This window comes from Pelophylax lessonae, assembly GCF_965119305.1.
Source record: "Pelophylax lessonae genome assembly, chromosome: 13".
NCBI lineage: Eukaryota > Metazoa > Chordata > Amphibia > Anura > Ranidae > Pelophylax > Pelophylax lessonae.
Genome location: NC_138780.1, coordinates 8,290,712 through 8,347,005, shown reverse-complemented (window position 1 = coordinate 8,347,005; position 56,294 = coordinate 8,290,712). Strand labels below are relative to the sequence as shown.

At 45.6% G+C, this 56,294-nt stretch overlaps 2 protein-coding genes across 4 annotated transcripts in view; both read right to left on the bottom strand.

Annotated features, from left to right (window-relative positions):
- LOC309569904 (parvalbumin-2-like) overlaps nucleotides 1-8,207 on the bottom strand; it is a gene marked incomplete at both ends in the record, with an annotated part of 11,750 nt that extends 3,543 nt beyond the window's left edge. Inside the window, 2 exons of the mRNA XM_082275895.1 lie at nucleotides 3,822-3,954; nucleotides 8,147-8,207. Coding sequence (XP_082132021.1) covers nucleotides 3,822-3,954; nucleotides 8,147-8,207 — 194 coding nt within the window. The remainder of the gene's footprint in view (nucleotides 1-3,821; nucleotides 3,955-8,146) is intronic.
- A 31,229-nt stretch (nucleotides 8,208-39,436) lies between these two features.
- On the bottom strand, nucleotides 39,437-55,010 carry LOC309543368 (Fc receptor-like protein 5). 3 transcript variants are annotated; one of them, XM_082242839.1, is made up of 8 exons: nucleotides 54,962-55,010; nucleotides 51,128-51,148; nucleotides 49,106-49,366; nucleotides 47,201-47,458; nucleotides 44,632-44,901; nucleotides 43,515-43,799; nucleotides 40,275-40,529; nucleotides 39,437-39,770 (listed from the first exon to the last, which is right to left on the bottom strand). In XM_082242839.1, the coding sequence occupies exons 1-8, from the start codon at nucleotides 54,993-54,995 to the stop codon at nucleotides 39,472-39,474; spliced, it is 1,683 nt and encodes a 560-aa protein (XP_082098965.1). In that variant the 5' UTR covers nucleotides 54,996-55,010; the 3' UTR covers nucleotides 39,437-39,471. The 3 variants fall into 3 exon arrangements, with proteins under 3 accessions (XP_082098965.1, XP_082098966.1, XP_082098967.1); XM_082242840.1 differs by having other exon boundaries at nucleotides 44,632-44,898; XM_082242841.1 differs by lacking the exon at nucleotides 51,128-51,148.
- Between the last annotated feature and the right edge of the window lie 1,284 nt (nucleotides 55,011-56,294).

Below are 56,294 nucleotides of genomic sequence, written 5' to 3'. Positions count from 1 at the left end.
GTCTCTGTACATTGAAAGGGGGCTCGCTGGTCTCTCTGCATTGAAAGGGGGCACGCTGGTCTCTCTGCATTGAAAGGGGGCACGCTGGTCACTGTGCATTGAAAGGGGGGCACGCTGGTCATTCTGCATTGAAAGGGGGCACGCTGGTCACTGTGCATTGAAAGGGGGCACGCTGGTCTCTCTGCATTGAAAGGGGGCACGCTGGTCACTGTGCATTGAAAGGGGGCACGCTGGTCACTGTGCATTGAAAGGGGGCACGCTGGTCTCTCTGCATTGAAAGGGGGCACGCTGGTCACTGTGCATTGAAAGGGGGCACGCTGGTCACTGTGCATTGAAAGGGGGGCACGCTGGTCATTCTGCATTGAAAGGGGGCACGCTGGTCACTGTGCATTGAAAGGGGGCACGCTGGTCATATATACCTAAAATAATATATAACTGTGTTTTGAATTTGAAAAAATCATATTTTATTTTTCCAATTAAGAAGGGTTCGGTGAATGCGCATATGAAACTGGTGGGGTTCAGTACCTCCAACAAGGTTAAGAACCACTGCACTAGAGCATTTTGCTGTCTTACGTCCGGGCCACTTTTTGCGATTCGGCGCTGTGCGACTTTAACTGACAATTGCGCTGTCATGCGACGCCGTACCCAAACGAAATTTACGTCCTTTTTTTCCCACAAACAGAGCTTTCTTTTGGTGGTGTTTGATCACCTGTGCGATTTTTACTTTTTGCGCTATAAACAAAAAAATAGCGTTTATTTTGAAAAAATAACAATATTTTTAAAATTTTTTTATATGAAATTCCCCCCAAAAAAGATTTAAAAACCAATTTTTTTTTACATTTTTGGCCAATTTGTTTTCTGCTACATATGTTTGGTAAAAAAAAAAAATCGCAATAAGCGTATTTTGATTGGTTTGCGCAAAAGTTATTGCGTTTACTAACTAAGGGAAAGATTTCTGTCGTTTTTGGTGTTTTTTTTTTTAATGAGTAATGGCGGCGATCTGCGATTTTTTTTTGCGGGACTGCGACATTGCGGTGGACAGATCGGACCCTTGACTGACATTTTTGACACTTTTGGGGGTACCAGTGACATTACTGCAGTAATCAGTGCTATACATATGCACTGTTACTGTAAAAATGACACTGGCAGGGAAGGGGTTCATTTTATTGGAGAGGGAGGGGTTAATGTATGCCTGGTGCTTACTAACGTGTGGGTGGGGGGGGGAGGTGACTGAGTGACACAGGGACAGATCCAAGGTTCAGCTATGCTGAACACTCCGATCTGTCACTCCCTGTCACTTAGGAGATCCGCCCGCTCTGTTTACACAAGCGGGCGGATCTCCAAACTGGATTCCCCGACGATCGGGGCAGAGCAGCGGCGATCGCCGCCGCTCCTCCCCTGGCCCGACTCCCGCTGTGAATGAAAACAGCGGGAGCGCGCCTCCGTCGGCGCGCGAGCGCCGCCTACAGGGGGAGGAGTCTAGCAACGTAGGTCTACGTCGCTAGACGATAACGAGCCACTGTGCCGCAGTAGCAGCACAGTGGCCGGGGGTAAAGTGGTTAAAAGAACAAGTGTTAATTACTACATAAAGCCCTGTGCCTTGCAAGAACCTAAAACCTATGTCTTGCAATGTCCCTGCTGACACAAAAGAAGCCCTGTAATATAATATTTTGACTTGAGTCCCTAGTTCAGGGGTACTCAAATAAAAAATTGAAAGGTCCACTTACCAATTTACCATTCAGTCCGAGGTCCGGAAAAGTGACCGTAAAATTCCAAATACAGAACCCCAACAACAAAAAAAAAGGCATTCCCCAAAACTTTTGAACTGTACACAAAAAAAATGTGGCAAACCTTTAACCGCTTGCCGACCGCCGCAAGTAAATTTACTGCGGCGGTCAGCCCCGGCCAGGCAGAGTGACGTTAATTAACGTCACTAGCCTGGGAGGGTTTGGGGAGCGAGCGCGCGCCCGCGGAGGCGCGCTCCCGCTCCCGCGCGGTCACGGACCCCCCCCCGCGCGTGTGACCGGCGGACCCGATGTCCGCCGGTCACTCGGCGATCGTCGGGGGGAGAGGGAGAATGTCAGGCGGCTTGTGTAAACAAGCCACCTGTCATTCTCCTCAGTGTAAAAACACTGATCACACGGTTCTACTATGTAGATCCGTTGATCAGTGTCCTTACAGCTCAAGCCACAGCCAATCACAGTAGAAAGCATGCCCCTAGGGACACACATAGCCCCGCCCTTTAAAAAAAAGTTAACCCCTTCACTGTCAGTGTATTTTTACAGTAACAGTGCATATGTATAGCACTGATTACTGTAGAAATGTCACTGGTAACCCCAAAAGTGTCAAAAATGTCAGTCAAGGGTCCGATCTGTCCGCCGCAATGTCGCGGTACCGCAAAAAAAAATCGCAGATCGCCGCCATTATGCGTTAAAAAAAAAACAACAAAAATGACAAAAATCTTTCCCTTTGTTAGTAAACGCGATAACTTTTGCGCAAACCAATCAAAATACGCTTTTTGCAATTTTTTTTACCAAACATAGGTAGCATAAAACAAATTGGCCGAAAATGTTAAAAAATTTTGATTTTTACATTTTTTTTTGGGGAATTTCATATAAAAAAATGTGAAAAATATTGTTATTTTTGCAAAATTGACGCTCTTTTTTTGTTTATAGCGCGTGATCAAAAAATCGCACAGGTGATCAAATACCACCAAAAGAAAGCTCTGTTTGTGGGAAAAAAAGGACGTCAAATTCGTTTAGGTACAGCGTCGCACGACCGCGCAATTGTCCGTTACAGTCACGCAGTGCCGAATCGCAAAATACCCCCTGGTCGTTTAGCAGCAAAATCCTCCGGGGCTTAAGTGGTTAATGGTGAAGGTGACACCTTTTGTTAGACAGGGAGCAGTGCCATACCAAGCTGACCAAGATTTCCCATTAAAGCCAATATTAAAAACTGGGAGTAGTGATATACCAAGCTATACCAAGCTAACCTTTAGTTCTCATTGAGGCCAATGTTAAAAACCGGGAGTAGTGCCATACCAAGCTGTCCATAGTAGCGAATGTACATAAATGCCTCTGTACTGCACCTCTTCCCAGCTGCTACAACCTCTGCAACACACACACCTCTCCTCTGCCCTCATCTTCCCCAAAGGTCCCCCATCTTCCACATGATTACCTTTCTGTTGCTGGCTGCCATATCTTCCTTCTTCTTCCCTATGCACGTGTTGCTTGACACAGGGGGCGGGTAGCAGTCCCGACATCACAGCTTGAATTTGACAGGCGCAGTCTCTCATTGTGGCTGCACAGTGCCCTGAGTAGATGTCTCTTCACCACCTGCCGCCGAAGCCCCGGCTTCCCTCAGCTCCATGTGTCCACAGACTACTATAACTCCCAGAATGCAGCGCGGCGGGGGTGCTTAGGCGCGAGGAGGAATAAGTTCCTCCTCCGCTGTTAAAGGCCGAACGGCCGGTGATCTAGCAACCAGTGATAAAAGGAACTGCCAGCTTCAGCACAGACCGCCGCGGTCCAGAGCTAAGCGTGTCTGGGTCCAGACGCGGCCCGGAGTCCGCCTATTGAGGACCCGGGGCCCTAGTTCATGCATAAGTAGATTGTGAATATCCTGAATTATCCCCTTTCTTTTTTGGTATTAATTGTAGATAATTCAATTTTTTTTTTTTTAGCCCATTAGCAATTTAGCATTAATATGTAATAAAAAAATGTATTTGTTTTAATGATAGGTGCTATATTACCTTTCCAATCTTTAAAACATTCTAAATCCCCATATTTTCCTATTTTAGCATGGTTTCGGCTAATACCTACTTTAGTTCATCTTCCTCAACGAAGCCACTCTGGTCCTGATCAAGGACAGCAAAGACTTTCTTAAGCACATCTGGGGACTTGATTGCCAGGCCTACCTTGGCAAAGAAAGGTTTATGTTTGAAGGAGTCCTTGGCTGTAAAAAAAAAAAACAGGAAAGCATAAATGTGAATACTAAAATCCTTATATAAGAAGTGGATAAATGTTAGCCGCTGTACCACCGGAGGATTTTGCTGTCTTACGTCCAGGCCACTTTTTGCGATTCGGCGCTGTGCGAATTTAACGGACAATTGCGCGGTCGTGCGACGCTGTACCCAAACGAAATTTACGTCCTTTTTTTTCCCCACAAACAGAGCTTTCTTTTGGTGGTATTTTATCACCTGTGCGATTTTTACTTTTTGCGCTATAAACAAAAAAAGAGCGTTTATTTTGAAAAAATAACAATATTTTTCACATTTTTTTATATGAAATTCCCCCAAAGAAATGTAAAAATCAAATTTTTTTAAAATTTTTGGCCAATTTGTTTTATGTTACCTATGTTTGGTAAAAAAAAAATCACAATAAGCGTATTTTGATTGGTTTGCGCAAAAGTTATTGCGTTTACTAACTAAGGGAAAGATTTCTGTCATTTTTGGTGTTTCTTTTTTAACGCGTAATGGCGGCGATCTGCGATTTTTTTTGCGGGATTGCGACATTGTGGCGGACAGATCGGACCCTTGACTTACATTTTTGACACTATTAGGGGTACCAGTGACATTACTACAGTAATCAGTGCTATATATATGCACTGTTACTGTACTAATGACACTGGCAGGGAAGGGGTTAACTGTATTGGACAGGGAGGGGTTAAGTGTGTCCCTAGGGGCGTGATTCTAACTGTAGTGGGACATGGCTATTGGTGGAAGGGGTTAATTTTATTGGAGAGGGAGGGGTTAATGTATGCCTGGTGCTTACTAACGTGTGTGGGCTGTGTGACACAAGGACAGATCCAGGGTTCAACTATGCTGAACCCTGCAATCTGACCCTGCCTGTCACTTCAGAGATCCGCCCGCTTGTGTTTACACAGGCTGGCGGATCTCCACACTCGATTCCCCGACGATCGGGGAAGAGCAGCGGCGATCGCCACTCCTTCTCCCCTGGCCCGACTCCTGCTGTGACTGAATACAGCGGGAGCGAGCCTCCAGCGGCGCGCAAGCGCCGCCTACAGGGGGAGGAGTCCAGCGACGTAGGTCTACGTCGCTGGACGATAACGAGCCACTGCTCCTCCCCTGGCCTGACTCCTGCTGTGACTGAATACAGCGGGAGCGAGCCTCCGGTGGCGCGCACGCGCCACCTACAGGGGGAGGAGTCCAGCGACGTAGGTCTACGTCGCTGGACGATAACGAGCCGCTGCTCCTCCCCTGGCCCGACTCCCGCTGTGACTGAATACAGCGGGAGCGAGCCTCCGGCGGCGCGCGAGCGCCGCCTACAGGGGGAGGAGTCCAGCGACGTAGGTCTACGTCGCTGGATGATAACGAGCCACTGCTCCTCCCCTGGCCCGACTCCCGCTGTGACTGCCGCGCCGCCAAGAGAGGGGAGTGTCTGACGACGTAGGTCTACGTCGTCAGACGATAACGAACCACTTTGCCGCAGTAGGCTCAACGTGAGCAGACGGCAAGTGGTTAAAACCAATGTCACGTCATATACAGTACAATTTATATAAATAAATTCAGACAAATGTTAGGGAATATGTTAGGAAAAGGAGTTGCCAATCAAAGATGAAAGCTGCCAATCCAATATGAAAGACGGTGTTAACAATAAGGAATTAATAGGGAAATTGTAATACTGGTAATATAATGTAATAAAGTAATTACACTTAAGTATAGAATATTATTTAGGTAATAAAATAAGTAAATAAATGATCTAATAATTATAAGGACGTTGTAATATGGGCATTTTTACCCCTGAGAGTTTATTCATCCTTTCTAGACACTATTCACTACAAGCTATTCAGTGGCGTAGCGTGGGTTGTCAGCACCCGGGGCAAGGCAAGTAATTTGCGCCCCCTAACCAGCAGGATTATAGCACTCAAGTCTCTTCCACTAGATTAGTTAAAGAAACCCTTACCCCCTAAGCACATGTATTGTTTGTTATGAAAATACTGATGTAATTAAAGTAAAATGCATCTAAATACAAGTTTGAATGACCAGCGTGCCCCCTTTCAATGCAGAGAGACCAGCGTGCCCCCTTTCAATGCAGAATGACCAGCATGCCCCCATTCAATGCAGAATGAGCAGCGTGCCCCCTTTCAATGCAGAATGACCAGCGTGCCCCCTTTCAATGCAGAATGACCAGCGTGCCCCCTTTCAATGCAGAATGATCAGCATGCCCCCTTTCAATGCAGAATGACCAGCATGCCCCCATTCAATGCAGAATGAGCAGCGTGCCCCCTTTCAATGCAGAATGACCAGCGTGCCCCCTTTCAATGCAGAATGACCAGCGTGCCCCCTTTCAATGCAGAATGACCAGCTTGCCCCCTTTCAATGCAGAGAGATCATCGTGCCCCCTTTCAATGCAGACAGACCAGCGTGCCCTCCTTCAACGCAGAGAGACCAGCGTGCCCCCTTTCATTGCAGAGAGACTTACCTGCAGTGGCGGCTTCTCCTCAGTTCCCCACATCTTCTCGAGTCCTCCGCGTCTCCTCGAGTCCTCCCGCCTCCTCCTCGGCCAATGGCATGGGTTCGCCTTTCGGGCCAATCAGGTCTCGGACCCGCTTCCTGATTGGCCAGGAGGAGGATCCGTGTGACAATAGCGAATTTTAATTCGCTATTGTCACACAATGGGTGGGCTCGGGCGTATGTCAGAGTCAGACAGACAGAGTGACACTGCAGATGCGCCCCCCCAGATGTTGCGCCCGGTGCGGCTTGCCCCCCCTGCACCCCCACGCTACGCCACTGAAGCTATTAGTCAGAGCAACATAGGGAAGAAGGGTAATATTAGTGCAACAAGTGTTGGCTTGAAGGAATGTAACAATCTTAAGTTGTTCTATTGACTTTTGATCTAAATTTTACTCCAAACACAGAATAGTGCAAATTTACTACTCTGTCCCATAAATCAAGTAAGCGTTTAATCATTGTACAATTTATCAATAACAGCAGGGCTTTTTTTCAGCGGGAACGCAGGGGAAACGCAGTGCCGGCACCTCCAGCACAGACTGCATCTTATGACAAGGATTGCTGGGGTGTGCTGGAGGGTCTATTGATGCTGGCTGCTGGGAATCTATTGTCACTGGCGGGCATCTATTTTTGTGTGGGGTCTATTGTTGCTGGGTAGGTCTATTGATGCTGGCTGCTGGTAATCTATTGTCACTGGCGGGCATCTATTTTTGTGTGGGGTCTATTGTTGCTGGGTAGGTCTATTGTTGCTGGCAGGGGGTTTTATGTTGCTGGGGAGGATCTATTGTTAAGGGAGAGGTCTGTTGTTGCTGGCTGTTTGAGAATCTATTGATTATGGCTGCTAGGAGATCTGTTGTTGCTGGTGGGGGTCTATTTTTACTGGGGTGGTATTTTTTTCAGGGGGTACATTGTTGCTGGGTGGCAGCTCTGTTGTTGTATAGGGGATCTATTGTTGCTTGCTGCTGGAGGATCTATTGATGATGTCTGCAAGGAGATCTGTTGTTGCTGGTGGGGTCTATTTTTTGCTGGGAAGGGTATTTTGTTGCGGGGAGTACATTGTTGCTTGGTGGCAGGTATTTTGTCCTGTGGGGAAATCTATTGTTGTTGGGATCTATTGCTGCTGGCTGCTGGAGGATCTATTAATGCTGGCTGCTAGGAGGTGTGTTGTTGCTGGCGGGATCTGTTTTTGCTGGGGTAGTATTTTGTTGCAAGGGGTACATCATTGCTGGGGGGCAGGTCTGTTATTGTGTGGGGGATCTATTGGTGCTGGGGGGGGTCTATGATTGCTGGGGTGGGTTCTATCAAATTCCATACAAATTACTTAGTAGCACAAAACGATACTTGGTTCTGTATTCTCTAAAAAGGGCGAAACTGGGAAGGTGGGTAGGGGGTGGAGCCAAGAGACAGTGCTCAGAGGTGGGTAGGGAGCAAAGGTGAAGGGTGACTCAGAAGGGGGGAGTTCCTGCACCTATTCTCTGAGAAAAAAAAGCCCTGAATAACAGTGAATGCCTATTTATTTGGCTTGGTTTGCAGTTTCTGATTCCTCCAAAAAGAGGCACTATTTCTACTGCTAGACTGTTAATCCCCTCTCATATGGTACTACTACAAGTTGTCATATTGCTATTATAAAATGATGAAAGCACAAAAGTGGAAACAAAGTGGTTGGCACCGTACCCTCTGTGCTCTTCAGGGCAGCATTGATGTCAGCTTCCTTCAGCATACCAGAAAAAGCCATTTTAGATTTAGTTCTTTTGAGAAATAAATGATAATTAACAAAACGAGTTTTTGAAACATTTAAAAACAAAAATGTAGTTAGATATACCGTATTTCTTGCCGTATAAGACGCACTTTTTCTTCCCCAAAACTGGGGGGGGGAAGTTGGCGCGTCTTATACGGCAAATACACATTTTTCCTGCTGCCTGCTGAGTCCTGACGTGGCAATGGGGGCGGTGCCGGTGCGTGCGTCAGTCACTCACCGTCACCGCCAGATCTCCTTTCCGCCGGACCGAGAGAGCCGCCGTCAAAGAAAACAGAAGAGGACGAGAGGAGCAGCGCCGTGGACGGTTCCAGGAATCCCACCGCCGTCAGAAGAAGAGGACGAGAGGAGCAGCGCCGTGGACGGTTCCAGGAATCCCACCGCCGTCAGAAGAAGAGGACGAGAGGAGCAGCGCCGTGGACGTCTCGCAGGCAGCCCAGGAGAGCAGGTAAGTGATTGAAGCCGACCTGTGCCATGCCTGTACCACCACCTGTGCCATGCCTAAAGCACCACCTGTGCCATGCCTGTACCACCACCTGTGCCATGCCTAAAGCACCACCTGTGCCATGCCTGTACCACCACCTGTGCCATGCCTAAAGCACCACCTGTACCATGCCTAAAGCACCACCTGTGCTATGCCTAAAGCACCACCTGTGCCATGCCTGTACCACCACCTGTGCCATGCCTAAAGCACCACCTGTGCCATGCCTGTACCACCACCTGTGACATGCCTAAAGCACCACCTGTGCCATGCCTAAAGCACCACCTGTGCCATGCCTGTACCACCACCTGTGCCATGCCTAAAGCACCACCTGTGCCATGCCTAAAGCACCACCTGTTCCATGCCTATACCCTCACCTGTGCCATGCCTATACCCTCACCTGTGCCATGCCTAAAGTACCACCTGTATCATGCCTAAAGCACCACCTGTGCTATGCCTAAAGCACCACCTGTGCCATGCCTGTACCACCACCTGTGCCATGCCTAAAGCACCACCTGTGCCATGCCTGTACCACCACCTGTGCCATGCCTAAAGCACCACCTGTGCCATGCCTAAAGCACCACCTGTGCCATGCCTGTACCACCACCTGTGCCATGCCTAAAGCACCACCTGTGCCATGCCTAAAGCACCACCTGTTCCATGCCTATACCCTCACCTGTGCCATGCCTATACCCTCACCTGTGCCATGCCTAAAGTACCACCTGTGCCATGCCTATATCCTCACCTGTGCCATGCCTATACCCTCACCTGTGCCATGCCTAAAGCACCACCTGTGCCATGCCTATACCCTCACCTGTGCCATGCCTATACCACCACCTGTGCCATGCCTAAAGCACCACCTGTGCCATGCCTGTACCACCACCTGTGCCATGCCTAAAGCACCACCTGTACCATGCCTAAAGCACCACCTGTGCCATGCCTAAAGCACCACCTGTGCCATGCCTGTACCACCACCTGTGCCATGCCTAAAGCACCACCTGTGCCATGCCTAAAGCACCACCTGTGCCATGCCTGTACCTCCACCTGTGCCATGCCTAAAGCACCACCTGTGCTATGCCTATACCCTCACCTGTGCCATGCCTATACCCTCACCTGTGCCATGCCTAAAGTACCACCTGTGCCATGCCTATACCCTCACCTGTGCCATGCCTATACCCTCACCTGTGCCATGCCTAAAGCACCACCTGTGCCATGCCTATACCCTCACCTGTGCCATGCCTATACCACCCCCTGTGCCATGCCTAAAGCACCACCTGTGCCATGCCTGTACCACCACCTGTGCCATGCCTAAAGCACCACCTGTACCATGCCTAAAGCACCACCTGTGCCATGCCTAAAGCACCACCTGTGCCATGCCTGGACCAACACCTGTGCCATGCCTAAAGCACCACCTGTGCCATGCCTAAAGCACCACCTGTGCCATGCCTGTACCACCACCTGTGCCATGCCTAAAGCACCACCTGTGCCATGCCTAAAGCACCACCTGTGCCATGCCTATACCCTCACCTGTGCCATGCCAATACCCTCACCTGTTGATATAAAATATTTTACTGCAGTATTTGGTTCAGAATCTTTTTTTTCTAAAAGTCGGATCGCCCCTATGTGAACGGGGCCTGAAAATACCCACAACACAATATTATTTCTATTGCATATCTGTTTAGCATGTAGAAGTATCTGATAAAAATCCCGGGGTCCTTTTTATAGTAAAATTGAGTAACTGATCATATGTTGAGCAGCTGCAGATGAATGAGCATAAGCAAATAAAAGAGAGTTCCAGGCATATAGCAGAAAGCAAGTTACAATCTCAGAAACAGACAGGAGAGGAGAGTATAAAACTCACCTTAGGCACTTTTTGCAATGGAGGAGTCCTACAGAATGAGCTGTGCCTATCTTCCAATGGGTCACTTCTTATATACTTTTGCAGACACCACCCCCACACCCATGGGCGTCCGCAGAACTTTTTTCAGGGGGGGGGGGCATAATTTTAAGGTCACCCATACACCGCCCTTTTCAACAATGTCATGAAGGGGAGGGGCTTAGTCATTATACTTATTTTGTGTATATTCCATTAAAGCTTGTTATACAGATGGGTGCTTTGCTGTGTAATTTGGCCCCTTCTATCACCTAAAATACCTGGCTGATCCTGCCTGGCTATGTCCTCCCCTCTGTAAACTGACCACGGTATACTATGGCTGCTGAGCCCTGACAACCGTGGTCAGTTTACGTGCCTCCATCATCCGCAGCCCTCCTGTCCGCCTCTGTCCTCTCTCCCCCCCTCCCTCCCTGCATGTCTGCTCCTGTGTCAGTGCCCACCCCCCTCCTCTCCTGCTGCTGTAGTTTTATTTAACCGGTTGCCGACTGCGCACAGTATATTTACTGCGGCAGTCAGCCCCGGCCAGGCAGAGTGACGTAGGTCTACGTCGCTCGCCTGTCACTGGGATTTGAGCCAATAGCGGGCGAGCGCGCGCCCGCTGAGGCGCGCGCCCGCCTCGGCTCGTTCAGGGAGGAGTGCGGGCGTGTGACCGGCGGACCCGATATCCGCCGGTCACAGTACGATCGCCGGTAGAGCGGGAGAAAGGCAGAGCGGCTTATGTAAACAAGCCGCCGGTCATTCTCCCCTGTGTAAAAATGGAGATCAGACGGTTCTACTATGTAGGACCGCTGATCTCTGTTTTTACACCAATAGCCATGTCCCCCTACAGTTAGAATCACACCCCTAGGACACACTTAACCCCTCCCTGTCCAATACAGTTAACCCCTTCCCTGCCAGTGTCATTTTTACAGTAACAGTGCATATATATAGCACTGATTACTGTAGTAATGTCACTGGTACCCCCAAAAGTGTAAAAAATGTCAGTCAAGGGTCCGATCTGTCCGCCGCAATGTCGCAGTACCGCAAAAAAAAACGCAGATCGCCGCCATTACTCGTTAAAAAAAAAAACACCAAAAATGACAAAAATCTTTCCCTTTGTTAGTAAACGCGATAACTTTTGCGCAAACCAATCAAAATACGCTTTTTGCAATTTTTTTTACCAAACATATGTAGCGTAAAACAATTTGGCCAAAAATGTTAAAAAATTTTGATTTTTACATTTTTTTGGGGGGGGAATTTCATATAAAAAAAAAGTGAAAAATATTGTTATTTTTGCAAAAATTACGCTCTTTTTTTGTTTATAGCGCATGATCAAAAAATCGCACGGGTGATCAAATACCACCAAAAGAAAGCTCTGTTTGTGGGAAAAAAAGGACGTGAAATTCGTTTAGGTACAGCGTCGCACGACCGCGCAATTGCCCGTTAAAGTCACGCAGTAAAAAAAATCGCAAAAAACCCCCTGGTCAGGAAGGGGGTAAAATCTTCCGGGGCTTAAGTGGTTAAAGTTTCATATCCTGTCTACGGTCTGTTTAATAATCCTGTGTGCCCCCTGTGTCTGTTTTTTTTATAAAAATACGCCATTCTTTACCACTGAGTGCCACTCACCGCTCACGTGACCCGCCACCTCTCTCCTCTTCCCCTGACATCAGTGAGGAATTCTTTCCCCACGCCTGCTGCAGGCAGCTGTCAGCCGGAGAGAGGAGAGAGCCGACAGGTCACGTGAGCGGCGCTCGGCCCTCTGAAAACTGGTAAAGAACAGCTTATTTTTTTAAAACACAGACACCCAGGCACACAGGATTATTAAACAGAACAGACAGGATGGTATAAAGTGGCTTAACAACCACTTAAATTGGGAAGTTGAGATTCCAAGGGGGGGCATTTGCTCCCCCTTGCCCCTACCTGCGGATGCCCATGCCCACACCATATAGAGTAGCAAATGAGACCCAGACAGGGATCAATTCTTCCTAAGCAGGAGTGGAGAATTTGCTGGCTACTGAACATGTTATTTATACTCTGCAGGGAATTTAAATTAGGGCGTTGTAAACAATTTTATATCAGAAGGTATGGGCCACACTTGTTGCTTCATGCTAGCTTGCAAAATATATAAACAGCCTTATATGACCTGTTAGATTTTGCAGCATTCTCTGTGTGATAAAACCAGGGCTTTTTTTCAGCGGGAACGCGGGGGAACGCAGTTCCGGGACCTCCAGGACTGAATGTATGTAATGGCAAGGGGTGCTGGAGGTGTGCTGCAGGGACGTTGATGCTGGGGATCTATTGTCACTGGAGGGAATCTATTATTGCAGGGGGGTCTGTTGCCGGGGAGATCTGTTGTTTCTGGCAGGGGATCTACTGTTGCTAAGGGTGGGTCTTATGTTGCTGGGGGGTCAGTCATTTCTGGGAGGGATCTACTGTTGAGGAAGAGGTCTATTGTTGCTTCCGGGGGTCTATTGTTGCTGAGGAAGGGGTGGTATTTTCTTGTAGGTGGTCCATTGTTTCTGGGGGGGGATCTATTCTTCCAGAGGGTCTGCTGATGCTGGCTGTGAGGAGATCTGTTGTTGCTGCTAGGGAGGGGGGTGTTTTGTTGTGAGTGGTCCATTGTTGCTGGCAGCAGGGGATCTATTCTACTGCTTTTCTTGTTATCATTAACAAGCTCAATACAAATTAGTTAGTACCACAAATGTTACTGTATTATCTAAAAGGGGTGGTCTTCGGAGGTGGGTAATGGGTGGAACCAAGAAACGGTGCTCGGAGGTGGGTAGGGGCGGAGACAAGGGGGTGACTTGAAAAGGGGGAGTTCCGGCACCTATTCTCTGAGAAAAAAAGCCCTGGATAAAACTCAGAAGTGTGCATAACAGCATGCTATTTAACAGCTGTCCTTTCATGTAACATATTCATAGTGAATGTACTGTATATTATGTCTTTGTCCTGCTTGTTTTATTACAAGTGCTAAAAATGGTTTATCCACCCAAAATGATTATTTCAGGTTTTGGTAGATGGTATGGAGTTTATACCTTTTCAGAGTCACTGATGGTGAAATCTTTCCGCCTGACTTCCCAGGTTTGCTCACCAGCCATTGTAAATACATGGCATTTTCCCAACTGTTAGTATAATATTATGTCTACATTATTTATTTATGTAGGCATATATACTTTTTTTTGATTTCGAAATATAATTATATACCGTCGTATAAGACGACCCCCCTATTACATGATCTACCGGTAATACTTATACTTAGGTTACCTTGGAGATATTATACTCGGCGTATAAGACGACCTCCCATTTTTGGGGGATTTTTTTGAGGTTCAAAAGTAGTCTAATATGCCAGAAAATACAGTAATATAAAGGTAAATATATACAAATATACTCTCTCTCTCTCTCTCTCTCTCTCGCTCACTCTCTGTCAAACCATCTCTCTCTCTCTCCCTCTGTCAAACCATCTCTCTCTCTCTCCCTCTGTCAAACCTCCTCTCTCTCTCTCTCTCTGTCAACCCCCCCCCTATCTCTCTCTGCCAACCCCCCTCTCTCTGTCAACCCCCTCTCTCTCTCTCTGTCAAACCCCCCTCTCTCTCTCTGTCAACCCCCCCTCTCTCTCTCTCTCTCGTGAGTATCTTTGCGACTGGTGAGCATCCTTGCGACTGGTAAGTATCCGGGCGACTGGTGAGTATCTTGCGACTGGTAAGGATCTTTGCGACTGGCAAGAATCTTTGCGACTGGTGAGTATCTTTGTGACTGGTGAGTATCCTTGCGACTGGTGAGGATCTTTGCAACTGGTGAGTATCTTTGCGACTGGTGAATATTTGTGCAACTGGTGAGTATCTGTGCGACTGGTGAGTATCCTTGCGACTGGTAAGGATCTTTGCGACTGGCAAGAATCTTTGCGACTGGTGAGTATCTTTGCGACTGGTGAGTATTTGTGCGACTGGTGAGTATCTGTGCGACTGGTGAGTATCCTTGCGACTGGTGAGGATCTTTGCAACTGGTGAGTATCTTTGCGACTGGTGAGTATCTTTGCGACTGGTGAGTATTTGTGCGACTGGTGAGTATTTGTGCGACTGGTAAGTATCCGGGCGACTGGTGAGTATCTTGCGACTGATAAGTATCCTTGCGACTGGTGAGGATCTTTGCAACTGGTGAGTATCTTTGCGACTGGTGAGTATCTTTGCGACTGGTGAGTATTTGTGCGACTGGTGAGTATTTGTGCAACTGGTAAGTATCTTTGCGACTGGTGAGTATTTGTGCGACTGGTGAGTATTTGTGCGACTGGTAAGTATCCGGGCGACTGGTGAGTATCTTGCGACTGGTAAGTATCCTTGCGACTGGTAAGGATCTTTGCGACTGGCAAGAATCTTTGCGACTGGTGAGTATCTTTGCGACTGGTGGGTATCTTTGCGACTGGTGAGGATCTTGTGACTGGTGAGGATCTTGTGACTGGTGAGGATCTTTGCGACTGTTAGTATCTTTGCGACTGGTAAGTATCTTAGCGACTGGTAAGTATCTTAGTGACTGGTGAGGGTATTAGCGACTGGTGAGTACCCCAGGTTTAGTACCAGGGGAGTTAGAGGTAGTGTAGGTAAGGAAGAGCAGGTCGTTAATATTATCCCCATAGAGTAGTGGGTAATAATGTCCGACAGGATTGCGGATGCCACTCAGTGCACTTCTTGCGCCATGTATGCGTTCCTTGATGAACAAATTGAGGGCGAATTCTGCTGTGCAAGATGTGAGCGACTTGTTGCTCTGGAAGACCAGATTGTGGATCTAGAGAACACAGTGACAAGACTGCGTTGCATCAACAACCTGGAAAGGAGCTTGGACATTACCCATCAGGCGCTGGCAGGGGCCAGCATAGAGGAGGGAGGAGTAGAGGAGACGCAAGCAGCAGAGGTACGCAGCTGGGTGACCATTAGGAAGGGTAGTGGGAGGAGGGTCAGGGAGGGCAGTCCTGAGTTGGTACACCCTAACAAATTTGCCACATTGCAGGTTGAGGGTGATATCAGCTCAGGGGTGGCAGAGCTGGAGCAGGCGCCCTCCCCCGGCCACCAGGGGAGGGGCGGCTCCAGGAAGAAGGGGGGTCATGACTCAGGAAAGGTTAGACAGGTTGTGGTAGTTGGGGGACTCAATTATCAAGAGGACAGAGAGGGCAATCTGTAAAAAAGATCTCGGTAGCCGAACAGTATGTTGTTTACCGGGCGCTCGAGTTCGGCTGTGACTGAATACAGCGGGAGCGAGCCTCCGGCGGCGCGCGAGCGCCGCCCACAAGGGGGAGTGTCTGACGACGTAGGTCTATGTCGTCAGACGATAACGAGCCCCTTTGCCGCAGTAGTACTACGGTACTCAGTGGCAAAGTGGTTAAGAGTCCCAATGTGAAGTTCCTTCGTGATCTTGTGCAAATAGTGTCCTAATAAAGTTTTTCCAATATTCCAACTGCTGGTGTATTCGGCATATCTTGTAATAAAAGGGATGCACACCGGACTTGATGGGTCTTGAGTACCATATAGCAACAAGACCTTATGAGCTTGTGGCTTCCCAAGCCTATAGGTAACTGCTGGGCTCTGTGGTTCACTATGGTCCGTGACACTCCTGTGTTTGGAAAACGATCCTCCAGGTCCACATCAAGAGGGGAACAAAAAAAGTGCTCCGATAGTGCAGTACCATTAAAAGGTGGTGTTTTATTAAAGTTTGCCTATAAAATATATTGTACAAGATAAAAGACAAGTTAAAACAAATAAACGCCAGCTATGGGTAAATGCCTGGGAATGGAGAGCGGCGACTGCCGGTTTGTGTCCCACCAGGCTACCCGGAAGTGTGCGGCGTGCGTTCCACCTGACGTGTGTTTCGTCAGAGCATAATGACGTCTTCAGAGGTGGAGTGGTACGCCACTCAGAGAGCTTATATGCGGCAGTTGCCGCCCATCATCCTTCCCCAACCGGAAGTTTACAATATTTAGCGTTCTCGGTTGCCCGTGCAACACCCAAACAAAAGGAAAACTAAGTTTGGACTTTCCGTATTGGGGACATTACTCTTATATAAGCAACTATGTAGTGCAATTCCACCATTTATCACATCACATATCTGCCTTTCTGTATGATAATAATCCTCCTTTTATCTGCGTCTTGGATATTCTTAGACCGGTAACAATATTTGTATGATATTCTTCTTCATTGAATCAATTGTATATTTTACATTGCTCAATATTATAGTAATTTAAATGAGTGTATCGATAATACTCTTTCCATATTTACCCCTTATAAACTGGGTCACATGGGCAAAATAGGTTTTATAGACTATAAACTAAATATATATACACTTATATTATGTGGACTAACATCTTCATTAAAAAATTCCATTCTATAAAAGATTTTACATTATGTAAGAAAATTACTTTCCATAATTAAAATTACTTTCCATAATTAAAATTTCCCAGTGCGTTTAATAATTATTTAAATATATAAAACCTTTTAAAATAAATTAATTATGAAGCAGATTTTAGACCTCGTAGGAAAATGAATAGCCTATTAAGATCTATATATTAATTGTTAAAAAACTATTTAAAAAATATATAAACCACAGATATATAAAAAAATCAAATTTTTGTATGTAAAAGTTTCCAATCATAGATACAGAATAAAGCTAAAATAATTATGGGTTTGAGATGATTATTATTCATACTATTATTATTGGACTATTGAGAACTAAGATCCTCATTTTTTTTTGGTAGTTTTGTCTCTTATTTTTTTTTTTTTATGGAGATATTACATCCAGAACAAGTAATGAACTGCCGATACTGAGATCCAGAAATGTGGACTGTAGTGATGGAGAGTTTATAGAGTTTTTTTCAACTAGTTTTTTATTTCAGAAAGCCATGACAAAAACTCAAAGGAGATTAAACCTAAACCATTATTTTAGGTTGGGGCCCTTGCTTTCTGTAGGCCCCAAGCGGGCGTCTGTTGCCTTATGAGGAGTTTATGTGTAATCTCCATTACTAATTGTAAATAGATGGATGTAAATATATATATTACAAGATATTGAGTTTTGCTTTCAAACACATAGTTGATATATGATTGTAGATTTTTAAGTTGTGTAAACAAGTCTGAGCAGCAGTAGTAATCAATTTAACAAGTCCTTTGAAATGCACGCCTGAGCTACCAGGGAGATGTCTGCTATTTACACTGAAAAACATACTGATATGCAAAGTAGTACAACCTTGTAATTAAGTTCCTTTTTCCCAGACATCACGGGTCCAAGGTTTGTTATCTTGGCCTCTACTTTAAAGATGCCCTCATTGGTACGGCGCGGCGGATGGAAGCATAGCTCCGCTCGGCCACCCGGGACTACAGCCTGCATTGACCAGCATGAGAGGCACAAACACTGCCAAAAGTCTCCCATAGACCTCCGCTAACCCCCCCCCCCACCGATGGCTAAGGGGAAGAAAGGATCCCAGCAACTTACCAGGATGTATCATCTCCAGTGCAGCAGGTCTCTCACAACATGGCATCGGCCAGCAGCAGAGGCATCAGCAGCACAGCGCGGGAAGACAGAGAGGCGACTCTCCTCCGCTCAGGCAAGTGGCGAACCCGGATAGTGGGAACTCCTCGGGCTCTTCCACTCCCCCATCGCCCTCTTCCCGCAGCCCAGCCAAGCAGAAGCCACGCAGGGGGTCTTCCCCCCCTCTCTCATCCCACATTAGCAGATGGACAGCATGGCGGCCCCTAATCCCTCTTCAGTACAGGCCTCACTAGCCACTGACCCCTTTGCAGCCTTTCCAATGGGTGACCACCCTGTCTCGGCCACGCTTCTGAAGGACATGATGCACTCTTTGTGGTCCTCATTACACGCAGATGTGATACAAGGCCTGACACAGACAAGGCCTGATGTCCATCAATTAGGGGAAAGGATAGATGTTGTTGAGACATCCATGAATAAATGCTTACTCTCCCTCAACACCCTTGTTGAGGCCCATAACTCTCACGCTGAAGAAATATCCTGGCTCAAGGACAAAGTCGCAGACCTTGAAGATAGGTCACGATGGAACAATTTGAAGCTTAGGGGGGTGCCAGAAACGGTGTTACCCCAAAATTTGGAGACCATGGCTAAAGATCTCTTCGCAGCATTGGTGCCTTCCTTATCAGCCTCTGATTTGACAATAGATAGGATCCATAGGATCCCAAAGCCCGGCTTCATTGCACAGGACCTGCCACGGGACGTGCTTCTCAGGGTCCATTTCTTTCATGCGAAAGACCGAATCCTCATGGCATCACGGCAACTTCACACCATGCCTGTTGAGTACCCCCAAGTTCAAATACTCCCAGACCTGTCCAGGCACACCCTCCAGAAGCGCAGGAACTTGGCCACAGTCACGAAAGCCCTCAGGAACCACCACATTCCACACAAGTGGAAACATCCCACGCATCTGTGTATCACGCACAACAGCTCCACAGTCACCATATCTACTATGAAAGAAGGGATGGCCCTTCTACGACGCTGGGAGATCCTCATGGAGGCTTCACCTTCACATGCGACTTCTTCTTTTACATCACCTACACCTGTAATGGGAGAATGGCAAATTGCCTCACGTAAATGATCTAATGCCAGGCAGAGCCCAAGCAGCGGTGAACGTGTCCTCTCACAGTTCCCACCACAGTCCCAGGCCTAGGATGTGATTTTCACATATGGCCCCTCGCTCTTTGTTGCAAGCGATGCTTTCTTTTGGACTTTTTTTATGTTTTTTCTGTTTTGTTTGGTGCTCTGCGCCACTGTTGCACTACCTACCCTCTCTCCCCCTTGTTCTGACGTGAAGATTCCCCAACTGCTCTCCTGTTCCACGGGACTGTCATCCAACTCTGACCCCCTCTATGTTTCTCTGTTGATCATCGCTCCCGTCCAGGTCTCTCGGATCTATTTTGCAGACCCACCATGACGATCAAATTCCTCTCATTGAATGTGAACGGACTGAACCACCCAGCCAATCTGTATTCCTTATGGACCAAACTGAACAACAGCCGAGCTGACATTGCGTCCATCCAAGAGACTCATTTCCAAGCCTCTCAGCAACCAAAGTTTTCTCATAAGAACTTCCCCAACATCTTCCTTGCTAGTGCTCCGGAGAAGAAACGTGGGGTCTTGATAGCAATCAGGACCTCGGTAGCCTTTTCTTTGAAAGACACCATCTGTGATCCGGACGGATGGTTCCTAATCCTCAAGGGTGACTTTAATGGTATGCCTATGACCTTGGTGGCTGTGTATGCCCCGAATAGTCACCAAATACGCTTCCTCCGCAGACTGCTCCAGCGTAACTCTACGAATGTTTATGGTAACTTAGTATTGTTTGGTGACTTTAATGCTGTGGTCGACCCGGGGCTTGACACTTCAGTGGCCCCCCGGGGCCGACAACTCTCATTGCACTCCTTGCTACACAGGGAACAGCTCTACGATGTCTGGAGGTGTCAGCACGGTTCGGAATGAGATTACTCTCACTACTCCTCCAGACACCGTTCATATTCTCGTATTGATTTGTTCTTGACTGACCTCCCTTTCCTGGGCAGGGTCTCCTCCTCGTCCATCAGAAACATAACATGGGGGGCGCATGCGCGGCGCAAAGCTGGACGGTTGCTAGAAGCGCAGCTCCGTCGGAGAGGAGAGAGATCGGCGTGATCCCCGGGGCCATTCCTGCACACATTAGCCCGAAACTTTCAGCACCCCTGTGGGAATACCTTGTGCATGCCATCAGCAAAGAAAAAGAACCGGGAGGTCCGCCAAAGCACTCCCTGACGACTTATTTGCTGGGAGATCTCCAAGGAGATCACCAAGATGCCTCAAGATGGCGCCCAGGCTCTCCCATCGCCACAGGCAGAGACCATGCAGCCACCTTCTACTCCCAGCACACAATCCGGGACTTGTGAGTACTCTAGTGGGGTTACTAAGGCAGACTTGGATGCAGGGTTTGCTGCCATTTATGAGAAGCTGGCAGACAAATTCCAGTCTGAGATTCACAAATCAACGAATACATTGACACAGGAGATCGCTGATTTAGGGGGCCGCACAGACTTATTAGAAGCCAAGCATGATGAACTTTCTATCGCCCATAATGACCTTAGAAAGGACTTTGAGCTGCTGTCAGACAATTATAGTTTACTGCAGACACAGGTGGAAGATTTGGACAATAGGAATCGCAGGAATAACCTGCGCCTTAGAGGCATTCCAGAATCGGTCACCGATCTGATCCTGGCAGTTTCCAAGCTTTTCACTGACTTACTGCCTGACAAGCAGGAGTCCGATTTCATCTGTGACAGGATTCATAGAGCCCTGCGTCCCAAACCACCTCCTGATAAGCCCCCAAGAGATGTAATCTTGTGCCTCAAGGACTTCCTGATCAAAGAGGACATCTTGCGGGCCTCCAGAAACACCCCTAATATTTTAATGGAGGGTACGCGTATTCAGATTTATCCTGACATATCTCAGGCTACACTGGAAAGGCGCCGCAAAATGAAAGAGGTCACCTCTGTGCTTCAAGCAGCTCGAATTCGGTATAGACGGGGCTTCCCCTTTAAACTATCAGTCCCTCACAATGGCACTGTTTATGTGGTCTATAACCTAGCAGAAGGAAAGGAACTTCTCTGTAAACTGGGCCTCCTGGAAGCTGCCCCTGATGCTCGTCCGCAGATCACTCCTAGGCCCTCGCCTACCTGGTCCACCCCAGCAACCAGAAGAGATCAGCGTAGATGGCGCAATCCCTTCAGGGATGGAGCATTCTGATTAAGTTTGCAGTTGATGGGAACTTTTCTGGTGCTACACTGGAGTTTATGTGCTTGTACCATTTGATCCATAAACACTGGTGGACCCTTGCCCCTGGGTGGCCGCTCCCCTCTTCATGGGGCGGCCGTGCCGGGACTACTGTGCCCGCCATTGTGTTTGCATTGATACTCAGAGGGTTTATTTTCAATGACGCATATATTTGAAGTTGATTATTTTGCCTTTCTCTCTCCTCTTCCGTTGGTTTGTCCCCTATGTGCTGTTTTGCGAGGATTCGGGCACCTGGGTTGTGGGGGTCCCCCCTGGGCCTTCCGCGCCTTTGGGGCCCGAGTCTCCGCACACGGCTTTTGGACGGTTATGTCCATTGGGCGGTAATTTTTTGGATGGGTTCTCTTTATCTGCCCATCTCCAAAAAGTATTTTCTGGTTCGATACATTTGGATGATCTTTTCTTGTATAGTCAGTAGTTGTTTTAGGAAAAATTCATGTGAAAACAGAAAGTCATTTTTTCAGGTCCTTATACTTAAAATGCTGGTACATTGGTCGATTTATACTCCTGGGATCCTTAAATTAGGGCCTGGCTCACGTTCCATTGTAGCTGGAAATCCGCCCCCTTTTGGATCTGGGCCATATCCTTGTGTTTCCCAGGTGTTTTCTATATGGGTTCAATCAAGACCAGTTCTGGTCCATTTATCTTTTAATCTAAACCCCAACCTTCAGTTGCTTCAGTTTGAGAGTGGTCCTCCTTATATTTATCATGGGGCTTAAAATTTTGTCACTTAATGTCCAAGTGTTCAATTCCCCTAACAAGAGACATAAGGCCTTCAAGCAGTATAAAAGATTAGGTGCGGATATACTCCTTTTACAGGAAACACACTTTGCGATAGATAGACACCCAAAATTTTTTGACAAATCCTTTAGACAATTTAAATGTTCCTCATTCCAAAATAAGACCAGAGGGGTCGCTATTTTCATTCGAAATAATATCATATTCGATATTTCCTCCACATATAGTGACCCGGAGAGCAGATTTCTGATTATTAAGGGTAGTATTGCTGGCAAATCAATTACTATTGCTTCTCTCTATGCCCCTAATGACACACATGCCTCATTTTTCAGACACTTTTTCGAAGTGCTAGGCAGGTTTGAGTCCCCCCATATGGTGGTAGGAGGGGATTTCAATCTTGCAGCTCATCCCTCATTAGATAGGAGTAACATTACAGCCTCATCTAAGGCTTTCCCCAAAAGCCTGACCCGAGCTCTCAGTGATATGCAGCTGATAGATGCGCACAATGTTGGAGTGAAAAGTTATACCTTTTATTCACACCCACACGATAGCTCAGCCAGACTTGACTATATTTTTTGTACACCGGTTTGGTTGGCGAATTCTTCTGATGCGCGGATTCATGTCCGCCCATGGTCCGATCATCAGATAGTAATGTTTGAAGCTGGAGGGGTGGGACTGGGCGGCACAACGTATAACTGGAGATTAAATGATTCATTGCTAAATGATCCTGCGTTGGTTGCCCAGATTTCCTCCTCTCTGGTGGATTATTTTGAAATAAATGAAGACGGTATTTCACCTACACCCATTGTTTGGAAGGCACACAAAGCGGTCATTAGAGGTAAATTGATTGCACTAGCCTCAGCCAAGAACAAGTCTAGATTGTCTGACATTAAATCCCTCACAAAAGAATTGGATCAATTATATAACCAACATAGTCTCTCCCCCTCCTCTACACTATTGGACCAAATTTACACTAAAAGAAAGGCCCTGGATGACATCCTCTCCAATAATACGGAAAAGGCTCTTAGGTGGTCCAAAGCCAAATTTATCCTTTACAGCAATTCTACATCTACTATGTTTGCTAAAAAATGAACTCAGAATACTAAACCTACTCACGTATACAAGCTTAGAAGGTCTGATGGAAGGGTTGTTTCACACCCTAAAGAAGTCTTGGATATTTTTACAAACTTCTATAAAGATCTTCTTTCAGTGCCTTCTACGCTGCCCTTAAACGAGTTTCACCCCTGGATTGATGGTTTATCAGTCCTGTCCCTTTCGGATACCCAGAAAGATTTATTGGAAGCACCTTGTACGGTCGACGAGGGTTTAGAAATGATCAAATCACTCAAATCGTCCACCGCCCCCGGCCCTGATGGATTTTCCTCTTCTTATTATAAATCCTTTGCCCCAATTCTGGCCCCTAGATTAACTAAGCTATTTAATCACGTCCTTCAGGGAGGAAGCTTCCCAGAGGAAATGCTCCTCGCTAACATGTCCCTCATCCCAAAACCCGATAAAGATCATTCTCTCCCTCAAAACTACAGACCCATCTCGGTCATGAACAACGGCCTTAAACTTTTTGGCAGACTTCTAGCTAACAGATTGTCCACTAATATTCACAAATTGATCCACCCTGTTCAGACAGGTTTTATTCCAGGGAGACAGCTCTCAGACAACATTAGGCTGGTCGCAAATATTGTCCATAATGCTAACCTTAGCAAATCCCCTACTTGCCTTGTGAGTTTAGATATTCACAAGGTTTTTGACAGCGTTAGCTGGCTTTACCTAGATCAACTTCTGCCTAAGTACGGTCTGGGTGACAGGTTCATTCACGGCTTCAAAGCTCTGTATGAGTCCCTGCCAGGGCTGCCATCAGGGGGGTACAGCTAGTACTCCTGTATGGGGCCCCCAACACATAGGGGGGCCCGGACAGCAGGAAGATCGGTAGGATGACAGCATACCTCCCAGGACTGGTCCGCTGTACAGAGGCTTTGTCCGGCATAATTCTGGTGATAAATGTTACCTTCTAGCTCAGAAGGACCTGCAGCAGTGGGAACATTTAGAACAGCCAGGGATTGGCTAACAAACCAGCTGGGTGTGCTCTATGCAGCCACAATGAGAGACTGCACCTATCAAATTCATGCTGTGATGTCGGTAATGGGCGGGACTGCTACTCAGACCCGCCCCCTGGTTCAAGCAACACGTGCATAGGGAAGAAGGAGAAGGAAGATATGGCAGCCAGCAACAGAAAGGTATTTTAGAAAGGAAATCACGTGGAAGATGGGGGACCTTTGGGGAAGATGAGGGCAGAGGAGAGGTGTGTGTGTTGCAGAGGTTGTAGCAGCTGGGAAGAGGTGCAGTACAGAGGCATTTACGTACATTCGCTACTATGTACAGCTTGGTATGGCACTACTCCCGATTTTTAACATTGTCCTCAATGGAGAATCTTGGTCACCTTGGTATAGCACTACTCCCGATTTTTAACATTGGCCTCAATGGAGAATCTTGGTCAACTTGGTATGGCACTGCTCCCTGTCTAACATTTGCATCTATGGGAAATGTTGGTCAGCTTAGTAAGGCACTACTCCCTATCTAGCACTCTCCTGAACCCTGTGCATAATGCACTCCAGAACCCTGCATTCTGTATCTAGCATTCTCCTGAACGTATTCCTGCACTCTGTACGTAATGCATTCCTGACCCCTGCACTCTGTACGGGGATGGGGTTGTGAATTTGGGGGGTTGCGTTGTGAGGGGTGATTGGGAGGGATTTCTGCTAGGAAGAGGGATTGGGGGAGGGGGTGATAATATAATTTTCATATTTTCGGTGGAAGGGGGGGCCCTGTCAGGTAGGCTGTATGGGGCCCCAGGATTTCTAGCGGCAGCCCTGATCCCCGCAGACAAGAGTTCGCCTCCCTGGGTGTAACTCCAGCTTTTTTCAATTACAAAGGGGTACGAGACAGGGTTGTCCGCTCTCCCCCCTTCTGTTTGCCCTAGCGATCGAGCCTTTGGCAACGGCCATCAGGAAAAATGTTCATATTGCGGGGTACCACAGAGTGGGGGAGGAATTTAAACGTAGTCTTTATGCGGACGGTGTTTTATTGTTCCTGTCCAAACCTCATGTTTCATTGCCTCATTTGCTAATTGAGTTAGAGAAATTTCGTTCCATGTCAGGCTTAGGGGTGAACCTTTCCAAATGCTCTCTTATGCCGATTAATTTACCAAATTGGATGCAAGTCTCCATAAGGGAGAGCTTTTCGTTCACTTGGTGTTCGAGATCATTTCGATACTTAGGAGTTCAAATTACTCCTCATTATGAATCACTTTTCATTTCGAATTTCCCTCCAATGTTTAAGAAACTAGGCTTGTTGCTAAAGGCGTGGTCCTCGTACCACATTTCGTTCCTGGGCAGAGTCCTGGCTACGAAGATGATTATTCTACCAAAGGTCTTGTTTTTGTTCAGGGCCCTCCCGGTCAGTGTGCCTAGGTCCCATGTTATCTCTTTTCAGTGGGAGATCTCTAAATTCATTTGGAATGGTAAAAGATCTAGATACAATAATCATATTCTCTGAGTCTATGCCCCCCAGTCCCTGGGTGGTCTGGGTATCCCAGATTTATGGTCCTATTACCTCTCAGCTAAACTCATACAAATTGCACAATGGAATGCAGAATCTGATAGCATCCCCTGGCTCTCTTTTGAACAGGCCTCAGTCTCCCCGTGCTCTCTCTCGGCTGTTCTCTGGAGTGGTTCACACCCGGTCAACTACAGCTCATTCGCCAACAAAATAATCAATCATCTATACCGGTTGTGGTTAAAATTGAAGACCCCCCTTAATCTAATGTCTCAAGTCTCTCTCCTGACGTCCTTTTTGGGACATATTGGTTCCCATTCCCTCCCGCTGAGGAGAGATGACTTATCTCCATGGATAACCAGAGGCCTGGTGAACTTTAAGACACTCTCAGTTGGTAACATTTTTTGTACCTTTGAACAACTGGTGGACCTGCATAACCTCCCCAGCTCTGAAAGGGACCACTATACCATGTTGAGAGCATTTTTTCAATCGCAAGGCCCTCTATCACTGAACCCACCATTCATGGTTTTTGAGAACATATGTTCTTCCTCATCCAGAAATAGAGGGCTGATATCATTATTGTACTCGCGTCTAGTTACCCTCACCCTCCCAGATAAACACAAGTATATAATTAAATGGCAGCAAGACCTTAACTGTGTTTTCTCTGTCCCTGAGTGGCATCATATGATATCCAACATGCGCAAATGCTCACGTTCTACTGCATGCAGGGAGACTCCTCTTAACCACTTAAGCCCCGGAAGATTTTACCCCCTTCCTGACCAGGGGTTTTTTTGCGATTTTTTACTGCGTGACTTTAACGGACAATTGCACGGTCGTGCGATGCTGTACCTAAATGAATTTCACGTCCTTTTTTCCCACAAACAGAGCTTTCTTTTGGTGGTATTTGATCACCTGTGCGATTTTTTGATCATGCGCTATAAACAAAAAAAGAGCATCATTTTTGCAAAAATAACAATATTTTTCACTTTTTTTATATGAAATTCCCCCCAAAAAAATGTAAAAATCTAAATTTTTTAACATTTTAGGCCAAATTGTTTTATGCTACATATGTTTGGTAAAAAAAATCGCAAAAAGCGATTTGATTGGTTTGCGCAAAAGTTATCGCGTTTACTAACAAAGGGAAAGATTTTTGTCATTTTTGGTGTTTTTTTTTTAACGAGTAATGGCGGCGATCTGCGATTTTTTTGCGGTACTGCGACATTTCGGCGGACAGATCGGACCCTTGACTGACATTTTTGACACTTTTGGGGGTACCAGTGACATTACTGCAGTAATCAGTGCTATATATATGCACTGTTACTGCAAAAATGACACTGGCAGGGAAGGGGTTAACTGTATTGGACAGGGAGGGGTTAAGTGTGTCCTAGGGGCGTGATTCTAACTGTAGTGGGACAATGCTATTGGTGTAAAAACAAAGATCAATGGTTCTACATAGTAGAACCGTCTGATCTTCATTTTTACACAGGGGAGAATGACAGGCGGCTTGCTTACATAAGCCGTCTGCCTTTCTCTCGCTGTACCGGCGATCGGTGAGTGACCGGCGGACATCGGGTCCGCCGGTCACACGCCCGAACTCCTCCCTGAACGAGCCGAGGCGGGCGCGCGCCTCAGCGGGCGCGCGCACGCCCGCTATTGGCTCCAATCCCAGTGACAGGCGAGCGACGTAGATCTACGTCAGTCTGCCTGGCCGGGGCTGACTGCCGCAGTAAATATACTGTGCGCAGTCGGCAACCGGTTAAGCTCTTTACCAGATGGTATTTGACCCCCTCCCTGGTTCACACCTTCTACGTCTCAGTTTCCCCTCACTGTTACAGGGGCTGTCTGGAGGAGGGTAATCTACTCCATCTCTTTTGGAGCTGCAATCTCCTGCGGCCCATCTGGGATCAAGCTCAAAGGCTCATATCTAAACTGGTAGGTTCATCAGTTTCTCTCTCACCAAAGGTGTGTCTACTTTTTGTGAAAGTCCCAGGTGTTCACAACTCTAATTCACACGTTGATGTGTTCCATTCACTGGATGATTGCCCTTAACTGGCGATCAGACACCTTATTGTGGCCTCAGGTACTTTCCAGAATGGAATGCATCAAGTTAACAGAAATGATCTTTCATTCCTTACATGGTTCAATGATGACTTTCCATGCTAAATGGGATCTTTGGGATGTATGTGTATAGGTTTTATTATGCTTCAAGAGATATATGGTGTGTTTTATATGAAGGTTTTGACCCTATGCTGGCAACGGTCTGTTTGATATGCTTTTATTTTATGACCAGTGTTCTTTTGATATATGCAAATTTCTCGTTTTCTATATGCATTGTGTATTTTTGTACGATGATACATGGTTGACCTGTGTTATTTTTTTATGACTTTCTAATAAAATCTTTTGTAAACAAAAAAAAAGAAACATAACATGGTCTGACCATGCGGCTGTGGAGATGGTGGTGGAGGAGAGCGGTCCCAGGGAACGGACGTCCATATGGCACTGCGACGCCAAGGTGTTCCAGGACCCCTTCACTGGCAAAGAGGTTGTGGAGCGCTTGAGTGAATTCTTCAAGTTTAATGCCTTCTCGGTTTCTGACCCGTGGACGCTCTGGGGTGCGCATAAAGCGTTTATGCGCGGGATTTGCATACAACAAACAGCTAGGACCCGTAAGGCTTATAACCTGAAATTGAATACCCTTCTGGCTGACATCCAGACCCTGGAGATGGCTCATAAGAGTAACCCTACTCCCTCCGTGGCCACGGATCTGACCCATAAGAGGGAATCCCTTAAATCCCATTTGATGGAGCGTTATGATCGTCACCTTAAGGCTCTCAACCTCAGGTACTATGCACACGCTAATCGAGCGGGTATGTTTTTGGCCTCTAGGGTCAAACAAAAACGGGCGTCTGCGCAAATCTCCCACCTGACACACCACCTGACGAAGACCAAAATCTCCCACCCTAAAGAAATTGCGAATGAGTTCGCTACCTTTTACGGTTCGCTTTATAATTTGGCCCAGGACCCCTCCACAATCCAACCCACCCCTGCAGCCGTTAACAGCTTCCTGGATAGATTATCCCTCCCATCACTCACTGAAGCCCAGGTAGCGTCCCTCTCATCTCCGTTCTCAAGCGCGGAGGTTTCCAAAGCTATTCGCTCCTTACCACTAGGTAAATCCCTGGGCCCAGATGGGCTGTGTAATGCGTACTACAGACTCCACAACGATACCCTGAGCCCGTTCCTTACTGACGTGTTTAACTTGGCGGCGCAGAGGTCTGCCTTTCCTCACGACATGCTTAGTGCCTATATTACGACGATACCCAAACCAGGTAAAGACCCCAGTCTCCCTGCCAATTACAGGCCTATCTCCCTCCTAAATAGTGATGTCAAGATCTATGCCAAGGTCCTTGCTGCACGCTTGCAGCCCATCCTCCCCCATTTTATCCACAACGATCAAATGGGATTTATGCCAGGCAGGCAGACTTCTGATGCCACTAGGCGAATTATTAATTTGGTGCATCTGTCGAGCAGCACTCGAACGCCTTCTCTGCTCATTACTCTGGATGCAGAGAAGGTGTTCGACAGGGTTAGCTGGCTCTATATGCGAATGGCCCTGGAGCGGTTTGGCTTCTCCGGGGGGATACTCTCTGCCCTGTTGGCCTCTATTCTTGTCCCTCAGCACAGGTCCTCACCTCGGGCATCGCCTCGACTCCGTTCGCCATTACCAATGGTACCCGTCAGGGTTGCCCTCTATCACCGATGATCTTTAACTTAATGATCAAACCCCTGGCGGAGGCCATTCGGTCTGACGGTGCGGTGGAGGGGTTTCGCCTGGGTGACGACGTGCATAAAGTCAACCTTTTCGCGGACGACATTATTGTCGTCTTGACAAATCCAGCTCACTCGCTTCCAGCGGTGCACCGCATATTGTTATCGTTTGGGGCTATCTCCTATCATAAGGTTAACAACTCCAAATCCCTGGCGCTCAATATAGGTATTTGTCAACAAGTGGTGTCTCGCTTAAAATCCCTACGTCCTTACCCTTGGACTGACGAGAGTATCCCGTACCTAGGGCTCCTAATTACCCCTAGCATTTCTAAACTTGTTCCCTCTAATCTTGACCCCCTTCTTAAGAAGCTCCACCACACACTGGCCACTATGGCAAAGGTTGAGCTGTCCTGGTGTGGCAGGATGGCAGCGTACAAGATGTCGATACTGCCACAATGATTTGTATTTGTTCAGTTAAACTTTGAATATTTTCAATTTTTGAATGTACTATAGATAAATTGTTGTAAATTAATTTAGGTTTCCAGGCTATTTACCAATAAATTTATGTTGCTGTTTTGAAGCTTTCACTCATGGTCAAAGAACTCTCATTTAACCCGACTATTGTCTGAGGTATCATAAATCTCTTAGTTTACGGGTAACAGCAGTTTGCCTGTAAATGGTTGCGGGTGCGGGAACAGGTGTGATTTATACACTGTCCTGCACCCGCAACCACCTGCACAAGTGTGAACCTCCCCGGCCGATGTTCGTCCATCACTAATCTGCAAACATATGACAATGGATGAAGAAAGAGGGGTGATGAAAATCTGAAAGCTGAAGGAGGTAACTATTCAAATTGTTAAACGTTTCGATGGGAGAGGGTCTCATTATTGTGTAGCAGTAAATCTATAGCAAGGTTAAACGAAGGTCCTTACTACTCAGAATTACAAGATAAGCAGTCATTTGAATGCATATGTCTTAGAAGTACACGTTTTTCTTTCCCTACCTTTATCCACATTAATAAAGTATAATCACAGAAAGCCAGGAAGGCTGGTCCAAAGCCTGTTGCTGAACATGCTGTATCCAGTTGAAATGCCAATGGAAGGCCGTCCCAGAAGCAAGAGCAACATGACCAGATTTGCGTTATGGACTTTCGTACTATTATTATTGGACTATTGAGAACTAAGATCCTCATTTTTTTTTTTGGTAGTTTTGTCTAATTATTTTTTTTTTAATGGAGGTATTACATCCAGAACAAGTAATGAACTGCCGATACTGAGATCCAGAAATGTGGACTGTAGAGATGGAGAGTTTATAGAGTTTTTTCAACTAGTTTTTTATTTCAGAAAGTCATGACAAAAACTCAAAGGAGATTAAACCTAAACCATTATTTTACGTGGGACCCTTGCTTTCTGTAGGCCCCAAGCGGGCGTCTGTTGCCCTATGAGGAGTTTATGTGTAATCTCCATTACTAATTGTATATAGATGGATGTATATATATATATATTACAAGATATTGAGTTTTGCTATTAACCACTTAAGCCCCGGAAGATTTTACCCCCTTCCTGACCAGGGGGTATTTTGCGATTCGGCACTGCGTGACTTTAACGGACAATTGCGCGGTCGTGCGACACTGTATCTAAATGAATTTGGCGTTCTTTTTTTCCCCACAAACAGAGCTTTCTTTTGGTGGTATTTGATCACCTGTGCGATTTTTTGATCATGCGCTATAAACAAAAAAAGAGCGTAAATTTTGCAAAAATAGCAATATTTTTCACATTTTTTTATATGAAATTCCCCCCCAAAAAAATGTAAAAATCTAAATTTTTTAACATTTTCGGGCAATTTGTTTTATGCTACCTATGTTTGGTAAAAAAAAATCGCAAAAAGCGTATTTTGATTGGTTTGCGCAAAAGTTATCGCGTTTACTAACAAAGGGAAAGATTTTTGTCATTTTTGTTGTTTTTTTTTTTAACGCGTAATGGCGGCGATCTGCGATTTTTTTTGCGGTACTGCGACATTGCGGCGGACAGATCGGACCCTTGACTGACATTTTTGACACTTTTGGGGTTACCAGTGACATTTCTACAGTAATCAGTGCTATACATATGCACTGTTATTGTAAAAATACACTGGCAGTGAAGGGGTTAACTTTTTTTGAAAGGGCGGGGCTATGTGTGTCCCTAGGGGCGTGCTTTCTACTGTGATTGGCTGTGGCTACTAGTGTATGAACAGTGATCAACGGTTCTACATAGTAGAACCGTATGATCATCTGTCATACACAGGGGAGAATGACAAGCAGCTTGTTTACACAAGCTGCCTGCCTTTCTCCCTCTCCCCCGACGATCGCCGAGTGACCGGCGGACATCGGGTCCGCCGGTCACACGCGCGGGGGGGTTTGTGACCGCGCAGGAGCGGGAGCGCGCCTCTGGGGGCGTGCGCTCGCTCCCTAAACCCTCACAGGCTAGCGACGTAGACCTACGTCACTTTGCCTGTGAGGGGCTGACTGCCGACGTAGATCGGCGTTAGGCAGTCGGCAAGTGGTTAAACACATAGTTGATATATGATTGTAGATTTTTAAGTTGTGTAAACCAGTCTGACCAGCAGTAGTAATGGATTTAACAAGTCCTTTGAAATGCACGCCTGAGCTACCAGGGAGGTGTCTGCTATTTACCCTGGAAAAACATACTGATATGCAAAGTAGTACAACCTCGTAATTAAGTTCCTTTTTCCCAGACATCACGGGTCCAAGGTTTGTTATCTCGGCCTCTATATGAAAGTAAAGCCGCGCTAACTTGAAACATAAATGATCAAACCGTGTGCTTAAATGAGGCAATAAATGTCACATCCAAATAATATAAGTTCATAAAAAGTATAGTCCAAATAAGATGTGCAGGGTGTGAAAACAAAAGACTCCTCCACCGTAATTTTGTGACTTCTCTATCCATTATAAATTGGGAACCACGCTATGCGCTTACCACAAATTAGATGAGAAAAAGCCCAGCAATGTATACATATGATGTGCAAAGTGTAGAAACAGAAACTCCTCCACCGCAATATATCAATCCGTGATAGGTGAAGGTCACGCTATGCGCTTACCACAAAATGAATGAATAAGAGCCCAGCAATAAATATAGATGATACAGCTCCTGACCGATCCAATGGGAAACGGAATCACCCCTCCAGCTGGTTCAGCCTGGCGGAAGCACCAATCAGGAACAATGCTACAGAGCGGACCGTCCAGATCTACCACTCTCCGGCTGCCGCACTTCACTCCGGCCATCCGATCGTCTGACAGATGGCCCTTCCTGACAGCTCATTAAGATGGCCATCTGTGGAGGAATGGACAACTTGCCCAGGAAATGACCTTTCATAGCTAAATACCTCAATTCAAGAGGAGGTCAGCCAATATAATTAAGTTCTCCCTCCAACAGAGAGGAGGTGCGAGCAAGGGGCTGAGTTACGCTAGGCTAGGAGAGGAGGAAGTTGTCCAATCCTGAACAAGATACACCCAGGGGGAGGAGAAGGATAAGATAGCTACACCAATCAGAATGGCTCTAAGCAGGGCGAGATAGATCTATATTAGTGAAGGCAGGAAGGAGAAAATTCTCTTTGATTCAGCAGACTAGAATGAAACTCTCGTGAGAATGGTAACTATGGAATTTGTCTCCTGCACTTAAATGCATACATGCTTGTCTTATTTGTTGTCTGTATTGCTCTGTTTGTATCATTGTGTTATGAGTATCATACTCCATATTTGTTCAGTTAAACTATGAATATTTTCAATTTTTGAATGTACTATAGATAAATTGTTGTAAATTAATTTAGGCTTCCAGGCTATTTACCAATAAATTTATGTTGCTGTTTTGAAGCTTTCACTCATGGTCAAAGAACTCTCATTTATCCCGACTATTGTCTGAGGTATCATAAATCTCTTTGTTTACGGGTAACAGCAGTTTGCCTGCAAATGGTTGCGGGTGCGGGAACAGGTGTGATTTATACACTGTCCTGCACCCGCAACCACCTGCACAAGTGTGAACCTCCCCGGCCGATGCTCGTCCATCACTAATGTGCAAGCATATGACAATGGATGAAGAAAGAGGGGTGATGAAAATCTGAAAGCTGAAGGAGGTAACTATTCAAATTTTTAAACGTTTCAATGGGAGAGGGTCTCATTATTATGTCGCAGTAAATCTATAGCAAGGCTAAACGAAGGTCCTTACTACTCAGATAAGCAATCATTTGAATGCATCTGTCTTAGAAGTACATGTTTTTCTTTCCCTACCTTTATCCACATTAATAAAGTATAATCACAGAAAGCCAGGAAGGCTGGTCCAAAGCCTATTGCTGAATACGCTGTATCCAGTTGAAATGCCAATGGAAGGCCGTCCCAGAAGCAAGAGCAACATGACCAGATTTGCGTTATGGATTTTCGTACTATTATTATTGGACTATTGAGAACTAAGATCCTCATTTTTTTTTTTGGTAGTTTTGTCTCTTATTATTTTTTTTTATGGAGGTATTACATCCAGAACAAGTAAGGAACTGCCGATACTGAGATCCAGAAATGTGGACTGAAGGTGATTTCTCTTTAGATTCACCCTAGATACCTTAAATGTATATGTAAAAGATAAGTCCCTGACTTATTCAGCAAAGTCTAGTCTGTTCTATGCAAATAAAGCAGAGCTCTGGAGAATGTTTTATCCTGATAATGAAGACCCATGCAACCAGTGTTCAGTCTAAAACATTCTTAACTTTATTCAGCAAGCGAGGTAATTCTTATACACAGTATTGAACAGGAAATACAGTTGGGAGGGGGAGTGAATACTCTCAGGAAGAGTCAAGTTCTCACAAAAGTTGGACAATGGGTTAATACAGAATGTTCGTTAGAAATTGCAAAATACGCCCTGTCTAGACCCTATAACTCAAAGTAGTCTAAAGAGGAAGCAGAATGTGTTAGGTACAAAGGAAGTGGAATGTATCTTTATCTTGAAGTGTCAGAACACTGAAAAAACATATAGGATAATTTACTTCGTGTGACTAAAGACTTAAAGTAACCTTAAACTGAAATAAGTCATTATAAGTCAAAGCTACATTTAAAATGGTGTGACACAGGTCAAGCATTAGAAAATGGTTGCCAGCAACTAGAAAGAGGTCCTGTCATTCCCCTTCATGGACTGTAGAGATGGAAAGTTTATAGAGTTTTTTTCAACTAGTTTTTTATTTCACAAAGTCATGACAAAACTCAAAGGAGATTAAACCTAAACCATTATTTTACTTGGGGCCCTTGCTTTCTGTGGAGTTTATGTGTAATCTCCATTACTAATTGTAAATAGATGGATGTAAATATATATATTACAAGATATGGAGTTTTGCTTTCAAACACATAGTTGATATATGATTGTAGATTTTTAAGTTGTGTAAACCAGTCTGACCAGCAGAAGTATTTGATTTAACAAGTCCTTTGAAATGCACGCCTGAGCTACCAGGGAGGTGTCTGCTATTTACCCTGAAAAACATACTTATATGCAAAGTAGTACAATCTCGTAATTAAGTTCCTTTTTCCCAGACATCACGGGTCCAAGGTTTGTTATCTAGGCCTCTACTTTAAAGATGCCCTCATTAAGATGGCCATCTGTAGAGGAATGGACAACTTGCCCAGGAAATGACCTTGCATAGCTAAATACCTCAATTCAAGAGGAGGTCAGCCAATATAATTAAGTTCTCCCTCCAACAGAGAGGAGGTGCGAGCAAGGGGCTGAGTTATGCTAGGCTAGGAGAGGAGGAAGTTGTCCAATCCTGAACAAGATACACCCAGGGGAAGGAGAAGGGTAAGATAGCTACACCAATCAGAATTGCTCTAAGCAAGGCAAGATAGATCTATATTAGTGAAGGCAGGAAGGAGAAAAATCTCTTTGATTCAGTAGACTAGAATGAAACTCCCGTGAGAATGGTAACTATGGAATTTGTCTCCGGCACTTAAATGTATACATGCTTGTCTTATTTGTTGTCTGTATTGCTCTGTAGAGATGTCCCGAACAGTTCCCGGCGAACTTCGCATGTTCGCGTTCGCCTCGGCGGGCGAACATATGCGATGTTCGGTTTGCCTCCTATACATCATCATTGAGCAAACTTTGACCCTGAACCTCACAGTCAGCAGACACATTCCAGCCAATCAGCATACCCTCCCTCCCAGACCCTCCAACCTCCTATAAAAAAGCAAGGGCAGCATCCATCTCAGATTCATTCTGAAGCTGCAGAGTTAGTTAGAGCAGGGAGAGGGCTGCTGTTGCTGCTGAATTGATAGGGAAATCATTAGCTAGGTCAGTGTTCTGTGTCCACTCCTGCTGTAAGGACAGCATCCTGACAGCACCCCAAAAAGCCCTTTTTAGGGCTGGTATTTCAGTCTGCTTTTTTTTTTTTATATATATTTATCAGGCATTTTTGGAGGCAGGCATGATTTTTTTTGGATTAGTGTCGGGGGGGGGGGGGGGTCTAAAAAGTGTACCTGTGAAGTTTCAGCTCTGTAGCATGCCCAGAACTAGAAAAAAAAAGATCATATAGGTGAAAAAGGAGGGTCCCACCATCCCTGCTCTACTGAAAAATTATCTTTTTTTTCTGGTTCTGGATATGCTACAGAGCTGAAACTTCACAGGTACACTTTTTAGACCCCCCAGACACCAAATCACACAAAAAAGTTCTTAAAAATTGTCATTTTTGATAGAGAGCCAATTATTGGAAACATTTTTTAAAAAAAAAAATTTCTTTGGATTAGTGTCTGGGGGGTCTAAAAAGCGTACCTGTGAAGTTTCAGCTCTGTAGCATGTCCAGAACCAGAAAAAAAAGATCATATAGGTGTAAAAGGGGTTCCCACCATCCCTGCTCTACTGAAAAATGATATTTTTTTCTGGTTCTGGACATGCTACAGAGCTGAAACTTCACAGGTACACTTTTTAGACCCCCCCCCCCCCGACACTAAATCACACAAAAAAAGTTCTTAAAAATTGTCATTTTTGATAGAGAGCCAATTATTGGAAAAATTAAAAAAAATAAAATAATTCTTTGGATTCAGTGTCTGGGGGGTCCAAAAAAATGTACCTGTGAAGTTTCAGCTCTGTAGCATGTCCAGAACCAGAAAAAAAAGATCATATAGGTGTAAAAGGAGGGTCCCACCATCCTGCTCTACTGAAAAATGATCTTTTTTTTCTGGTTCTGGACATGCTACAGAGCTGCAAATTCACAGGTACACTTTTTAAACCCCCCAGACACTAAATCCAAATAATTTTTTTTTTTTTTTTTTTTTTTTTTTTAAATTTTTCCAATAATTGGCTCTCTATCAAAATGACAATTTTTAAGAACTCTTTTTTTGTGTGATTTAGTGTCTGGGGGGGGGGGGGGGTCTAAAAAGTGTACCTGTGAAGTTTCAGCTCTGTAGCATGTCCAGAACCAGAAAAAAAGATAATTTTTCAGTAGAGCAGGGATGGTGGGACCCTCCTTTTACACCTATATGATCTTTTTTTTCTGGTTCTGGGCATGCTACAGAGTTGAAACTTCACAGGTACACTTTTTAGACCCCCCCAGACACTAAATCACACAAAAAAAGTTCTTAAAAATTGTCATTTTTGATAGAGAGCCAATTATTGAAAAAATTAAAAAAAAAACGTAAAGAAAAAAAAAAAAATTCTTTGGATTTAGTGTCTGGGGGGTCTAAAAAGTGTACCTGTGAAGTTTCAGCTCTGTAGCATGTCCAGAACCAGAAAAAGAAATAGAATTAGGGTTAGGGTTAGGGCTAGGGTTAGGGTTATTTTTAGTGCTTAGGGTTAGACGGTTAGGGTTAGAGGCGTAGGGGTAGGGTTACTAACTCTAACCCTAAGTATCTCACCATAACCCTAACCCTAGCCCCTAACACTAAACCTAACCCTAACCCTTAAAGCCCAGTTCCTGTCCCATTTTGGTCGGTTCTGGTCTGTTTGCGGTTGTTTGCGGTGCGTTAAACGGGGAGTTTGGTCTGTCACTGTGAAGCGGGCGTAACCCTTACACTAACTGATCGATACAACATCATACCTGATCGTATACACACACTGGATGATTTAAAGCACGTTATTCCAAACAATTTAGGAATGTTAGGTGATTTATGCCCTTTATGGATTAAAACCCGACTCTTCCTCAACTACGTAATTTTCCATGGGAGTTTTACCATGGATCCCCCTCCGGCATGCCACAGTCCAGGTGTTTGTCCCCTTGAAACAAAATTTCCATTACTATTGTGGCCAGAAAGAGTCCCTGTTGGTTTTAAAATTCGCCTGCCTATTGAAGTCTATGGTGGTTCGCCCGGTTCGCAGGTTCGTGAACATTTGCGGAAGTTTGCGTTCGCCGTTCACGAACATTAAATTTTATGTTCGCGACATCACTAAACTTGAGTAGCACCCCCTAAATCTGTTGCTAGAGTGCTAGAGTTCTGTTAGTGTAGATGGGGGGGTCTTCAAACTACGGCCCTCCAGTTGTTCAGGAACTACAATTCCCATCATGCCTAGCCATGTCTGTGAATGTCAGAGTTTTCCAATGCCTCATGGGATGTGTAGTTCCTGCAACAGCTGGAGGGCCGTAGTTTGAGGATCCCTGGTGTAGGTAAATTTCAGGCTTGGCTGGCAGCCAAGCCTGTGTGTTTTTCTGGGTCAGTGTTTGAGTGACCCAGGTAGGCTGGATGACTCAACAGCATCTTCTCTGGTAACTCCTCCCTGCTGGCTGGAAACTTGGAGAAGGCTCCAGAATCAGTTAGGAGAAGTCAAGGAAGAGATAGCTGGAGTATTCTGAGGGCCCTGACCAATCCCCAACAGAAGGGTTGGCAGGGCGCAGGCCCCCTCAAATACTCAGGGTCAGCCCAGCTGGGGCAGTGTGGAGTTCGGTTGGAAGATGGAGATGGAGTGTTAGGCTGTTGGGGTCTTTGAGAGTAGCTGCCCAGGCTCGGGGGGGGGGGGAGTTGAACTCAGGCCTGGGCTCAGGTGTAGAAGGGACCCCTCTTCATGAAACACATGGGGAGGCACAAGAGCAAGGGGAGGACAGCAGGGGAACACTGTTTGGCAAATCCCCAGGGAGGAAGACAGCTACATGGGCTGGTGAGTGATACAGTCAGAGGACTGAGAGGCATGCCTGAAGGGACTGGGTGTAAGCAGTCTGGGATGGATGCAGAGTCAGTCTGGGAGGACTGTGGCAAAGTAACCAGGAGGGCTGGAGAAAAGGGGCAGCTGCAGCCAGGCGGGCTAGCAGTGCCTGAAGGGGTGGTACTAGGAGCAGTAGCCACAGGAAAGGACAGCTAGCACCAAAGACCTCTCTATTTTTGCTACACCAAAAGGGGCCCGCAGACCCTGCCTGCAAAGGGCATCTGCTATGGTCTAGTACGCCCTTGTCAGACCAACCTCAAAGTGCTAGCGTGGTCCTGGGAATTGTAGTTCTTCAAGCAAGTCTGTGCTTGAGGTAGAAGAGGAGTGTGTATATACTGGATGGTAATAGGTTGTGTCCCTGAAGAGTCTCTGCCCATCTGGCCACTCCATATTAACCCTTTCCCATCCAAGTTCAAATCCTCCTAATTCATGTACCTGGCTGTGAAGGGTGGAAGATAACCAACATTCACCAGTCAATAATTTCAAAGAGGTTCCATGAGGCAGACGCGAAGAGTTGCCCAACTCCAGTGGTGGAAGACGCCAATCCACCCTATACTGAGTAGGCCATCGCAACCGCGACGTGGGAAGTCAGAGAAACAGAGGGAGGGGGGCTAGGCGGGATGGTGTTTTACACAGATTATAAAGACAACATTCACCAGTCACTCCTAAGAGGGTAGCGCTACACTTGCGTTGCAATGACAATAAAGTATTTATATTATCTGTAATGAGTTCCTGGGTGCGTACACCTGCCTAGCCCATTATGGGGGGTTGACACAGCGCCAAATATGACTAAAAATATGACTTTTGGGTAGAATGACCATCTCATTTTAAAGCACTTCAATACAATTTGAACATCTTGCACATTATACCTTTTACATAAATATAGATCTGTGCCGAATCCATATAAATGGCTCCATCCTGACTCTGCAGGAGCTGAGAACATTTGTAGTTCCCAGTGGCTTGTCTGTCCAACTGGTCGATATGTAGCATAGAGTCAGTGGTTGAGGATTGTATCTTTTTGTCATCTTTGTAGAAGGTTGTGTTGATCCAGTTGTATTGAGGGCGGCTGTGACATCTCAGAGTCAGGGGGGTTCCTTCATAGGCGGAAGACACGTCTTGCTGTAAGATGACGTTAGCTACAACAGAAAAATATTACTGACACTTTGGGGTCTAGGTATAAAATGTTAGTTGGACAAACGTCACCAGCATTCACCTAGCTGAGACAAATTTTGACTGTATTTATAATTTACATATTGGTTTCCTATGATCATCAGCTCCATCTAGTGGCCATAATGCAGCCCGGAACCACAGGCAATGCGGCCCACTGCCCCCTGACAATTTTTTATTTATTCTTTGCTGGGGAGGAAGGAAGTCGAGTCGGGGGCATGGCCACAGAGGCAGCCTCGGAGGGGATCATCCACTAGTTGTGTAAAATTAGTGCTGGGGGGGGACACGGCAGCACGGGAAGGGCGCGGTGGCGTTTTATTACTTATATACTTTAACTAATAGTATATATTTTATATGCGGCCTGAGAAAATTTCTCTACACTCAATGTGGCCCAGAGAAGCCAAAAGGTTGGGCACCCATGATTTGGACCATAAAGTAGTAAATCGGAGAAGATTTGCGATCTATGCGCTTACCACTGCTGACTTCCAGTCTAGTGGGTTGACTCACGTCGCTGGATTTGGTGCGGCACTTGTACTCTCCTCCGTCTTTCTGAGATGCCGATGGAATGGTGAAATTCCTCAGAGTGACTTTGAGCACTTTCTCATCTTTGTACCAGTAATAGGTCTGGTCTTGTACGGCAGATCCCACGTCACATGTTAGAGTCACCGAGTCCCTAGACAATAGATTTCTCCAGTTTGGTGTGAAGGTCACCACGGGTCTGACTACGGCTAAAAAAAAAAACCAAGGGACTCAATGCAAGCAAAACTATAATATTGAAGCTTTCCTAATACAGCCGATTCAGGGTCGGTACATGAGGAAGTGGTGGACCTTGTGGGAGAAGGTTTTTTTTGGGGAATGCATCTTATGAAAATTGTGCATAAGACTACAGCTTCTCTAAACCTTCATCAGTGCAGAGGCATCTCCGCCAACATTTCAAACCCCATCACACACTAAACAGCATGTGATGAAGTTTAGAATGTTGGATGCCTCTTTACCAATGGCTCCTGACTAATTTTCATAGGATGAGTTCCAAAAAAACGTTTAAATAATAAAATTAAATTAAGCACAAGCCTTCAGCTTCTCTTCACCTCCATTGGCAGATAGGAAGTCAACACTCTAAACCAGCCTTTCTCAACCTCCTCAACACAGAGGAACCGTTGAAATACATTTCTGGTCTCAGGGAACCCCTGCTAAACATTACAAATCTACAACTCTTGACACATTAGCAGGGCTTTTTTTCAGCGGGAACGCGGGGGAACGCAGTTCCGGCACCTCCAAGACTGAATGTATGTAATGGCAAGGGGTGCTGGAGGTGTGCTGCAGGGACTGTTGATGCTGGGGATCTATTGTCACTGGAGGAAATCTATTATTGCAGGGGGGTCTGTTGCCGGGGAAATCTGTTGTTTCTGCCAGGGGATCTACTGTTGCTAAGGGTGGGTCTTATGTTGCTGGGGGGTCAGTCATTTCTGGGAGGGATCTACTGTTGAGGAAGAGGTCTATTGTTGCTTCCGGGTGTCTATTGTTGCTGAGGAAGGGGTGATATTTTCTTGTAGGTGGTCCATTGTTGCTGGGGGGGGGGGGATCTATTCTTCCAGAGGGTCTGCTGATGCTGGCTGCGAGGAGATTGGTTGTTGCTGCTAGGGAGGGGGTGTTTTGTTGTGAGTGGTCCATTGTTGCTGGCAGCAGGGGATCTATTCTACTGCTTTTCTAGTTATCATTAACAAGCTCAATACAAATTAGTTAGTACCACAAATGTTACTGTATTATCTAAAAGGGGTGGTCTTCGGAGGTGGGTAATGGGTGGAACCAAGAAACGGTGCTCGGAGGTGGGTAGGGGCGGAGACAAGGGGTGACTTGAAAAGGGGGAATTCCGGCACCTATTCTCTGAGAAAAAAAGCCCTGCACATTAGTGTAACAGTCAGTGAGAAGAATGCTCCTTACTCTTGTCTTCATTGGGAAGAATTACCCCCTTACAGATAGCTAAAAGGAGCAATGGTGTCATTGGAAACTTATCTGAGAGGCAGACATTGCCATTGCTCAAGGAACCCCTAGAAACCCCAGGAGGAACCCTAAGGTTCCACGGAACCCTGGTTGAGAAACCCTGCTCTAAACCTTATCCCACACTGAACAGTGCATGATAAAGTTTAAAATGTTGACTTCCTCTCCACCAATGGAGGTGGAGAGAGGCTTTAGGATGGTGACAAATTTGATTAGGAGGATTGCCAAAAAAGAAATGTTTTCTGGAATTCATCCTATGAAAATGTTGCTTCAGCCGGCAGCATCTTTCTGCCTTCATTGTAGGAAAGAGTCATCCAACACTCTAAACCTTATCACATACTGAACAGTGTGTGATAAAGTTTAGAATGTTGGATGCCTTTTTTCCAATTGAATTGGAGATAAGCTGTAGGCTTGTGACTTAAATTCACAGGATGAGTTCTAAATAGGAAAAGTTTTTTGGAATGCATTCTATGAAAATGAAACACAATCCTACAGCTTCTATCCACTTCCATTAGTGGAGATGCCAATATTGTAAACCTTCTAATGCACTGAACATCCCCCCTTTCATTTTTTTAGTCCTTACAAAGGAGGAAAACCCCTGAAACCCATTGAGGCATCCAAACTCCATCCCACACCTTATCATGCACTGGAGATAACTTTAAATTTTTTAGCTCTCAAGGGAGAACCCCGTAACGTATCGAAGGGTTTATTTTCTCCTGTAGACATCCACCAAAATACTAACCATTGAAAAAGATCAAAATGCGAAAGCAAGCTACTCTCTGGGGGGGAAACCTCTGGGTGAGTCTAGGATGGAAAAGGACCTGGGGGTACTGGTAGACAACAGCCTTGGCAGTGGCATGCAATGCCAAGCCGCTGCAAGCAAAGCCAACAGAATACTGGGATGTATAAAAAAGGGGATTCACTCCAAAAATAAAGAGATTATTCTCCCACTCTACAAGACTCTGGTCCGGCCACATCTGGAGTATTCTGTCCAGTTCTGGGCACCGGTCCTCAGGAAGGATGTGCTGGAACTGGAGAGAGTCCAGACAAGGGCAACAAAAATAATTAGGGGAATGGAGGACATCAGCTATGAGGAAGACTACAAGCACTGAACCTATTCTCTCTGGAGAAGAGACGATTGAGGGGGGATATGATATCAATGTACAAATACTGTACTGGCAACCCTAGCATAAAGAACAACCTTTTCAGAGAAAGGGAATACAATAAGACACGTGGCCACTCACTAAAACTTGAGGAAAAACGGTTTAAGCTTAAAATACGTAAGGGGTTCTTTACTTTTAGAGCAGTCGGGATGTGGAATTCTCTTCCACAGGCAGTCGTATCAGCAGGGAGCATTGATAGTTTAAAAAAACTATTAGATGGGCACCTTAGAGACCACAACATACAGGGGTATACAATGTACAACATACAGGGGTATACAATGTACAACATACAGGGGTATACAATGTACGGTTAACAGCAAACACACACACACATAATAGGTTGAACTGGATGGACTGATGTCTTTTTTCAACCTCACAAACTATGTAACTATGTAAAAAATTCTTGAGATTCTGTCACTCTATTTTTTTGGGTCTTCACAACAGTCAACCTCCACTTGCATCTTAACCATGTATAATATTAAAGGCCTTCAACCTGCTTTCCATGTATTATATTTATTTGGTTGAATCTGAAGTGGCTCTTTGGGGACTTACCTCTCACAGTTATATAAGATATATCTGACAATGTTTTGTAAGATACAGGGGTTCCGTTCTGGCCAGAGAGCTTTGACTGTAATCGTTGAACACATTTGTACGTCCCGGTGACACTTCTGTCCACCTCCATGATATAGAGCTCCGTGTCAGAAGTAGAGAATTTGATCTTTTTGTCATCCTTGTAAAATGTGGTGTTAATTACAATAAATGAAGATCTGCTCAGACATCTGAGGGTCAAAGGGTGTCCTTCATATACGGAGGTGGGCCTCTGCAAGACAAGATCCCCTAAAAGAGAAAAGTTTAATGTAAGAAGTTTTTCAGGAAAAGATAAACCATCATCTCACATGGGGAACATAACTTTTACAGAGGCCCGTGTGAAGTCCAAACCCTTATCGGATATTGGAGAATGCTTGAGAAGACTAGTTATTATTGGAGGTGCTACCATAGATATGTATTTGGTTCAAGGAGTCTATAACAACTAACCCCATAACAATAATTATCTAACAAGATACGAACACACAGGGCCCTCCGTTCCTAAAGTTAAAGACAGTTAATGAGTTGAGGGCTGTTAATAGATTGGATTGGTTTCGGGGTAAATAAAATGCCGGCATATACATTGTAGCGGAATGGACACTGAGAGTGTGGTTTGTGTTGAGAGAGTGAGAACTCTTTCACTTGGGACTATCATATTTCTGAGCAATGTCCCTCAGGAGATGTGTGGGGATGTATTGCAGATGGCTACAAAATGGAAGAAGTGTTTCATAGACCCATGCCAGTGGGGTGGGGTTTGTTATTGTGAATACCTGCATTCCATTATCCTATTGTTCCTGTCTGCCTTGTAAGCTATTACGGGATGTGTGTTTGTGTGGGGGATGGCTCAAAGAGGGAGGGGTTTTCGCAGAGTGTAGATCTCTTGTGTTTTCAATAAACGATCAGTTCTGGTTGACTCCCAGCCTATGTGTCGTCTAGTTCTTGGGAGGGAAGGATGGTATAACGCTACCTGGATTGTTGCATGCTGTACCTGCCTATTGGGATTATTACCTGTTTTCCTGTCTATCAGCGGAGACCCTGTAGATTAAACTACTTCTCCGCTACATACATAAGCTGTAAAACTTACAATTTTTAATGTTCAGTATCACGGGTTCGCTGATATCGCTGGTACTGGTCCGGCACTGATAATATCCTCTGTCGTATCTCCAATTAGCTGACTGGATGGTAAAGTTCTGTTGATTATTATTGATGATGGGTTTGTTATCTCTATACCAGTAAAAGGTCTCCTCCTCTTGTTCAGCAGATCCCACATTACATATGAGAGTCACCGAGTCCATGGACATAACCGTCTTCCAGTTTGGTCTGAAGGTCACCAGGGGCTTGACCTCATCTCCTACTAAACATATAATACAAATTTTAAAGGCACACCATTCAAGCCTAAAAATTCAGTCTACCCAAAACTGATAGTTAGTTATAGGTAGAGCCTGGTGGGCTGAGCCAGCCCTGGTTTCTTATATGTCTTGGATGCTCCAAAAGAGAGATCTCATGGTCATAATTCTTGATTATGCTCCTGTCAACTTGGGAGTTTTGGCTGTTCCCATCCACCTTTATGTGTCACCACTCCTCCTATTACATTCTTTGCAATATTATATATACAGTATCTCACAAAAGTGAGTACGCCCCTCACATTTTTGTAAATATTTTATTATATCTTTTCATGTGACAACACTGAAGAAATTACACTTTGCTACAATGTAAAGTAGTGAGTGTACAGCTTGTATAACAGTGTCAATTTGCTGTCCCCTCAAAATAACTCAACACACAGCCATTAATGTCTAAACCGCTGGCAACAAAAGTGAGTACACCCCTAAGTGAAAATGTCCAAAAAGGGCCCAATTAGTCATGTGACTCTTTAGTGTTACAAGGTCTCAGGTGTGAACGGGGAGCAGGTGTGTTAAGTTTGGTGTTATCGCTCTCACTCTCTCATACTGATCACTGGAAGTTCAACATGGCACCTCATGGCAAAGAACTCTCGGAGGATCCGAAAAAAAGAATTGTTGCTCTACATAAAGATGGCCTAGGCCATAAGAAGATTGCCAAGACCCTGAAACTGAGCTGCAGCACGGTGGCCAAGACCATACAGCGGTTTATCAGGACAGGTTCCACTCAGAACAGGCCTCGCCATGGTCAACCAAAGAAGTTGAGTGCACATGCTCAGCGTCATATCCAGAGGTTGTCTTTGGAAAATAGATGTATGAGTGCTGCCAGCATTGCTGCAGGGGTTAAAGGGGTGGGGGGTCAGCCTGTCAGTGCTCAGAGCACACGCCGCACACTGAATCAAATTGGTTTGCATGGCTGTCGTCCCAGAAGGAAGCCTCTTCTAAAGATGATGCACAAGAAAGCCCGCAAACCATTTGCTGAAAACAAGCAGACTAAGGACATGGATTACTGTAACCATGTCCTGTGGTCTGATGAGACCAAGATAAACTTATTTGGTTCAGATGGTGTCAGGTGTATGTGGCGGCAACCAGGTGAGGAGTACAAATACAAGTGTGTCTTGCCCACAGTCAAGCATGGTGGTGGGAGTTGCATGGTCTGGGGCTGCATGAGTGCTGCCGGCACTGGGGAGCTACAGTTTATTGAGGGAACCATGAATGCCAACATGTACTGTGACATACTGAAGCAGAGCATGATCCCCTCCCTTCAGAGACTGGGCTGCAGGGCAGTATTCCAACATGATAATGCCCCAAACACACCTTCAAGATGACCACTGCCTTGCTAAAGAAGCTGAGGGTAAAGGTGATGGACTGGCCAAGCATGTCTGCAGACCTAAACCCTATTGAGCATCTGTGGGGCATCCTCAAATGGAAGGTGGAGGAGCACAAGGTCTCTAACATCCACCAGCTCTGTGATGTCATCATGGAGGAGTGGAAGAGGACTCCAGTGGCAACCTGTGAAGCTCTGGTGAACTCCATGCCCAAGAGGGTTAAGGCAGTGCTGGAAAATAATGGTGGGCACACAAAATATTGACACTTTGGGTTCTAAATTCATACAATTTCACTTAGGGGTGTACTCACTTTTGTTGCCAGCGGTTTAGACATTAATGGCTGTGTGTTGAGTTATTTTGAGGGGACAGCAAATTTACACTGTTATACAAGCTGTACACTCACTACTTTACATTGTAGCAAAGTGTCATTTCTTCAGTGTTGTCACATGAAAAGACAGAATAAGATATTTACAAAAATATGAGGGGTGTACTCATTTTTGTGAGATATTTTTTTTTTTTTTTTTTTTAATCAAACAGGGTTGGTGGGAACCCCTCACAATGTTCACAGCAGATGTGCAGACTTTGGAACTCAGCACAGGAATGGTGGGAACCCCTCATAATGGGCACAGCGGGTGTACAGACCCGGGAACTCAGCACATGGATGGTGGGAACCCCTCATAATGGGCACAGCTGGTGTACAGACCCGGGAACTCAGCACAGGGATGGAAACCTCTCATAATGAATATATCAAGAGTGTAGACCTGATACTCAGTGAATGGAGGGAACCCCTAGGACTCCCAGGGGTGACACAAACAGCAAAAACAGCCTGTCAGTATAGCTTTAGATACACTTTAAGCTGATAAGATTTTCCTTTAAAGAGCATGGAATATACGGTACTTTATTGAATAGAGCTCATTTTATACCATACCTCTTACATAGACATAGGTCTCAGAAGAGCTGTTTCTCCACTCCCCAAATTGGATAGTTTTAGTACATCCGTATGTCCCAGTCGCACTTCTGTCTACTTTATCAATATGGAGCTCTGAGTTATTGACTGCGAATTGTATCTCTTCACCATCCTTATAAAATGTTGTGTTTGTTCCATTATATCCTGGGGGGCTATAACACCTCAGAGTCAGGGGGCCCCCTTCATAAATGCGGGGGGGCTTCTGCAGCAGGACATAGGCTGAAATAGAAAAATAATATGATATTAAATTAAGAGCCCATATTTCTGAAAGACTTTCCAATAAACACAGAGCCACATCAATCTCTATACCAGAGGACCTTACACTGTAATGTCCTGCGGGCGAGTGGGTGGGGCTCTGGGTATCCCTTTATTTTCCCACTTTAGTTATGCAAAGTGGTCATATGGGTCTTTTGAGACACATTGGGATTTTGATTTTGAGACACTTTTTCTAGTTAGCTTAGTAGTCCCTTACTTCACATGGAATGCACGGTGTCAGGTTTCCACTCAGAAAAAAGTCCTTCCTGTCGAGGTGGTGGTGCACAACATTCTGGGTGAGGTTGGGAAGATTCAGGGTCTTGAAAAGGACAGGTGGCGGCCTGAAGACTGGACAAAGGCGTGGAGGAATGTCAGGTCCCCATAGCTGCTGTCTGTCAGTCTCTGGGTGTGCAGCTTTAATTTCTGTCCTTTTTCGCCCCCCTAGATTTTTATAAGATCAGCCTTTTGTACCAAGGCTGCATGCATGGGATAAATGTGTAACCGTTTCCTAGCCTGAGGGGGTGTTAGGTGGAGGTTAGGGTTTTTTTGTGGTGCGTTATTGTTGGTGGAGGGATCTGAGGGTCTAAAAGACCCCAAACCCCTCCTCTGCACTTACGCATTCAAAACGCCAAGTTTGGCTGTTTTGAATGCTGTAAGTTTTTTGAATTTGGCGCCGCCAGTACCCAGAAGTGATGTAATGTCTTGACATCACTTCCGGGTACTCAGCGGTGCCGAATTTAAAAAAATGGAGACCGGTCAGACGGCGGTGGTGCAGGTAGGATTCCCGGGTCTCCCGGTGGGATGGGAGACCCGGGCGAGCCGCGGAAGGCAGCAGGAGGGGGGGACGTCCCCTCCCGCTCCTTGTAATGACAGCCGAGAGGCTTCTCAGCTGCATTACAAGACAGCCGACCATCAGCTATGGACGCCGGTATCGGGGTGATGCCTCTAGCTCATCACTTTCCCGAAATATCGGCAATATCGGTAAATCAAAAGCCGATTCCGATATATCGGGGAAAGTCCATATCGGCCATCGATATATCGGCTTTGTCGATAATCCGTAGATCTCTAAATTGTATATATAGTTCTGTTTATGTTTTTTTTTTTATACTCTTTATACTTTTTTGTATACTCTAACATCCCCCCCACAGTCACACACTATTATTATACATCTATATAGTGCTGACATATACCAAAGTGCTGTAAAGAGAATACTGAGCCAGTCACATCAGTCTCTGTACCAGAGGAGCTTACACTCTAATGTCCCCTCCCCCACAGTCACATCAGTCTCTGTACCAGAGGAGCTTACACTCTAATGTCCCCTCCCCCACAGTCACATCAGTCTCTGTACCAGAGGAGCTTACACTCTAATGTCCCCTCCCCCACAGTCACATCAGTCTCTGTACCAGAGGAGCTTACACTCTAATGTCCCCACAGTTACAGAACTTGGTGACCTGTTAGTAGGAGTGCCTGCAAGCATTAGTTTGGGTATATGCCAATTGAGCTCTCATTCTAGTTTTTGACTGTAGGAAGGGCGCTCAGTATACAAACTATTGAGCCTCCACGTTGGTTACTCTGATGTAGATGGAAAGTATTTAGAGTGGGATAACTCACTATAACGAACATCCAGGTAGACGGGGTCACTGATATCACTGGTGCTGGTCCGGCACTGGTAATCTCCACCATTATACACCGCTGAAGCAGATGGGACAGTGAAGTTCTGCTGATGGACGTCCATCAGCTTCTCATCTCTGTACCAATAAAACGTTTCATTCCCCTGTGCCGTAATACCGATGTCACATGCTATAGTCACTGTGTCCGTAGATATTATTCGTCTCCATGGGGGATCGAAGGTCACAACAGGCCGGACTAAAGCTACAAAAGACATAAGTAAAAATAATAGATACACCATTAAAGGGGTTCTTTATGTTAAACTGAAACCAAATGTTTTTATTTTTTTAGGATAGAGTAGAATCTTTTTCAGGCTTTACTACCATCTGTAGTGACCAGGTTTGTCCTCACTTCCTGTGGTGTCACTGAGACAGGAAGTAACGGGAAATCTCCCCAGTGGGAAAACACAGCAATAAGAATCCAATAGAGGTTGTATTCCATCTTTATCCCTTAAACTAAAAAAGTTTGGCAGGAATTCAACTTTGAACAAAATTTAAACCCCTGAAAGGGGTCCTAAAAACAGAAAAGCCACCTGGTTACGTTACTTCTTGGAATAGGTGACTTTCATGTCAGTTATTATCTTACTGGAAACCTCAGTGTGGAAATTTCTCAATAAACTGACCGTTAATGTCATCACATTGTGGAAATAATTAATGCAATCATGTCACACACACACAACATCTCCTGCTTTTAAGAACACCGGCATAGATAAGTCAATTTTAGTGGCAATAGAGGTGTAATAACACCCCAAAGTATGAAAGGGGTTACAGTCGTCTAGGATAATCCGCTCCCGAACACCAGGACAGCTATCGACCACTCCAATCCTCCATACATGAAGCCCATACAAATAATCCCCCCCCCCCAGGGCCGGATTAAGAGCATCATGGGCTTGGTGCTGAGGATTTTGAAGTGCCTTGGCATGCACCCAGAGGAGGAAGGGTGCAGCCATGCATGCCTAATTCCACATGGGATGCTGTCTCTGAAGCCCATAAACACATCCATGCATCGGCAACTGTCCCTCCTTGTCCGGCCTTCGTGCTGTGTGGGGAGGTTCTGAGGGAGCTGCCTGGGCAAGCGAGCATAGAAGCCAGACTTCTGTGTTTACAAGTGACAGAAGAGCGGTAACAGTGAATATGGCCAACCTGGGGCCTATATAAAGGTAGGGGCCTGGAGCTGCAGCTCCAATAGCCCCTATGTTAATCTGGCCCTGCCCCCCCCCCCCCCAAGTACTAGACAAGGCTCTGTATTGAGGTCAAGTGAGAATAACTCTCTTCTTCTCGTTTATTGAAAGAAACACAGCATTTATATACACTTTGAGAATACCACATGAACAATGACTGTGTAATTACATCCCTTAGTAGACAGCCAGGTGAGCTCATTAACATACTTATCAATAGTCTCAGACCCAATTAACATACTGTCCTATTTTAGACAAAAGCACTTAGTTAATCAGTAGACATTCTTTAGGAGGGACTGCTGGAAACAATCCCCCCCTCTCTCTGCAGCTAATACACATTGATTAGCAGACATGGTGTCTCTCATAGTTCCTGGACGCCCAAATTAGGAGTTGCACCTCCTGTGCCTTATAGTGTATAGGAATAAGATAGATCTCCATATGTCCTGAGAGATACTGGTAATGTCTATTACTGTCCCATTTGAAGTAGTCCAAACCATATTCTCAGTGTACACCACCCTCCAGGTCACCCTGCATCCATAAAAGATGCAGGGTGACTTAAACATAAGAAAGCCACACAAGGCTGGACATGGTGCCTCCCAACCTCTTTAAAGGAATTTGGGGTCCACAACCCCCATGCCCAAAGTGACTCCTGTCACAAGAGGCTTACAATAAACTACCTGGAGATTTTAAACTCTTGACCTCCAGCTTTTAGGATGAGGGCTACATGGTAAGATCTTAGAGGTGATAATGGGAAAAAAAACAAAAACAAATTACAGACCATGGCTTACCAGATTCTGACGTAGCCAAAGCTGAAAAACAAAAAAAAAATAATGAGTACTTGTAAATGTTCTGATTTCCAGGGTAACATTTGAAATTCAAATATGTCCATACTTGGCAGGCATTGAGAATTTTCAGCACCATCACTTGCTCAAAATTATATTATTATTATACAGGATTTTTCTAGTGCCAATAGGAGAAGAATCCTGAGAAGAACTCACAGGAGCCAAAATTGGAAATGGTTGGTCTTTAAATTACTGGGAAAAAAGTCCACAGGTCAAGTATTGGGGGTTGTGGTAGAGTTGCTAGGCCAGCAGTTGTTGGCACTTATGCAAGGTTGGGTGTCTTTCCAATACCATATCTGCACCAAGATATCCCCGGAACACCTTGAAACTCCTAGGAAGAATCAAGGATTTTAAGATGTTTTTGGGATATCTTGGCACAGAAGAACCGGGGTCTGATACTAGGCAATGGGAGCTGCCTAATTCTGTGTCTATGCCCAGAAACATCTTGAAATCCTGAAATAAGAACTGGGGTCTGGTACTGGAAAGCAGGAAGTGCCCATGGCCGTTTTTGTGCCAAAACATCCTAGTATACTTTGAAATCCCCAAGAAAGGACCAGGATCTAAAACTGGGCATTGGGAAGTTCCTAATACTGTGTCTGTGCATAGACATACCAGAAACACCTTGAAATCCCTAAGGAATCCTTGGGGATTTCAAGGTGTTCTTTGGATATCTTGGCAAAGACGAAATGAGGTCTGATACTGGGCCATAGGAAATGCCTAATGCCCTGTCTCTGCATAGACACCCCAGGAACATTTTGAAACCCCCAAGGAAGAACTGGGATATGTTACTGGGCAGTGGGAAGTGCCAAATACTGTGTCAAGACATCTTAGGAACACCTTCAAATCCCCAAGGAATCCTGATGCAAGATGTTCTTTGGGATGCCTTGACACAGAAGAACCAGGGTCCAGTACCAGACTACAGGGAATGTTTAATGCTGTGTCTATGCCAAGACATTCCAAGAAAACTTTGAACTCCACAAGGAAGAACCAGGATCTAATACTGAGCAGCAGATGGCGTCCAATGCCATGTTTGTGCCAAAACATCCTAGGAACACTCTGAAATCCCCAGGGTCTGATTCTGTTCAGCAGGAAGTGCCTACAATAACACCTTAACATTCCCAAGGAGTCCTTAGAAATTTCAAGGTGTTTCTGGGATGTCTTGGCAAAGAAGGACCGGGGATTGGTACTGGAATGCAGAAGTGTCTAATATTGTGTCTGTATCAAGACATTCCAGGAACATCTTGAAATCCAAAAGGAAGAATTGGGCTCCAATACTGGCCAGTAGAAGTGCTTTTATGTTGTGTCTGTGCCAAAACATCCAAGGAACACTTTGAAATCTCCAAGGAATTCTTGAAGATGAAGGTTGTTCTTTGGGATGCCTTGACATGGAAGAACCAGGATCCAGTACTGGGCCTAGGAACACCTTGAAATCCCCAAGTACGAATTGGGGTCTAATACTGGGCTTCAGGAACACTTCAGGGACACATTTAAATGCCCAAGAATTAACTAGGATGTGATTCTGGTCAGCAGGAAGTGCATACTATAGGCTCTATGCCAAGACATTCCAGTAACACCTTAAGATCGCCAAGGAGTCCTCAGAGATTTCAAAGTGTGTTTTGGGATGTCTTAGCAAAGATGGACAAGGGTTCAGGACTGGATTGCAGATAAGCCTAGTACGGTGTCTGGGCCAAGATATCCTAGGAAAACCTTGAAATCCCCTAGGAAGAAATGGGGTCTGATACTGGGTTTCAGAAAGTGCCGAATACCGTGTCTATGCCAACGGCATCCCAGGAACACTTTGAAATCCCCAAGAAAGAACCAGGATCTAATTCTGGTCAGCAGGACGCACTTAATACAGCGTCTATGCCAAGACATTCCAGTAACACCTTAAAATCCCTAAGGAGTTCTTAGAAATTTCAAGGTGTTCTTTGGGATGTCTTGGCAAAGACAAAGAGAGGTTTGATACTGGACCGCAGGAATTGTCTAATACTGTGCCTGTGCCAAATCTTCCCAAGTAACACCTTGAAATCTCTATGGACTCCTTGGGGGTTCCAAGGTGTTATGGGAATGTCTTGATATTAACACTGTATTAGGCACTTTCAGCTGATTAGAATCAGACCCTGGTCCTTTCTTGGGGATTCCAAAATCTTCCTGCGATGTCATGGCACAGACATAGCACTAGGCACTTCCTGAAACCCATTATCAGACCCTAGTTCTTGCTGTTTTTTAACCACTTGCCGACTGCCGCACGACTATTTTCGGTGGCAGTCAGCACTGTACAGGCAAAGTGACGTAGTACTACGTCGCTCGTCTACGAGCCTCTAGGGGGCAAGCGCGCACCCCCGGAGGCGCGCTCCCGACCCCACTCGTTCCCTGACATGTCAGCCGGTCACTCGCGATCTCCCGTTGCAGAGGGAGAAAGGCAGGCGGCTGATGTAAACAAAGCCGCCTGTCATTCTCCCTGATCTAACTGCAGAGATCATACGATCCTGCTATGTAGGATTGTATGTCTCTGTGGTTACATCACTAGCCATGCCCCTTTACAGTTAGAATCATGCCCCTAGGGACACACTTAACCCCTTGATCACTAATAAAGTTAACCCCTTCCCTGCCAGTGTCATTTTTACAGTAACAGTGCATATGTATAGCACTGATTACTGTAGTAATGTCACTGGTACCCCCAAAAGTGTCAAAAATGTCAGTCAAGGGTCCGATCTGTCCGCCGCAATGTCGCAGTCCCGCAAAAAAAATTGCAGATCGCCGCCATTACTCGTTAAAAAAAACAATAAAAATGACATAAATCTTTCCCGTAGTTAGTAAACGCAATAACTTTTGCGCAAACCAATCAAAATACGCTTATTGCGATTTTTTTTCTACCAAACATATGTAGCAGAAAACAAATTGGCCTAAAATGTTAGAAAATTTTGATTTTTACATTTTTTTGGGGGGGATTTCATATAAAAAAATGTGAAAAATATTGTTATTTTTGCAAAATTGTGGCTCTTTTTTTGTTTATAGCACATGATCAAAAAATCGCACAGGTGATCAAATACCACCAAAAGAAAGCTCTGTTTGTGGGAAAAAAAGGACGTCAAATTTGTTTAGGTACAGCGTCGCACGACCGCGCAATTGTCCGTTAAAGTCACGCAGTGCCGAATCGCAAAATAGGCCCTGGTCAGGAAGGGGGTAAAATCTTCCGGGGCTTAAGTGGTTAAAGTGTTCCTTGGATGTCTTGGCACAGACACAGTAGTCTGGTACTGGATCCTGGTTCTTCTGTGTCAAGGCATCCCAAGGAACAGTTTGCATTTTGAAGGATTCCTTAGGGATTTAAAAGTGTTCCAAGGATGTTTTGGTACAGACACAGTATTAGGCATTTCCCACTGCCCAGTATCAGATCCCAGTTCTTCCTTGGGCATTCCTGGGATGTCTTTGCATTGACACAGGATTAGGCATTTCCTGCAGTCCAGTACCAGACCCCAGTTCTTCTTTGTTAAGACATCCAAGGAACACCTTGAAATCCTCAAGAAAGTACTAGGGTCGGAAGGAGGTGCCTACTACTGTATCTGTGCCAAAACATCCCAGGAACACCTTAAAATCCCTAAGGAGTCATAGGGGATGTAAGGTGTTCTTGGGATGTCTTCACACAGAAGAACCAGTGGGCCACTGGTAGTGCCTAACACCATGTCTGCACCAAGACATGCAAGGGATACCCTGAAATATCCAAGAAAGAGATGCAGTGCAGCAGGAATTGACTGAGAAAAGACAAGAAAATGTACTCACCTAAAATCAGCACAATGAAGGTGGACAACATCATCCCGTCACAGACAGGCGCAGAATAAAAGATTTGGTTTAGTTACGAGAAGTGAAATCACTGTTGACAGTTCCTGTGATGAAACCGGCTTCTGTTTTCTTAGTTCTAAGATTTCAAAATGTTTGCTAAGATTTCCTAACACCTGCCCTCGTCTATTACTGCCACTGGCCTTTGGTCAGCTGAAATCAACTCCTTTCAAGCCTTTCCTCATATTGGCTAAGGCGATCCTTATTATTAAAAGTGCCCCTATGTAAACTGTCTAGATTGCTATACTACTGTTCAAAAGTTTTAGGCAGGTGTGAAAAAATGTTGTGTAGCACCCTCCTAGGTAGGTGCTAGGTTGGTAAAAGCTTAGCAGCTCTATCTGTTTATCAGGGGAGCCTGATTGTTAGTTCTGCCTGTTGCATGTGTCCAGGGTGTGATTCATCTGGGCTGAGGGAGTGTCCCCACTATATCTAATGGGAGAGCCTGTTGGACAGTGGAGGAAACCCAGCCAGTGACACACAGACTTTTGTGGCTGCCCCAGTGGGTTGGCACAACAGTGGTGCATTCTTGGGGAATATGTGACAGGGCGTCTTTGGGCAGGAAGCCAGGACCCAGGAGGAGGGTGATGGCTGTCTCTCCTCCTGTCAGCAAGGAAGATGGTCACAAGCAGTTGGCCTAGTGGACCGAGTGTGTGATGCTGAGCAAGGAGGTCCAGGATACTGACGAGTGGAGCTGAAGGCATAGAAACCCAGGGCAAAACAGTGTCCGCGAGTACCGGGAAGCTTGCCAGGGGTCTACCCGGGGGTCTACCCAGGAAGGGGACCACTCCAGTGGAGAGTCAGTGGACAAGGGCTAGCATGCACGGGAAGTGAGAAAGGGGGTGCAAGGTTAGGACTGAAGAGGAATTCATTCAGGAACATATCTTCTACTTCACTTCAGTGGCAAGGTGAAGCAGCGGCCTTGCCGCACACACTACAGTCAGTTGTCCGCAGAACTGTGCATAGTTCAAGTTGAAGTATCCCACTCATCCCTTCTCCCATCCAAGCTCTAAAATAAAACACAAAAACCAAATCCCCTGGACTGTTCATTGTCTGAGCCAAGTCTTAAAGTGATAAGATTTTACAGACTGTTGCTATGGGTAACCCAGGGGAATCCACACTCAGCAGCTCCCTAGGGGGCAGTGCTACAGTTGTAAAATAGGAAATTATTTTATTTTTGAGAAATGAAAGTGTTAATAATGTATCAATATACAAAATAGAAAGTAAAAAAACAGAAGAGAAATCCAAATCCAATCAATAGTTGGTGTGACCATAGTAG

Excerpts from the sequence above, each read along its gene's own strand:
- LOC309543368 (XM_082242839.1), bottom strand. The coding sequence starts at position 54,995 with ATGATGTTGTCCACCTTCATTGTGCTGATTTTAG. Across the intron at positions 43,800-44,631 it reads GATACTGAACATTAAAAATT|GGGATCTTGTCTTGCAGAGG; the intron begins GTAAGTTTTACA and ends TTTCTCTTTTAG. Across the intron at positions 39,771-40,274 it reads TAGACTGGAAGTCAGCAGTG|CTAACGTCATCTTACAGCAA; the intron begins GTAAGCGCATAG and ends TTTCTGTTGTAG.